Below are 68,744 nucleotides of genomic sequence, written 5' to 3'. Positions count from 1 at the left end.
GTTTGACTGTCCAGGCTCAGCTTACCTGACCCTGGTTACCAGGGAATGCCACTCTGGGCCCTCCTTTTCATCCCCCTCCCTCACTGTGACCTCACCACCTGCCCCATTATGACCCAGTCTGGCTCCCAGTTAAAACTGGAGGGCAGGGGGCCCAGGCAGTCCTGGGACCAACGGCCATGGGTGAGCGAAACTACTACCGAGCCGAGCCGTTCACTGGCCCCATCCCCAGGAAATGCCAGGAGCAAGGATACTCAATTCTTCTGAGCCCGGTCAGCTTCATCTTGCTCAACGTGGGGATCAACGTGGTGACTATGGTCAGGGCAGGATCTGTGCAGCGCGGTTGGGGGAGCCCTGGGGTCTTGAAGGGGCTGAGGTGGGAGGGCTGCTGGGGTGTGACCGGACAAGGGTTGGATTTCAGGGCTCACCCTGCTCCCGGCCTCCCCCCTCCCCTTCTTCCCTCAACTCTGGAGGCATCTGAAGAGATTCTTGCGGGCACTTTTCAATCGTATTTTCCACAAAGGTGAGTGGGCGCCGGCGTGGGTTCAGGGGATGTGGGCCTGTCCCCTTTCTTCTATCCCTGCCTTGATTCTCAGCCCCTCAGGAACCCAGGCCCTGACCCATCTCGCCTTTCCCCACAGACAAGCAAGCCAGCTGTGTAGGCAGCCATCGCATGTGCATGCGCTGCTCCGTGGATCCCAAGAACCTGTGCTCAAGAGTTTCTTCCCGCTTCTGCCATCGCCCAAGCTTCCTGCTCGGGCAGGCAAACCACCTTGACTACTGCCTGCAGCGGGGCCCGGCGGGGGCGGAGCCGGCGGCCCCCGCCGCGGGCGAGTAAAGGAGAAGGCGGGCGGAGCGGGAGGCAAAAAGCCTACAGCACCCGGTATTCCCAGGCGGTCTCCCATCCAAGTACTAACCAGGCCCGACCCTGCTTAGCTTCCGAGATCAGACGAGATCGGGCGCGTTCAGGGTGGTATGGCCGTAGACGGGGGCGGGGGCCGCGGGCTGCCTCTTGAGCCGCAGTTTCGCTGGCGCTGGCGCCTTAACGCCAGCCTGGCGGCCGGCCCGCCCCGGCAGGGCCCCCTCGCCCGCCCAGGCAGGGGGAACGGAGGTCTCGGGTATCGGGCGGCGGCGGAGGGTTTGGCGACCACCTCCCAGCCCAGGGCGGCCGTGACCCGGCAAACCCTTCGGCGCTTGGCGCCCCGCCCAACATCCCGCACGTCGCCCACAGGGACGTGGCCCCGGAGGCTTCAGGGCCCGGGGCCCGCGGTCCCTTGGGCATCGGCCCTGCCCGCCCACGCGGCGCTAGGCGCAGCCCGGCCGCAGTCCGGGCCGGCCCTCCTGCCCGACAGCAGCTGGCCCGAAGCCACTGGGAGCCACCATTGAGTCGCCACGGCCCCTCAGCCCCGGCAAGGCCACCCTTGCCCCCACACCCCCCGCCGAGCTCAGGACCCCGCCCCTGGTGGCCGGCAGGCCCGGGGAAGCGGCCCCTGCCCTCGATCCCGCTCCCGCACCCGGCCGCGGTGACACGCCAGAGGGGCGGGGTGGGGGGGGGGCTTTTGTCGGAGGGAGCTGTGGAGGGACACACCGGCACACAGGTGGCGGCGCCGGGGCTGGGCGCCGGTGGGGGCGGCCAGGTGCAGGTCGAGGGGCTCGTGGGCCGAAAGGACGGCAACTGGGCCCGCGGCGGAGTCTGGGTCTGGAGGGCTCTGAGCCTCCATCCGCTCTGGTGCCTCGGGGCTACCGGCCCGAAGCCTGGTAGCGCGACACCCCACCGGCCCACAGACGTAGCCTCCCCAGCTGTGCTCACAGCGAGTCCAACCGCAGCCTGCACCCCTCCACGGGACACTTGGATTACTCCCGCGATCCCCACGAGGTGCGGCACCCGGCGGCCGAATGGGCTGAGATCCTGCCCTTGCGGCGCCCTGTGGCCACCTCCGCCTCCCTCACGGTACTGGCCGAGGCCTCGGACCAGCGGGCCCCGGCTCCCAGCTCAGCGCTGCTCCTCCGCCCCTCTCACCTCCTGCCCGACGTCCAGGCTACCGAGCACCCTCCACCCCCGCCCACCTTCATGCCACTCAGCCGGAACCCAGGAGGCAATGCCAACTACCAGGTGTATGACAGTCTGGTGCTGAAGCGGCAACCGCAGGAGGACCAAGCGCGGGCCAACTCGCTGCTGCCTTCCACCTCGGCCTCCAGGCCCTCTCTGCACGGGAGCCAGACTGGGAAAATGAACTTACCAGCAGCAAATGGGGGCGGGGGCAGGGGCAGGGGGCGGCAGGGCATGGAGAGAGGAATAAAGAGCGCCAGAGTCCAGGAAACATTGGTGGTCTGTGGCTTGGAAGCGCCACTCCTTCTGCCAGCCTGGGTCCCTGCGCTTGGCTTCCTGCAATAAGAAGCCAGTGTCCCCTTCTTGGCCTGAGGGTCCCTTTGGTTTAGTGGCCACAGTTCTGCCAGCAGGCCCCTCCTGGTCCTATACCATGCACTAAGTACATCTGCAGCTGCAGACTCCAAACCCCTGGTCTCTGGGCACCTCCTCTGTGTCTCAGCTGTCCCTGTCCACAGAGAGCCTCATACAAGAAGCTGCTTCCAAACTGGGAGGTTCCACATCTGGGCAGGTCCAGCTCCAGGCCCAGTGAAGGGCATGAAGAAGGCTGAGGCTCTGGACTCCAGCCAGGCCTTCAGCAGGCCTCTGAGGCCCAGGTCTTCCTAGTCTCAAGAGGGGCCAAGAGACGCAATGTGTCATTTGAACAAGTGAGTCAGTGGGCGGTGAGCGAATGAATGACCGCTCGAGGGGATGTATGCCGGCCACCGGGCCCTGTTTGACTGTCCAGGCTCAGCTTACCTGACCCTGGTTACCAGGGAATGCCACTCTGGGCCCTCCTTTTCATCCCCCTCCCTCACTGTGACCTCACCACCTGCCCCATTATGACCCAGTCTGGCTCCCAGTTAAAACTGGAGGGCAGGGGGCCCAGGCAGTCCTGGGACCAACGGCCATGGGTGAGCGAAACTACTACCGAGCCGAGCCGTTCACTGGCCCCATCCCCAGGAAATGCCAGGAGCAAGGATACTCAATTCTTCTGAGCCCGGTCAGCTTCATCTTGCTCAACGTGGGGATCAACGTGGTGACTATGGTCAGGGCAGGATCTGTGCAGCGCGGTTGGGGGAGCCCTGGGGTCTTGAAGGGGCTGAGGTGGGAGGGCTGCTGGGGTGTGACCGGACAAGGGTTGGATTTCAGGGCTCACCCTGCTCCCGGCCTCCCCTCTCCCCTTCTTCCCTCAACTCTGGAGGCATCTGAAGAGATTCTTGCGGGCACTTTTCAATCGTATTTTCCACAAAGGTGAGTGGGCGCCGGCGTGGGTTCAGGGGATGTGGGCCTGTCCCCTTTCTTCTATCCCTGCCTTGATTCTCAGCCCCTCAGGAACCCAGGCCCTGACCCATCTCGCCTTTCCCCACAGACAAGCAAGCCAGCTGTGTAGGCAGCCATCGCATGTGCATGCGCTGCTCCGTGGATCCCAAGAACCTGTGCTCAAGAGTTTCTTCCCGCTTCTGCCATCGCCCAAGCTTCCTGCTCGGGCAGGCAAACCACCTTGACTACTGCCTGCAGCGGGGCCCGGCGGGGGCGGAGCCGGCGGCCCCCGCCGCGGGCGAGTAAAGGAGAAGGCGGGCGGAGCGGGAGGCAAAAAGCCTACAGCACCCGGTATTCCCAGGCGGTCTCCCATCCAAGTACTAACCAGGCCCGACCCTGCTTAGCTTCCGAGATCAGACGAGATCGGGCGCGTTCAGGGTGGTATGGCCGTAGACGGGGGCGGGGGCCGCGGGCTGCCTCTTGAGCCGCAGTTTCGCTGGCGCTGGCGCCTTAACGCCAGCCTGGCGGCCGGCCCGCCCCGGCAGGGCCCCCTCGCCCGCCCAGGCAGGGGGAACGGAGGTCTCGGGTATCGGGCGGCGGCGGAGGGTTTGGCGACCACCTCCCAGCCCAGGGCGGCCGTGACCCGGCAAACCCTTCGGCGCTTGGCGCCCCGCCCAACATCCCGCACGTCGCCCACAGGGACGTGGCCCCGGAGGCTTCAGGGCCCGGGGCCCGCGGTCCCTTGGGCATCGGCCCTGCCCGCCCACGCGGCGCTAGGCGCAGCCCGGCCGCAGTCCGGGCCGGCCCTCCTGCCCGACAGCAGCTGGCCCGAAGCCACTGGGAGCCACCATTGAGTCGCCACGGCCCCTCAGCCCCGGCAAGGCCACCCTTGCCCCCACACCCCCCGCCGAGCTCAGGACCCCGCCCCTGGTGGCCGGCAGGCCCGGGGAAGCGGCCCCTGCCCTCGATCCCGCTCCCGCACCCGGCCGCGGTGACACGCCAGAGGGGCGGGGTGGGGGGGGGGCTTTTGTCGGAGGGAGCTGTGGAGGGACACACCGGCACACAGGTGGCGGCGCCGGGGCTGGGCGCCGGTGGGGGCGGCCAGGTGCAGGTCGAGGGGCTCGTGGGCCGAAAGGACGGCAACTGGGCCCGCGGCGGAGTCTGGGTCTGGAGGGCTCTGAGCCTCCATCCGCTCTGGTGCCTCGGGGCTACCGGCCCGAAGCCTGGTAGCGCGACACCCCACCGGCCCACAGACGTAGCCTCCCCAGCTGTGCTCACAGCGAGTCCAACCGCAGCCTGCACCCCTCCACGGGACACTTGGATTACTCCCGCGATCCCCACGAGGTGCGGCACCCGGCGGCCGAATGGGCTGAGATCCTGCCCTTGCGGCGCCCTGTGGCCACCTCCGCCTCCCTCACGGTACTGGCCGAGGCCTCGGACCAGCGGGCCCCGGCTCCCAGCTCAGCGCTGCTCCTCCGCCCCTCTCACCTCCTGCCCGACGTCCAGGCTACCGAGCACCCTCCACCCCCGCCCACCTTCATGCCACTCAGCCGGAACCCAGGAGGCAATGCCAACTACCAGGTGTATGACAGTCTGGTGCTGAAGCGGCAACCGCAGGAGGACCAAGCGCGGGCCAACTCGCTGCTGCCTTCCACCTCGGCCTCCAGGCCCTCTCTGCACGGGAGCCAGACTGGGAAAATGAACTTACCAGCAGCAAATGGGGGCGGGGGCAGGGGCAGGGGGCGGCAGGGCATGGAGAGAGGAATAAAGAGCGCCAGAGTCCAGGAAACATTGGTGGTCTGTGGCTTGGAAGCGCCACTCCTTCTGCCAGCCTGGGTCCCTGCGCTTGGCTTCCTGCAATAAGAAGCCAGTGTCCCCTTCTTGGCCTGAGGGTCCCTTTGGTTTAGTGGCCACAGTTCTGCCAGCAGGCCCCTCCTGGTCCTATACCATGCACTAAGTACATCTGCAGCTGCAGACTCCAAACCCCTGGTCTCTGGGCACCTCCTCTGTGTCTCAGCTGTCCCTGTCCACAGAGAGCCTCATACAAGAAGCTGCTTCCAAACTGGGAGGTTCCACATCTGGGCAGGTCCAGCTCCAGGCCCAGTGAAGGGCATGAAGAAGGCTGAGGCTCTGGACTCCAGCCAGGCCTTCAGCAGGCCTCTGAGGCCCAGGTCTTCCTAGTCTCAAGAGGGGCCAAGAGACGCAATGTGTCATTTGAACAAGTGAGTCAGTGGGCGGTGAGCGAATGAATGACCGCTCGAGGGGATGTATGCCGGCCACCGGGCCCTGTTTGACTGTCCAGGCTCAGCTTACCTGACCCTGGTTACCAGGGAATGCCACTCTGGGCCCTCCTTTTCATCCCCCTCCCTCACTGTGACCTCACCACCTGCCCCATTATGACCCAGTCTGGCTCCCAGTTAAAACTGGAGGGCAGGGGGCCCAGGCAGTCCTGGGACCAACGGCCATGGGTGAGCGAAACTACTACCGAGCCGAGCCGTTCACTGGCCCCATCCCCAGGAAATGCCAGGAGCAAGGATACTCAATTCTTCTGAGCCCGGTCAGCTTCATCTTGCTCAACGTGGGGATCAACGTGGTGACTATGGTCAGGGCAGGATCTGTGCAGCGCGGTTGGGGGAGCCCTGGGGTCTTGAAGGGGCTGAGGTGGGAGGGCTGCTGGGGTGTGACCGGACAAGGGTTGGATTTCAGGGCTCACCCTGCTCCCGGCCTCCCCTCTCCCCTTCTTCCCTCAACTCTGGAGGCATCTGAAGAGATTCTTGCGGGCACTTTTCAATCGTATTTTCCACAAAGGTGAGTGGGCGCCGGCGTGGGTTCAGGGGATGTGGGCCTGTCCCCTTTCTTCTATCCCTGCCTTGATTCTCAGCCCCTCAGGAACCCAGGCCCTGACCCATCTCGCCTTTCCCCACAGACAAGCAAGCCAGCTGTGTAGGCAGCCATCGCATGTGCATGCGCTGCTCCGTGGATCCCAAGAACCTGTGCTCAAGAGTTTCTTCCCGCTTCTGCCATCGCCCAAGCTTCCTGCTCGGGCAGGCAAACCACCTTGACTACTGCCTGCAGCGGGGCCCGGCGGGGGCGGAGCCGGCGGCCCCCGCCGCGGGCGAGTAAAGGAGAAGGCGGGCGGAGCGGGAGGCAAAAAGCCTACAGCACCCGGTATTCCCAGGCGGTCTCCCATCCAAGTACTAACCAGGCCCGACCCTGCTTAGCTTCCGAGATCAGACGAGATCGGGCGCGTTCAGGGTGGTATGGCCGTAGACGGGGGCGGGGGCCGCGGGCTGCCTCTTGAGCCGCAGTTTCGCTGGCGCTGGCGCCTTAACGCCAGCCTGGCGGCCGGCCCGCCCCGGCAGGGCCCCCTCGCCCGCCCAGGCAGGGGGAACGGAGGTCTCGGGTATCGGGCGGCGGCGGAGGGTTTGGCGACCACCTCCCAGCCCAGGGCGGCCGTGACCCGGCAAACCCTTCGGCGCTTGGCGCCCCGCCCAACATCCCGCACGTCGCCCACAGGGACGTGGCCCCGGAGGCTTCAGGGCCCGGGGCCCGCGGTCCCTTGGGCATCGGCCCTGCCCGCCCACGCGGCGCTAGGCGCAGCCCGGCCGCAGCCCGGGCCGGCCCTCCTGCCCGACAGCAGCTGGCCCGAAGCCACTGGGAGCCACCATTGAGTCGCCACGGCCCCTCAGCCCCGGCAAGGCCACCCTTGCCCCCACAACCCCCGCCGAGCTCAGGACCCCGCCCCTGGTGGCCGGCAGGCCCGGGGAAGCGGCCCCTGCCCTCGATCCCGCTCCCGCACCCGGCCGCGGTGACACGCCAGAGGGGCGGGGTGGGGGGGGGGGCTTTTGTCGGAGGGAGCTGTGGAGGGACACACCGGCACACAGGTGGCGGCGCCGGGGCTGGGCGCCGGTGTGGGCGGCCAGGTGCAGGTCGAGGGGCTCGCGGGCCGAAAGGACGGCAGCTGGGCCCGCGGCGGAGTCTGGGTCCGGGCCGGCCACCCCGGGAGCGTCTGGGGTGCGGCTGCCTTCCAGGGCCGCCTTCTGGCCGCCTGGCCGGCCGGGCCGGCGGGGAGCGCCCCCGCCGGCGCGCGCCGTGGTGGGAGGGGCCTGAGGAGGTGGGGCCTGCAGCGCGGCCCGGCGGGGGCGGAGCCGGCGGCCCCCGCCGCGGGCGAGTAAAGGAGAAGGCGGGCGGAGCGGGAGGCAAAAAGCCTACAGCACCCGGTATTCCCAGGCGGTCTCCCATCCAAGTACTAACCAGGCCCGACCCTGCTTAGCTTCCGAGATCAGACGAGATCGGGCGCGTTCAGGGTGGTATGGCCGTAGACGGGGGCGGGGGCCGCGGGCTGCCTCTTGAGCCGCAGTTTCGCTGGCGCTGGCGCCTTAACGCCAGCCTGGCGGCCGGCCCGCCCCGGCAGGGCCCCCGCGCCCGCCCAGGAAGGGGGAACGGAGGTCTCGGGTATCGGGCGGTGGCGGAAGGTTTGGCGACCACCTCCCAGCCCAGGGCGGCCGTGACCCGGCAAACCCTTCGGCGCTTGGCGCCCCGCCCAACATCCCGCACGTCGCCCACAGGGACGTGGCCCCGGAGGCTTCAGGGCCCGGGGCCCGCGGTCCCTTGGGCATCGGCCCTGCCCGCCCACGCGGCGCTAGGCGCAGCCCGGCCGCAGCCCGGGCCGGCCCTCCTGCCCGACAGCAGCTGGCCCAAAGCCACTGGGAGCCACCATTGAGTCGCCACGGCCCCTCAGCCCCGGCAAGGCCACCCCTGCCCCACACCCCCCGCCGAGCTCAGGACCCCGCCCCTGGTGGCCGGCAGGCCCGGGGAAGCGGCCCCTGCCCTCGATCCCGCTCCCGCACCCGGCCGCGGTGACACGCCAGAGGGGCGGGGTGGGGGGGGGGCTTTTGTCGGAGGGAGCTGTGGAGGGACACACCGGCACACAGGTGGCGGCGCCGGGGCTGGGCGCCGGTGGGGGCGGCCAGGTGCAGGTCGAGGGGCTCGTGGGCCGAAAGGACGGCAACTGGGCCCGCGGCGGAGTCTGGGTCTGGAGGGCTCTGAGCCTCCATCCGCTCTGGTGCCTCGGGGCTACCGGCCCGAAGCCTGGTAGCGCGACACCCCACCGGCCCACAGACGTAGCCTCCCCAGCTGTGCTCACAGCGAGTCCAACCGCAGCCTGCACCCCTCCACGGGACACTTGGATTACTCCCGCGATCCCCACGAGGTGCGGCACCCGGCGGCCGAATGGGCTGAGATCCTGCCCTTGCGGCGCCCTGTGGCCACCTCCGCCTCCCTCACGGTACTGGCCGAGGCCTCGGACCAGCGGGCCCCGGCTCCCAGCTCAGCGCTGCTCCTCCGCCCCTCTCACCTCCTGCCCGACGTCCAGGCTACCGAGCACCCTCCACCCCCGCCCACCTTCATGCCACTCAGCCGGAACCCAGGAGGCAATGCCAACTACCAGGTGTATGACAGTCTGGTGCTGAAGCGGCAACCGCAGGAGGACCAAGCGCGGGCCAACTCGCTGCTGCCTTCCACCTCGGCCTCCAGGCCCTCTCTGCACGGGAGCCAGACTGGGAAAATGAACTTACCAGCAGCAAATGGGGGTGGGGGCAGGGGCAGGGGGCGGCAGGGCATGGAGAGAGGAATAAAGAGCGCCAGAGTCCAGGAAACATTGGTGGTCTGTGGCTTGGAAGCGCCACTCCTTCTGCCAGCCTGGGTCCCTGCGCTTGGCTTCCTGCAATAAGAAGCCAGTGTCCCCTTCTTGGCCTGAGGGTCCCTTTGGTTTAGTGGCCACAGTTCTGCCAGCAGGCCCCTCCTGGTCCTATACCATGCACTAAGTACATCTGCAGCTGCAGACTCCAAACCCCTGGTCTCTGGGCACCTCCTCTGTGTCTCAGCTGTCCCTGTCCACAGAGAGCCTCATACAAGAAGCTGCTTCCAAACTGGGAGGTTCCACATCTGGGCAGGTCCAGCTCCAGGCCCAGTGAAGGGCATGAAGAAGGCTGAGGCTCTGGACTCCAGCCAGGCCTTCAGCAGGCCTCTGAGGCCCAGGTCTTCCTAGTCTCAAGAGGGGCCAAGAGACGCAATGTGTCATTTGAACAAGTGAGTCAGTGGGCGGTGAGCGAATGAATGACCGCTCGAGGGGATGTATGCCGGCCACCGGGCCCTGTTTGACTGTCCAGGCTCAGCTTACCTGACCCTGGTTACCAGGGAATGCCACTCTGGGCCCTCCTTTTCATCCCCCTCCCTCACTGTGACCTCACCACCTGCCCCATTATGACCCAGTCTGGCTCCCAGTTAAAACTGGAGGGCAGGGGGCCCAGGCAGTCCTGGGACCAACGGCCATGGGTGAGCGAAACTACTACCGAGCCGAGCCGTTCACTGGCCCCATCCCCAGGAAATGCCAGGAGCAAGGATACTCAATTCTTCTGAGCCCGGTCAGCTTCATCTTGCTCAACGTGGGGATCAACGTGGTGACTATGGTCAGGGCAGGATCTGTGCAGCGCGGTTGGGGGAGCCCTGGGGTCTTGAAGGGGCTGAGGTGGGAGGGCTGCTGGGGTGTGACCGGACAAGGGTTGGATTTCAGGGCTCACCCTGCTCCCGGCCTCCCCCCTCCCCTTCTTCCCTCAACTCTGGAGGCATCTGAAGAGATTCTTGCGGGCACTTTTCAATCGTATTTTCCACAAAGGTGAGTGGGCGCCGGCGTGGGTTCAGGGGATGTGGGCCTGTCCCCTTTCTTCTATCCCTGCCTTGATTCTCAGCCCCTCAGGAACCCAGGCCCTGACCCATCTCGCCTTTCCCCACAGACAAGCAAGCCAGCTGTGTAGGCAGCCATCGCATGTGCATGCGCTGCTCCGTGGATCCCAAGAACCTGTGCTCAAGAGTTTCTTCCCGCTTCTGCCATCGCCCAAGCTTCCTGCTCGGGCAGGCAAACCACCTTGACTACTGCCTGCAGCGGGGCCCGGCGGGGGCGGAGCCGGCGGCCCCCGCCGCGGGCGAGTAAAGGAGAAGGCGGGCGGAGCGGGAGGCAAAAAGCCTACAGCACCCGGTATTCCCAGGCGGTCTCCCATCCAAGTACTAACCAGGCCCGACCCTGCTTAGCTTCCGAGATCAGACGAGATCGGGCGCGTTCAGGGTGGTATGGCCGTAGACGGGGGCGGGGGCCGCGGGCTGCCTCTTGAGCCGCAGTTTCGCTGGCGCTGGCGCCTTAACGCCAGCCTGGCGGCCGGCCCGCCCCGGCAGGGCCCCCTCGCCCGCCCAGGCAGGGGGAACGGAGGTCTCGGGTATCGGGCGGCGGCGGAGGGTTTGGCGACCACCTCCCAGCCCAGGGCGGCCGTGACCCGGCAAACCCTTCGGCGCTTGGCGCCCCGCCCAACATCCCGCACGTCGCCCACAGGGACGTGGCCCCGGAGGCTTCAGGGCCCGGGGCCCGCGGTCCCTTGGGCATCGGCCCTGCCCGCCCACGCGGCGCTAGGCGCAGCCCGGCCGCAGCCCGGGCCGGCCCTCCTGCCCGACAGCAGCTGGCCCGAAGCCACTGGGAGCCACCATTGAGTCGCCACGGCCCCTCAGCCCCGGCAAGGCCACCCCTGCCCCACACCCCCCGCCGAGCTCAGGACCCCGCCCCTGGTGGCCGGCAGGCCCGGGGAAGCGGCCCCTGCCCTCGATCCCGCTCCCGCACCCGGCCTTGGTGACACGCCAGAGGGGCGGGGGGGGGGGGCTTTTGTCAGAGGGAGCTGTGGAGGGACACACCGGCACACAGGTGGCGGCGCCGGGGCTGGGCGCCGGTGGGGGCGGCCAGGTGCAGGTCGAGGGGCTCGTGGGCCGAAAGGACGGCAACTGGGCCCGCGGCGGAGTCTGGGTCTGGAGGGCTCTGAGCCTCCATCCGCTCTGGTGCCTCGGGGCTACCGGCCCGAAGCCTGGTAGCGCGACACCCCACCGGCCCACAGACGTAGCCTCCCCAGCTGTGCTCACAGCGAGTCCAACCGCAGCCTGCACCCCTCCACGGGACACTTGGATTACTCCCGCGATCCCCACGAGGTGCGGCACCCGGCGGCCGAATGGGCTGAGATCCTGCCCTTGCGGCGCCCTGTGGCCACCTCCGCCTCCCTCACGGTACTGGCCGAGGCCTCGGACCAGCGGGCCCCGGCTCCCAGCTCAGCGCTGCTCCTCCGCCCCTCTCACCTCCTGCCCGACGTCCAGGCTACCGAGCACCCTCCACCCCCGCCCACCTTCATGCCACTCAGCCGGAACCCAGGAGGCAATGCCAACTACCAGGTGTATGACAGTCTGGTGCTGAAGCGGCAACCGCAGGAGGACCAAGCGCGGGCCAACTCGCTGCTGCCTTCCACCTCGGCCTCCAGGCCCTCTCTGCACGGGAGCCAGACTGGGAAAATGAACTTACCAGCAGCAAATGGGGGCGGGGGCAGGGGCAGGGGGCGGCAGGGCATGGAGAGAGGAATAAAGAGCGCCAGAGTCCAGGAAACATTGGTGGTCTGTGGCTTGGAAGCGCCACTCCTTCTGCCAGCCTGGGTCCCTGCGCTTGGCTTCCTGCAATAAGAAGCCAGTGTCCCCTTCTTGGCCTGAGGGTCCCTTTGGTTTAGTGGCCACAGTTCTGCCAGCAGGCCCCTCCTGGTCCTATACCATGCACTAAGTACATCTGCAGCTGCAGACTCCAAACCCCTGGTCTCTGGGCACCTCCTCTGTGTCTCAGCTGTCCCTGTCCACAGAGAGCCTCATACAAGAAGCTGCTTCCAAACTGGGAGGTTCCACATCTGGGCAGGTCCAGCTCCAGGCCCAGTGAAGGGCATGAAGAAGGCTGAGGCTCTGGACTCCAGCCAGGCCTTCAGCAGGCCTCTGAGGCCCAGGTCTTCCTAGTCTCAAGAGGGGCCAAGAGACGCAATGTGTCATTTGAACAAGTGAGTCAGTGGGCGGTGAGCGAATGAATGACCGCTCGAGGGGATGTATGCCGGCCACCGGGCCCTGTTTGACTGTCCAGGCTCAGCTTACCTGACCCTGGTTACCAGGGAATGCCACTCTGGGCCCTCCTTTTCATCCCCCTCCCTCACTGTGACCTCACCACCTGCCCCATTATGACCCAGTCTGGCTCCCAGTTAAAACTGGAGGGCAGGGGGCCCAGGCAGTCCTGGGACCAACGGCCATGGGTGAGCGAAACTACTACCGAGCCGAGCCGTTCACTGGCCCCATCCCCAGGAAATGCCAGGAGCAAGGATACTCAATTCTTCTGAGCCCGGTCAGCTTCATCTTGCTCAACGTGGGGATCAACGTGGTGACTATGGTCAGGGCAGGATCTGTGCAGCGCGGTTGGGGGAGCCCTGGGGTCTTGAAGGGGCTGAGGTGGGAGGGCTGCTGGGGTGTGACCGGACAAGGGTTGGATTTCAGGGCTCACCCTGCTCCCGGCCTCCCCCCTCCCCTTCTTCCCTCAACTCTGGAGGCATCTGAAGAGATTCTTGCGGGCACTTTTCAATCGTATTTTCCACAAAGGTGAGTGGGCGCCGGCGTGGGTTCAGGGGATGTGGGCCTGTCCCCTTTCTTCTATCCCTGCCTTGATTCTCAGCCCCTCAGGAACCCAGGCCCTGACCCATCTCGCCTTTCCCCACAGACAAGCAAGCCAGCTGTGTAGGCAGCCATCGCATGTGCATGCGCTGCTCCGTGGATCCCAAGAACCTGTGCTCAAGAGTTTCTTCCCGCTTCTGCCATCGCCCAAGCTTCCTGCTCGGGCAGGCAAACCACCTTGACTACTGCCTGCAGCGGGGCCCGGCGGGGGCGGAGCCGGCGGCCCCCGCCGCGGGCGAGTAAAGGAGAAGGCGGGCGGAGCGGGAGGCAAAAAGCCTACAGCACCCGGTATTCCCAGGCGGTCTCCCATCCAAGTACTAACCAGGCCCGACCCTGCTTAGCTTCCGAGATCAGACGAGATCGGGCGCGTTCAGGGTGGTATGGCCGTAGACGGGGGCGGGGGCCGCGGGCTGCCTCTTGAGCCGCAGTTTCGCTGGCACTGGCGCCTTAACGCCAGCCTGGCGGCCGGCCCGCCCCGGCAGGGCCCCCTCGCCCGCCCAGGCAGGGGGAACGGAGGTCTCGGGTATCGGGCGGCGGCGGAGGGTTTGGCGACCACCTCCCAGCCCAGGGCGGCCGTGACCCGGCAAACCCTTCGGCGCTTGGCGCCCCGCCCAACATCCCGCACGTCGCCCACAGGGACGTGGCCCCGGAGGCTTCAGGGCCCGGGGCCCGCGGTCCCTTGGGCATTGGCCCTGCCCGCCCACGCGGCGCTAGGCGCAGCCCGGCCGCAGCCCGGGCCGGCCCTCCTGCCCGACAGCAGCTGGCCCGAAGCCACTGGGAGCCACCATTGAGTCGCCACGGCCCCTCAGCCCCGGCAAGGCCACCCTTGCCCCCACACGCCCCGCCGAGCTCAGGACCCCGCCCCTGGTGGCCGGCAGGCCCGGGGAAGCGGCCCCTGCCCTCGATCCCGCTCCCGCACCCGGCCGCGGTGACACGCCAGAGGGGCGGGGTGGGGGGGGGCTTTTGTCGGAGGGAGCTGTGGAGGGACACACTGGCACACAGGTGGCGGCGCCGGGGCTGGGCGCCGGTGGGGGCGGCCAGGTGCAGGTCGAGGGGCTCGTGGGCCGAAAGGACGGCAACTGGGCCCGCGGCGGAGTCTGGGTCTGGAGGGCTCTGAGCCTCCATCCGCTCTGGTGCCTCGGGGCTACCGGCCCGAAGCCTGGTAGCGCGACACCCCACCGGCCCACAGACGTAGCCTCCCCAGCTGTGCTCACAGCGAGTCCAACCGCAGCCTGCACCCCTCCACGGGACACTTGGATTACTCCCGCGATCCCCACGAGGTGCGGCACCCGGCGGCCGAATGGGCTGAGATCCTGCCCTTGCGGCGCCCTGTGGCCACCTCCGCCTCCCTCACGGTACTGGCCGAGGCCTCGGACCAGCGGGCCCCGGCTCCCAGCTCAGCGCTGCTCCTCCGCCCCTCTCACCTCCTGCCCGACGTCCAGGCTACCGAGCACCCTCCACCCCCGCCCACCTTCATGCCACTCAGCCGGAACCCAGGAGGCAATGCCAACTACCAGGTGTATGACAGTCTGGTGCTGAAGCGGCAACCGCAGGAGGACCAAGCGCGGGCCAACTCGCTGCTGCCTTCCACCTCGGCCTCCAGGCCCTCTCTGCACGGGAGCCAGACTGGGAAAATGAACTTACCAGCAGCAAATGGGGGCGGGGGCAGGGGCAGGGGGCGGCAGGGCATGGAGAGAGGAATAAAGAGCGCCAGAGTCCAGGAAACATTGGTGGTCTGTGGCTTGGAAGCGCCACTCCTTCTGCCAGCCTGGGTCCCTGCGCTTGGCTTCCTGCAATAAGAAGCCAGTGTCCCCTTCTTGGCCTGAGGGTCCCTTTGGTTTAGTGGCCACAGTTCTGCCAGCAGGCCCCTCCTGGTCCTATACCATGCACTAAGTACATCTGCAGCTGCAGACTCCAAACCCCTGGTCTCTGGGCACCTCCTCTGTGTCTCAGCTGTCCCTGTCCACAGAGAGCCTCATACAAGAAGCTGCTTCCAAACTGGGAGGTTCCACATCTGGGCAGGTCCAGCTCCAGGCCCAGTGAAGGGCATGAAGAAGGCTGAGGCTCTGGACTCCAGCCAGGCCTTCAGCAGGCCTCTGAGGCCCAGGTCTTCCTAGTCTCAAGAGGGGCCAAGAGACGCAATGTGTCATTTGAACAAGTGAGTCAGTGGGCGGTGAGCGAATGAATGACCGCTCGAGGGGATGTATGCCGGCCACCGGGCCCTGTTTGACTGTCCAGGCTCAGCTTACCTGACCCTGGTTACCAGGGAATGCCACTCTGGGCCCTCCTTTTCATCCCCCTCCCTCACTGTGACCTCACCACCTGCCCCATTATGACCCAGTCTGGCTCCCAGTTAAAACTGGAGGGCAGGGGGCCCAGGCAGTCCTGGGACCAACGGCCATGGGTGAGCGAAACTACTACCGAGCCGAGCCGTTCACTGGCCCCATCCCCAGGAAATGCCAGGAGCAAGGATACTCAATTCTTCTGAGCCCGGTCAGCTTCATCTTGCTCAACGTGGGGATCAACGTGGTGACTATGGTCAGGGCAGGATCTGTGCAGCGCGGTTGGGGGAGCCCTGGGGTCTTGAAGGGGCTGAGGTGGGAGGGCTGCTGGGGTGTGACCGGACAAGGGTTGGATTTCAGGGCTCACCCTGCTCCCGGCCTCCCCTCTCCCCTTCTTCCCTCAACTCTGGAGGCATCTGAAGAGATTCTTGCGGGCACTTTTCAATCGTATTTTCCACAAAGGTGAGTGGGCGCCGGCGTGGGTTCAGGGGATGTGGGCCTGTCCCCTTTCTTCTATCCCTGCCTTGATTCTCAGCCCCTCAGGAACCCAGGCCCTGACCCATCTCGCCTTTCCCCACAGACAAGCAAGCCAGCTGTGTAGGCAGCCATCGCATGTGCATGCGCTGCTCCGTGGATCCCAAGAACCTGTGCTCAAGAGTTTCTTCCCGCTTCTGCCATCGCCCAAGCTTCCTGCTCGGGCAGGCAAACCACCTTGACTACTGCCTGCAGCGGGGCCCGGCGGGGGCGGAGCCGGCGGCCCCCGCCGCGGGCGAGTAAAGGAGAAGGCGGGCGGAGCGGGAGGCAAAAAGCCTACAGCACCCGGTATTCCCAGGCGGTCTCCCATCCAAGTACTAACCAGGCCCGACCCTGCTTAGCTTCCGAGATCAGACGAGATCGGGCGCGTTCAGGGTGGTATGGCCGTAGACGGGGGCGGGGGCCGCGGGCTGCCTCTTGAGCCGCAGTTTCGCTGGCGCTGGCGCCTTAACGCCAGCCTGGCGGCCGGCCCGCCCCGGCAGGGCCCCCTCGCCCGCCCAGGCAGGGGGAACGGAGGTCTCGGGTATCGGGCGGCGGCGGAGGGTTTGGCGACCACCTCCCAGCCCAGGGCGGCCGTGACCCGGCAAACCCTTCGGCGCTTGGCGCCCCGCCCAACATCCCGCACGTCGCCCACAGGGACGTGGCCCCGGAGGCTTCAGGGCCCGGGGCCCGCGGTCCCTTGGGCATCGGCCCTGCCCGCCCACGCGGCGCTAGGCGCAGCCCGGCCGCAGCCCGGGCCGGCCCTCCTGCCCGACAGCAGCTGGCCCGAAGCCACTGGGAGCCACCATTGAGTCGCCACGGCCCCTCAGCCCCGGCAAGGCCACCCTTGCCCCCACAACCCCCGCCGAGCTCAGGACCCCGCCCCTGGTGGCCGGCAGGCCCGGGGAAGCGGCCCCTGCCCTCGATCCCGCTCCCGCACCCGGCCGCGGTGACACGCCAGAGGGGCGGGGTGGGGGGGGGGGCTTTTGTCGGAGGGAGCTGTGGAGGGACACACCGGCACACAGGTGGCGGCGCCGGGGCTGGGCGCCGGTGTGGGCGGCCAGGTGCAGGTCGAGGGGCTCGCGGGCCGAAAGGACGGCAGCTGGGCCCGCGGCGGAGTCTGGGTCCGGGCCGGCCACCCCGGGAGCGTCTGGGGTGCGGCTGCCTTCCAGGGCCGCCTTCTGGCCGCCTGGCCGGCCGGGCCGGCGGGGAGCGCCCCCGCCGGCGCGCGCCGTGGTGGGAAGGGCCTGAGGAGGTGGGGCCTGCAGCGCGGCCCGGCGGGGGCGGAGCCGGCGGCCCCCGCCGCGGGCGAGTAAAGGAGAAGGCGGGCGGAGCGGGAGGCAAAAAGCCTACAGCACCCGGTATTCCCAGGCGGTCTCCTATCCAAGTACTAACCAGGCCCGACCCTGCTTAGCTTCCGAGATCAGACGAGATCGGGCGCGTTCAGGGTGGTATGGCCGTAGACGGGGGCGGGGGCCGCGGGCTGCCTCTTGAGCCGCAGTTTCGCTGGCGCTGGCGCCTTAACGCCAGCCTGGCGGCCGGCCCGCCCCGGCAGGGCCCCCTCGCCCGCCCAGGAAGGGGGAACGGAGGTCTCGGGTATCGGGCGGTGGCGGAAGGTTTGGCGACCACCTCCCAGCCCAGGGCGGCCGTGACCCGGCAAACCCTTCGGCGCTTGGCGCCCCGCCCAACATCCCGCACGTCGCCCACAGGGACGTGGCCCCGGAGGCTTCAGGGCCCGGGGCCCGCGGTCCCTTGGGCATCGGCCCTGCCCGCCCACGCGGCGCTAGGCGCAGCCCGGCCGCAGCCCGGGCCGGCCCTCCTGCCCGACAGCAGCTGGCCCAAAGCCACTGGGAGCCACCATTGAGTCGCCACGGCCCCTCAGCCCCGGCAAGGCCACCCCTGCCCCACACCCCCCGCCGAGCTCAGGACCCCGCCCCTGGTGGCCGGCAGGCCCGGGGAAGCGGCCCCTGCCCTCGATCCCGCTCCCGCACCCGGCCGCGGTGACACGCCAGAGGGGCGGGGTGGGGGGGGGGCTTTTGTCGGAGGGAGCTGTGGAGGGACACACCGGCACACAGGTGGCGGCGCCGGGGCTGGGCGCCGGTGGGGGCGGCCAGGTGCAGGTCGAGGGGCTCGTGGGCCGAAAGGACGGCAACTGGGCCCGCGGCGGAGTCTGGGTCTGGAGGGCTCTGAGCCTCCATCCGCTCTGGTGCCTCGGGGCTACCGGCCCGAAGCCTGGTAGCGCGACACCCCACCGGCCCACAGACGTAGCCTCCCCAGCTGTGCTCACAGCGAGTCCAACCGCAGCCTGCACCCCTCCACGGGACACTTGGATTACTCCCGCGATCCCCACGAGGTGCGGCACCCGGCGGCCGAATGGGCTGAGATCCTGCCCTTGCGGCGCCCTGTGGCCACCTCCGCCTCCCTCACGGTACTGGCCGAGGCCTCGGACCAGCGGGCCCCGGCTCCCAGCTCAGCGCTGCTCCTCCGCCCCTCTCACCTCCTGCCCGACGTCCAGGCTACCGAGCACCCTCCACCCCCGCCCACCTTCATGCCACTCAGCCGGAACCCAGGAGGCAATGCCAACTACCAGGTGTATGACAGTCTGGTGCTGAAGCGGCAACCGCAGGAGGACCAAGCGCGGGCCAACTCGCTGCTGCCTTCCACCTCGGCCTCCAGGCCCTCTCTGCACGGGAGCCAGACTGGGAAAATGAACTTACCAGCAGCAAATGGGGGTGGGGGCAGGGGCAGGGGGCGGCAGGGCATGGAGAGAGGAATAAAGAGCGCCAGAGTCCAGGAAACATTGGTGGTCTGTGGCTTGGAAGCGCCACTCCTTCTGCCAGCCTGGGTCCCTGCGCTTGGCTTCCTGCAATAAGAAGCCAGTGTCCCCTTCTTGGCCTGAGGGTCCCTTTGGTTTAGTGGCCACAGTTCTGCCAGCAGGCCCCTCCTGGTCCTATACCATGCACTAAGTACATCTGCAGCTGCAGACTCCAAACCCCTGGTCTCTGGGCACCTCCTCTGTGTCTCAGCTGTCCCTGTCCACAGAGAGCCTCATACAAGAAGCTGCTTCCAAACTGGGAGGTTCCACATCTGGGCAGGTCCAGCTCCAGGCCCAGTGAAGGGCATGAAGAAGGCTGAGGCTCTGGACTCCAGCCAGGCCTTCAGCAGGCCTCTGAGGCCCAGGTCTTCCTAGTCTCAAGAGGGGCCAAGAGACGCAATGTGTCATTTGAACAAGTGAGTCAGTGGGCGGTGAGCGAATGAATGACCGCTCGAGGGGATGTATGCCGGCCACCGGGCCCTGTTTGACTGTCCAGGCTCAGCTTACCTGACCCTGGTTACCAGGGAATGCCACTCTGGGCCCTCCTTTTCATCCCCCTCCCTCACTGTGACCTCACCACCTGCCCCATTATGACCCAGTCTGGCTCCCAGTTAAAACTGGAGGGCAGGGGGCCCAGGCAGTCCTGGGACCAACGGCCATGGGTGAGCGAAACTACTACCGAGCCGAGCCGTTCACTGGCCCCATCCCCAGGAAATGCCAGGAGCAAGGATACTCAATTCTTCTGAGCCCAGTCAGCTTCATCTTGCTCAACGTGGGGATCAACGTGGTGACTATGGTCAGGGCAGGATCTGTGCAGCGCGGTTGGGGGAGCCCTGGGGTCTTGAAGGGGCTGAGGTGGGAGGGCTGCTGGGGTGTGACCGGACAAGGGTTGGATTTCAGGGCTCACCCTGCTCCCGGCCTCCCCCCTCCCCTTCTTCCCTCAACTCTGGAGGCATCTGAAGAGATTCTTGCGGGCACTTTTCAATCGTATTTTCCACAAAGGTGAGTGGGCGCCGGCGTGGGTTCAGGGGATGTGGGCCTGTCCCCTTTCTTCTATCCCTGCCTTGATTCTCAGCCCCTCAGGAACCCAGGCCCTGACCCATCTCGCCTTTCCCCACAGACAAGCAAGCCAGCTGTGTAGGCAGCCATCGCATGTGCATGCGCTGCTCCGTGGATCCCAAGAACCTGTGCTCAAGAGTTTCTTCCCGCTTCTGCCATCGCCCAAGCTTCCTGCTCGGGCAGGCAAACCACCTTGACTACTGCCTGCAGCGGGGCCCGGCGGGGGCGGAGCCGGCGGCCCCCGCCGCGGGCGAGTAAAGGAGAAGGCGGGCGGAGCGGGAGGCAAAAAGCCTACAGCACCCGGTATTCCCAGGCGGTCTCCCATCCAAGTACTAACCAGGCCCGACCCTGCTTAGCTTCCGAGATCAGACGAGATCGGGCGCGTTCAGGGTGGTATGGCCGTAGACGGGGGCGGGGGCCGCGGGCTGCCTCTTGAGCCGCAGTTTCGCTGGCGCTGGCGCCTTAACGCCAGCCTGGCGGCCGGCCCGCCCCGGCAGGGCCCCCTCGCCCGCCCAGGCAGGGGGAACGGAGGTCTCGGGTATCGGGCGGCGGCGGAGGGTTTGGCGACCACCTCCCAGCCCAGGGCGGCCGTGACCCGGCAAACCCTTCGGCGCTTGGCGCCCCGCCCAACATCCCGCACGTCGCCCACAGGGACGTGGCCCCGGAGGCTTCAGGGCCCGGGGCCCGCGGTCCCTTGGGCATCGGCCCTGCCCGCCCACGCGGCGCTAGGCGCAGCCCGGCCGCAGCCCGGGCCGGCCCTCCTGCCCGACAGCAGCTGGCCCGAAGCCACTGGGAGCCACCATTGAGTCGCCACGGCCCCTCAGCCCCGGCAAGGCCACCCTTGCCCCCACAACCCCCGCCGAGCTCAGGACCCCGCCCCTGGTGGCCGGCAGGCCCGGGGAAGCGGCCCCTGCCCTCGATCCCGCTCCCGCACCCGGCCGCGGTGACACGCCAGAGGGGCGGGGTGGGGGGGGGGCTTTTGTCGGAGGGAGCTGTGGAGGGACACACCGGCACACAGGTGGCGGCGCCGGGGCTGGGCGCCGGTGTGGGCGGCCAGGTGCAGGTCGAGGGGCTCGCGGGCCGAAAGGACGGCAGCTGGGCCCGCGGCGGAGTCTGGGTCCGGGCCGGCCACCCCGGGAGCGTCTGGGGTGCGGCTGCCTTCCAGGGCCGCCTTCTGGCCGCCTGGCCGGCCGGGCCGGCGGGGAGCGCCCCCGCCGGCGCGCGCCGTGGTGGGAGGGGCCTGAGGAGGTGGGGCCTGCAGCGCGGCCCGGCGGGGGCGGAGCCGGCGGCCCCCGCCGCGGGCGAGTAAAGGAGAAGGCGGGCGGAGCGGGAGGCAAAAAGCCTACAGCACCCGGTATTCCCAGGCGGTCTCCCATCCAAGTACTAACCAGGCCCGACCCTGCTTAGCTTCCGAGATCAGACGAGATCGGGCGCGTTCAGGGTGGTATGGCCGTAGACGGGGGCGGGGGCCGCGGGCTGCCTCTTGAGCCGCAGTTTCGCTGGCGCTGGCGCCTTAACGCCAGCCTGGCGGCCGGCCCGCCCCGGCAGGGCCCCCTCGCCCGCCCAGGAAGGGGGAACGGAGGTCTCGGGTATCGGGCGGTGGCGGAAGGTTTGGCGACCACCTCCCAGCCCAGGGCGGCCGTGACCCGGCAAACCCTTCGGCGCTTGGCGCCCCGCCCAACATCCCGCACGTCGCCCACAGGGACGTGGCCCCGGAGGCTTCAGGGCCCGGGGCCCGCGGTCCCTTGGGCATCGGCCCTGCCCGCCCACGCGGCGCTAGGCGCAGCCCGGCCGCAGCCCGGGCCGGCCCTCCTGCCCGACAGCAGCTGGCCCAAAGCCACTGGGAGCCACCATTGAGTCGCCACGGCCCCTCAGCCCCGGCAAGGCCACCCCTGCCCCACACCCCCCGCCGAGCTCAGGACCCCGCCCCTGGTGGCCGGCAGGCCCGGGGAAGCGGCCCCTGCCCTCGATCCCGCTCCCGCACCCGGCCGCGGTGACACGCCAGAGGGGCGGGGTGGGGGGGGGGCTTTTGTCGGAGGGAGCTGTGGAGGGACACACCGGCACACAGGTGGCGGCGCCGGGGCTGGGCGCCGGTGGGGGCGGCCAGGTGCAGGTCGAGGGGCTCGTGGGCCGAAAGGACGGCAACTGGGCCCGCGGCGGAGTCTGGGTCTGGAGGGCTCTGAGCCTCCATCCGCTCTGGTGCCTCGGGGCTACCGGCCCGAAGCCTGGTAGCGCGACACCCCACCGGCCCACAGACGTAGCCTCCCCAGCTGTGCTCACAGCGAGTCCAACCGCAGCCTGCACCCCTCCACGGGACACTTGGATTACTCCCGCGATCCCCACGAGGTGCGGCACCCGGCGGCCGAATGGGCTGAGATCCTGCCCTTGCGGCGCCCTGTGGCCACCTCCGCCTCCCTCACGGTACTGGCCGAGGCCTCGGACCAGCGGGCCCCGGCTCCCAGCTCAGCGCTGCTCCTCCGCCCCTCTCACCTCCTGCCCGACGTCCAGGCTACCGAGCACCCTCCACCCCCGCCCACCTTCATGCCACTCAGCCGGAACCCAGGAGGCAATGCCAACTACCAGGTGTATGACAGTCTGGTGCTGAAGCGGCAACCGCAGGAGGACCAAGCGCGGGCCAACTCGCTGCTGCCTTCCACCTCGGCCTCCAGGCCCTCTCTGCACGGGAGCCAGACTGGGAAAATGAACTTACCAGCAGCAAATGGGGGTGGGGGCAGGGGCAGGGGGCGGCAGGGCATGGAGAGAGGAATAAAGAGCGCCAGAGTCCAGGAAACATTGGTGGTCTGTGGCTTGGAAGCGCCACTCCTTCTGCCAGCCTGGGTCCCTGCGCTTGGCTTCCTGCAATAAGAAGCCAGTGTCCCCTTCTTGGCCTGAGGGTCCCTTTGGTTTAGTGGCCACAGTTCTGCCAGCAGGCCCCTCCTGGTCCTATACCATGCACTAAGTACATCTGCAGCTGCAGACTCCAAACCCCTGGTCTCTGGGCACCTCCTCTGTGTCTCAGCTGTCCCTGTCCACAGAGAGCCTCATACAAGAAGCTGCTTCCAAACTGGGAGGTTCCACATCTGGGCAGGTCCAGCTCCAGGCCCAGTGAAGGGCATGAAGAAGGCTGAGGCTCTGGACTCCAGCCAGGCCTTCAGCAGGCCTCTGAGGCCCAGGTCTTCCTAGTCTCAAGAGGGGCCAAGAGACGCAATGTGTCATTTGAACAAGTGAGTCAGTGGGCGGTGAGCGAATGAATGACCGCTCGAGGGGATGTATGCCGGCCACCGGGCCCTGTTTGACTGTCCAGGCTCAGCTTACCTGACCCTGGTTACCAGGGAATGCCACTCTGGGCCCTCCTTTTCATCCCCCTCCCTCACTGTGACCTCACCACCTGCCCCATTATGACCCAATCTGGCTCCCAGTTAAAACTGGAGGGCAGGGGGCCCAGGCAGTCCTGGGACCAACGGCCATGGGTGAGCGAAACTACTACCGAGCCGAGCCGTTCACTGGCCCCATCCCCAGGAAATGCCAGGAGCAAGGATACTCAATTCTTCTGAGCCCGGTCAGCTTCATCTTGCTCAACGTGGGGATCAACGTGGTGACTATGGTCAGGGCAGGATCTGTGCAGCGCGGTTGGGGGAGCCCTGGGGTCTTGAAGGGGCTGAGGTGGGAGGGCTGCTGGGGTGTGACCGGACAAGGGTTGGATTTCAGGGCTCACCCTACTCCCGGCCTCCCCTCTCCCCTTCTTCCCTCAACTCTGGAGGCATCTGAAGAGATTCTTGCGGGCACTTTTCAATCGTATTTTCCACAAAGGTGAGTGGGCGCCGGCGTGGGTTCAGGGGATGTGGGCCTGTCCCCTTTCTTCTATCCCTGCCTTGATTCTCAGCCCCTCAGGAACCCAGGCCCTGACCCATCTCGCCTTTCCCCACAGACAAGCAAGCCAGCTGTGTAGGCAGCCATCGCATGTGCATGCGCTGCTCCGTGGATCCCAAGAACCTGTGCTCAAGAGTTTCTTCCCGCTTCTGCCATCGCCCAAGCTTCCTGCTCGGGCAGGCAAACCACCTTGACTACTGCCTGCAGCGGGGCCCGGCGGGGGCGGAGCCGGCGGCCCCCGCCGCGGGCGAGTAAAGGAGAAGGCGGGCGGAGCGGGAGGCAAAAAGCCTACAGCACCCGGTATTCCCAGGCGGTCTCCCATCCAAGTACTAACCAGGCCCGACCCTGCTTAGCTTCCGAGATCAGACGAGATCGGGCGCGTTCAGGGTGGTATGGCCGTAGACGGGGGCGGGGGCCGCGGGCTGCCTCTTGAGCCGCAGTTTCGCTGGCGCTGGCGCCTTAACGCCAGCCTGGCGGCCGGCCCGCCCCGGCAGGGCCCCCTCGCCCGCCCAGGCAGGGGGAACGGAGGTCTCGGGTATCGGGCGGCGGCGGAGGGTTTGGCGACCACCTCCCAGCCCAGGGCGGCCGTGACCCGGCAAACCCTTCGGCGCTTGGCGCCCCGCCCAACATCCCGCACGTCGCCCACAGGGACGTGGCCCCGGAGGCTTCAGGGCCCGGGGCCCGCGGTCCCTTGGGCATCGGCCCTGCCCGCCCACGCGGCGCTAGGCGCAGCCCGGCCGCAGCCCGGGCCGGCCCTCCTGCCCGACAGCAGCTGGCCCGAAGCCACTGGGAGCCACCATTGAGTCGCCACGGCCCCTCAGCCCCGGCAAGGCCACCCTTGCCCCCACAACCCCCGCCGAGCTCAGGACCCCGCCCCTGGTGGCCGGCAGGCCCGGGGAAGCGGCCCCTGCCCTCGATCCCGCTCCCGCACCCGGCCGCGGTGACACGCCAGAGGGGCGGGGTGGGGGGGGGGGCTTTTGTCGGAGGGAGCTGTGGAGGGACACACCGGCACACAGGTGGCGGCGCCGGGGCTGGGCGCCGGTGTGGGCGGCCAGGTGCAGGTCGAGGGGCTCGCGGGCCGAAAGGACGGCAGCTGGGCCCGCGGCGGAGTCTGGGTCCGGGCCGGCCACCCCGGGAGCGTCTGGGGTGCGGCTGCCTTCCAGGGCCGCCTTCTGGCCGCCTGGCCGGCCGGGCCGGCGGGGAGCGCCCCCGCCGGCGCGCGCCGTGGTGGGAGGGGCCTGAGGAGGTGGGGCCTGCAGCGCGGCCCGGCGGGGGCGGAGCCGGCGGCCCCCGCCGCGGGCGAGTAAAGGAGAAGGCGGGCGGAGCGGGAGGCAAAAAGCCTACAGCACCCGGTATTCCCAGGCGGTCTCCCATCCAAGTACTAACCAGGCCCGACCCTGCTTAGCTTCCGAGATCAGACGAGATCGGGCGCGTTCAGGGTGGTATGGCCGTAGACGGGGGCGGGGGCCGCGGGCTGCCTCTTGAGCCGCAGTTTCGCTGGCGCTGGCGCCTTAACGCCAGCCTGGCGGCCGGCCCGCCCCGGCAGGGCCCCCTCGCCCGCCCAGGAAGGGGGAACGGAGGTCTCGGGTATCGGGCGGTGGCGGAAGGTTTGGCGACCACCTCCCAGCCCAGGGCGGCCGTGACCCGGCAAACCCTTCGGCGCTTGGCGCCCCGCCCAACATCCCGCACGTCGCCCACAGGGACGTGGCCCCGGAGGCTTCAGGGCCCGGGGCCCGCGGTCCCTTGGGCATCGGCCCTGCCCGCCCACGCGGCGCTAGGCGCAGCCCGGCCGCAGCCCGGGCCGGCCCTCCTGCCCGACAGCAGCTGGCCCAAAGCCACTGGGAGCCACCATTGAGTCGCCACGGCCCCTCAGCCCCGGCAAGGCCACCCCTGCCCCACACCCCCCGCCGAGCTCAGGACCCCGCCCCTGGTGGCCGGCAGGCCCGGGGAAGCGGCCCCTGCCCTCGATCCCGCTCCCGCACCCGGCCGCGGTGACACGCCAGAGGGGCGGGGTGGGGGGGGGGCTTTTGTCGGAGGGAGCTGTGGAGGGACACACCGGCACACAGGTGGCGGCGCCGGGGCTGGGCGCCGGTGGGGGCGGCCAGGTGCAGGTCGAGGGGCTCGTGGGCCGAAAGGACGGCAACTGGGCCCGCGGCGGAGTCTGGGTCTGGAGGGCTCTGAGCCTCCATCCGCTCTGGTGCCTCGGGGCTACCGGCCCGAAGCCTGGTAGCGCGACACCCCACCGGCCCACAGACGTAGCCTCCCCAGCTGTGCTCACAGCGAGTCCAACCGCAGCCTGCACCCCTCCACGGGACACTTGGATTACTCCCGCGATCCCCACGAGGTGCGGCACCCGGCGGCCGAATGGGCTGAGATCCTGCCCTTGCGGCGCCCTGTGGCCACCTCCGCCTCCCTCACGGTACTGGCCGAGGCCTCGGACCAGCGGGCCCCGGCTCCCAGCTCAGCGCTGCTCCTCCGCCCCTCTCACCTCCTGCCCGACGTCCAGGCTACCGAGCACCCTCCACCCCCGCCCACCTTCATGCCACTCAGCCGGAACCCAGGAGGCAATGCCAACTACCAGGTGTATGACAGTCTGGTGCTGAAGCGGCAACCGCAGGAGGACCAAGCGCGGGCCAACTCACTGCTGCCTTCCACCTCGGCCTCCAGGCCCTCTCTGCACGGGAGCCAGACTGGGAAAATGAACTTACCAGCAGCAAATGGGGGTGGGGGCAGGGGCAGGGGGCGGCAGGGCATGGAGAGAGGAATAAAGAGCGCCAGAGTCCAGGAAACATTGGTGGTCTGTGGCTTGGAAGCGCCACTCCTTCTGCCAGCCTGGGTCCCTGCGCTTGGCTTCCTGCAATAAGAAGCCAGTGTCCCCTTCTTGGCCTGAGGGTCCCTTTGGTTTAGTGGCCACAGTTCTGCCAGCAGGCCCCTCCTGGTCCTATACCATGCACTAAGTACATCTGCAGCTGCAGACTCCAAACCCCTGGTCTCTGGGCACCTCCTCTGTGTCTCAGCTGTCCCTGTCCACAGAGAGCCTCATACAAGAAGCTGCTTCCAAACTGGGAGGTTCCACATCTGGGCAGGTCCAGCTCCAGGCCCAGTGAAGGGCATGAAGAAGGCTGAGGCTCTGGACTCCAGCCAGGCCTTCAGCAGGCCTCTGAGGCCCAGGTCTTCCTAGTCTCAAGAGGGGCCAAGAGACGCAATGTGTCATTTGAACAAGTGAGTCAGTGGGCGGTGAGCGAATGAATGACCGCTCGAGGGGATGTATGCCGGCCACCGGGCCCTGTTTGACTGTCCAGGCTCAGCTTACCTGACCCTGGTTACCAGGGAATGCCACTCTGGGCCCTCCTTTTCATCCCCCTCCCTCACTGTGACCTCACCACCTGCCCCATTATGACCCAGTCTGGCTCCCAGTTAAAACTGGAGGGCAGGGGGCCCAGGCAGTCCTGGGACCAACGGCCATGGGTGAGCGAAACTACTACCGAGCCGAGCCGTTCACTGGCCCCATCCCCAGGAAATGCCAGGAGCAAGGATACTCAATTCTTCTGAGCCCGGTCAGCTTCATCTTGCTCAACGTGGGGATCAACGTGGTGACTATGGTCAGGGCAGGATCTGTGCAGCGCGGTTGGGGGAGCCCTGGGGTCTTGAAGGGGCTGAGGTGGGAGGGCTGCTGGGGTGTGACCGGACAAGGGTTGGATTTCAGGGCTCACCCTGCTCCCGGCCTCCCCTCTCCCCTTCTTCCCTCAACTCTGGAGGCATCTGAAGAGATTCTTGCGGGCACTTTTCAATCGTATTTTCCACAAAGGTGAGTGGGCGCCGGCGTGGGTTCAGGGGATGTGGGCCTGTCCCCTTTCTTCTATCCCTGCCTTGATTCTCAGCCCCTCAGGAACCCAGGCCCTGACCCATCTCGCCTTTCCCCACAGACAAGCAAGCCAGCTGTGTAGGCAGCCATCGCATGTGCATGCGCTGCTCCGTGGATCCCAAGAACCTGTGCTCAAGAGTTTCTTCCCGCTTCTGCCATCGCCCAAGCTTCCTGCTCGGGCAGGCAAACCACCTTGACTACTGCCTGCAGCGGGGCCCGGCGGGGGCGGAGCCGGCGGCCCCCGCCGCGGGCGAGTAAAGGAGAAGGCGGGCGGAGCGGGAGGCAAAAAGCCTACAGCACCCGGTATTCCCAGGCGGTCTCCCATCCAAGTACTAACCAGGCCCGACCCTGCTTAGCTTCCGAGATCAGACGAGATCGGGCGCGTTCAGGGTGGTATGGCCGTAGACGGGGGCGGGGGCCGCGGGCTGCCTCTTGAGCCGCAGTTTCGCTGGCGCTGGCGCCTTAACGCCAGCCTGGCGGCCGGCCCGCCCCGGCAGGGCCCCCTCGCCCGCCCAGGCAGGGGGAACGGAGGTCTCGGGTATCGGGCGGCGGCGGAGGGTTTGGCGACCACCTCCCAGCCCAGGGCGGCCGTGACCCGGCAAACCCTTCGGCGCTTGGCGCCCCGCCCAACATCCCGCACGTCGCCCACAGGGACGTGGCCCCGGAGGCTTCAGGGCCCGGGGCCCGCGGTCCCTTGGGCATCGGCCCTGCCCGCCCACGCGGCGCTAGGCGCAGCCCGGCCGCAGCCCGGGCCGGCCCTCCTGCCCGACAGCAGCTGGCCCGAAGCCACTGGGAGCCACCATTGAGTCGCCACGGCCCCTCAGCCCCGGCAAGGCCACCCTTGCCCCCACAACCCCCGCCGAGCTCAGGACCCCGCCCCTGGTGGCCGGCAGGCCCGGGGAAGCGGCCCCTGCCCTCGATCCCGCTCCCGCACCCGGCCGCGGTGACACGCCAGAGGGGCGGGGTGGGGGGGGGGGCTTTTGTCGGAGGGAGCTGTGGAGGGACACACCGGCACACAGGTGGCGGCGCCGGGGCTGGGCGCCGGTGTGGGCGGCCAGGTGCAGGTCGAGGGGCTCGCGGGCCGAAAGGACGGCAGCTGGGCCCGCGGCGGAGTCTGGGTCCGGGCCGGCCACCCCGGGAGCGTCTGGGGTGCGGCTGCCTTCCAGGGCCGCCTTCTGGCCGCCTGGCCGGCCGGGCCGGCGGGGAGCGCCCCCGCCGGCGCGCGCCGTGGTGGGAGGGGCCTGAGGAGGTGGGGCCTGCAGCGCGGCCCGGCGGGGGCGGAGCCGGCGGCCCCCGCCGCGGGCGAGTAAAGGAGAAGGCGGGCGGAGCGGGAGGCAAAAAGCCTACAGCACCCGGTATTCCCAGGCGGTCTCCCATCCAAGTACTAACCAGGCCCGACCCTGCTTAGCTTCCGAGATCAGACGAGATCGGGCGCGTTCAGGGTGGTATGGCCGTAGACGGGGGCGGGGGCCGCGGGCTGCCTCTTGAGCCGCAGTTTCGCTGGCGCTGGCGCCTTAACGCCAGCCTGGCGGCCGGCCCGCCCCGGCAGGGCCCCCTCGCCCGCCCAGGAAGGGGGAACGGAGGTCTCGGGTATCGGGCGGTGGCGGAAGGTTTGGCGACCACCTCCCAGCCCAGGGCGGCCGTGACCCGGCAAACCCTTCGGCGCTTGGCGCCCCGCCCAACATCCCGCACGTCGCCCACAGGGACGTGGCCCCGGAGGCTTCAGGGCCCGGGGCCCGCGGTCCCTTGGGCATCGGCCCTGCCCGCCCACGCGGCGCTAGGCGCAGCCCGGCCGCAGCCCGGGCCGGCCCTCCTGCCCGACAGCAGCTGGCCCAAAGCCACTGGGAGCCACCATTGAGTCGCCACGGCCCCTCAGCCCCGGCAAGGCCACCCCTGCCCCACACCCCCCGCCGAGCTCAGGACCCCGCCCCTGGTGGCCGGCAGGCCCGGGGAAGCGGCCCCTGCCCTCGATCCCGCTCCCGCACCCGGCCGCGGTGACACGCCAGAGGGGCGGGGTGGGGGGGGGGCTTTTGTCGGAGGGAGCTGTGGAGGGACACACCGGCACACAGGTGGCGGCGCCGGGGCTGGGCGCCGGTGGGGGCGGCCAGGTGCAGGTCGAGGGGCTCGTGGGCCGAAAGGACGGCAACTGGGCCCGCGGCGGAGTCTGGGTCTGGAGGGCTCTGAGCCTCCATCCGCTCTGGTGCCTCGGGGCTACCGGCCCGAAGCCTGGTAGCGCGACACCCCACCGGCCCACAGACGTAGCCTCCCCAGCTGTGCTCACAGCGAGTCCAACCGCAGCCTGCACCCCTCCACGGGACACTTGGATTACTCCCGCGATCCCCACGAGGTGCGGCACCCGGCGGCCGAATGGGCTGAGATCCTGCCCTTGCGGCGCCCTGTGGCCACCTCCGCCTCCCTCACGGTACTGGCCGAGGCCTCGGACCAGCGGGCCCCGGCTCCCAGCTCAGCGCTGCTCCTCCGCCCCTCTCACCTCCTGCCCGACGTCCAGGCTACCGAGCACCCTCCACCCCCGCCCACCTTCATGCCACTCAGCCGGAACCCAGGAGGCAATGCCAACTACCAGGTGTATGACAGTCTGGTGCTGAAGCGGCAACCGCAGGAGGACCAAGCGCGGGCCAACTCACTGCTGCCTTCCACCTCGGCCTCCAGGCCCTCTCTGCACGGGAGCCAGACTGGGAAAATGAACTTACCAGCAGCAAATGGGGGTGGGGGCAGGGGCAGGGGGCGGCAGGGCATGGAGAGAGGAATAAAGAGCGCCAGAGTCCAGGAAACATTGGTGGTCTGTGGCTTGGAAGCGCCACTCCTTCTGCCAGCCTGGGTCCCTGCGCTTGGCTTCCTGCAATAAGAAGCCAGTGTCCCCTTCTTGGCCTGAGGGTCCCTTTGGTTTAGTGGCCACAGTTCTGCCAGCAGGCCCCTCCTGGTCCTATACCATGCACTAAGTACATCTGCAGCTGCAGACTCCAAACCCCTGGTCTCTGGGCACCTCCTCTGTGTCTCAGCTGTCCCTGTCCACAGAGAGCCTCATACAAGAAGCTGCTTCCAAACTGGGAGGTTCCACATCTGGGCAGGTCCAGCTCCAGGCCCAGTGAAGGGCATGAAGAAGGCTGAGGCTCTGGACTCCAGCCAGGCCTTCAGCAGGCCTCTGAGGCCCAGGTCTTCCTAGTCTCAAGAGGGGCCAAGAGACGCAATGTGTCATTTGAACAAGTGAGTCAGTGGGCGGTGAGCGAATGAATGACCGCTCGAGGGGATGTATGCCGGCCACCGGGCCCTGTTTGACTGTCCAGGCTCAGCTTACCTGACCCTGGTTACCAGGGAATGCCACTCTGGGCCCTCCTTTTCATCCCCCTCCCTCACTGTGACCTCACCACCTGCCCCATTATGACCCAGTCTGGCTCCCAGTTAAAACTGGAGGGCAGGGGGCCCAGGCAGTCCTGGGACCAACGGCCATGGGTGAGCGAAACTACTACCGAGCCGAGCCGTTCACTGGCCCCATCCCCAGGAAATGCCAGGAGCAAGGATACTCAATTCTTCTGAGCCCGGTCAGCTTCATCTTGCTCAACGTGGGGATCAACGTGGTGACTATGGTCAGGGCAGGATCTGTGCAGCGCGGTTGGGGGAGCCCTGGGGTCTTGAAGGGGCTGAGGTGGGAGGGCTGCTGGGGTGTGACCGGACAAGGGTTGGATTTCAGGGCTCACCCTGCTCCCGGCCTCCCCTCTCCCCTTCTTCCCTCAACTCTGGAGGCATCTGAAGAGATTCTTGCGGGCACTTTTCAATCGTATTTTCCACAAAGGTGAGTGGGCGCCGGCGTGGGTTCAGGGGATGTGGGCCTGTCCCCTTTCTTCTATCCCTGCCTTGATTCTCAGCCCCTCAGGAACCCAGGCCCTGACCCATCTCGCCTTTCCCCACAGACAAGCAAGCCAGCTGTGTAGGCAGCCATCGCATGTGCATGCGCTGCTCCGTGGATCCCAAGAACCTGTGCTCAAGAGTTTCTTCCCGCTTCTGCCATCGCCCAAGCTTCCTGCTCGGGCAGGCAAACCACCTTGACTACTGCCTGCAGCGGGGCCCGGCGGGGGCGGAGCCGGCGGCCCCCGCCGCGGGCGAGTAAAGGAGAAGGCGGGCGGAGCGGGAGGCAAAAAGCCTACAGCACCCGGTATTCCCAGGCGGTCTCCCATCCAAGTACTAACCAGGCCCGACCCTGCTTAGCTTCCGAGATCAGACGAGATCGGGCGCGTTCAGGGTGGTATGGCCGTAGACGGGGGCGGGGGCCGCGGGCTGCCTCTTGAGCCGCAGTTTCGCTGGCGCTGGCGCCTTAACGCCAGCCTGGCGGCCGGCCCGCCCCGGCAGGGCCCCCTCGCCCGCCCAGGCAGGGGGAACGGAGGTCTCGGGTATCGGGCGGCGGCGGAGGGTTTGGCGACCACCTCCCAGCCCAGGGCGGCCGTGACCCGGCAAACCCTTCGGCGCTTGGCGCCCCGCCCAACATCCCGCACGTCGCCCACAGGGACGTGGCCCCGGAGGCTTCAGGGCCCGGGGCCCGCGGTCCCTTGGGCATCGGCCCTGCCCGCCCACGCGGCGCTAGGCGCAGCCCGGCCGCAGCCCGGGCCGGCCCTCCTGCCCGACAGCAGCTGGCCCGAAGCCACTGGGAGCCACCATTGAGTCGCCACGGCCCCTCAGCCCCGGCAAGGCCACCCTTGCCCCCACAACCCCCGCCGAGCTCAGGACCCCGCCCCTGGTGGCCGGCAGGCCCGGGGAAGCGGCCCCTGCCCTCGATCCCGCTCCCGCACCCGGCCGCGGTGACACGCCAGAGGGGCGGGGTGGGGGGGGGGGCTTTTGTCGGAGGGAGCTGTGGAGGGACACACCGGCACACAGGTGGCGGCGCCGGGGCTGGGCGCCGGTGTGGGCGGCCAGGTGCAGGTCGAGGGGCTCGCGGGCCGAAAGGACGGCAGCTGGGCCCGCGGCGGAGTCTGGGTCCGGGCCGGCCACCCCGGGAGCGTCTGGGGTGCGGCTGCCTTCCAGGGCCGCCTTCTGGCCGCCTGGCCGGCCGGGCCGGCGGGGAGCGCCCCCGCCGGCGCGCGCCGTGGTGGGAGGGGCCTGAGGAGGTGGGGCCTGCAGCGCGGCCCGGCGGGGGCGGAGCCGGCGGCCCCCGCCGCGGGCGAGTAAAGGAGAAGGCGGGCGGAGCGGGAGGCAAAAAGCCTACAGCACCCGGTATTCCCAGGCGGTCTCCCATCCAAGTACTAACCAGGCCCGACCCTGCTTAGCTTCCGAGATCAGACGAGATCGGGCGCGTTCAGGGTGGTATGGCCGTAGACGGGGGCGGGGGCCGCGGGCTGCCTCTTGAGCCGCAGTTTCGCTGGCGCTGGCGCCTTAACGCCAGCCTGGCGGCCGGCCCGCCCCGGCAGGGCCCCCTCGCCCGCCCAGGAAGGGGGAACGGAGGTCTCGGGTATCGGGCGGTGGCGGAAGGTTTGGCGACCACCTCCCAGCCCAGGGCGGCCGTGACCCGGCAAACCCTTCGGCGCTTGGCGCCCCGCCCAACATCCCGCACGTCGCCCACAGGGACGTGGCCCCGGAGGCTTCAGGGCCCGGGGCCCGCGGTCCCTTGGGCATCGGCCCTGCCCGCCCACGCGGCGCTAGGCGCAGCCCGGCCGCAGCCCGGGCCGGCCCTCCTGCCCGACAGCAGCTGGCCCAAAGCCACTGGGAGCCACCATTGAGTCGCCACGGCCCCTCAGCCCCGGCAAGGCCACCCCTGCCCCACACCCCCCGCCGAGCTCAGGACCCCGCCCCTGGTGGCCGGCAGGCCCGGGGAAGCGGCCCCTGCCCTCGATCCCGCTCCCGCACCCGGCCGCGGTGACACGCCAGAGGGGCGGGGTGGGGGGGGGGCTTTTGTCGGAGGGAGCTGTGGAGGGACACACCGGCACACAGGTGGCGGCGCCGGGGCTGGGCGCCGGTGGGGGCGGCCAGGTGCAGGTCGAGGGGCTCGTGGGCCGAAAGGACGGCAACTGGGCCCGCGGCGGAGTCTGGGTCTGGAGGGCTCTGAGCCTCCATCCGCTCTGGTGCCTCGGGGCTACCGGCCCGAAGCCTGGTAGCGCGACACCCCACCGGCCCACAGACGTAGCCTCCCCAGCTGTGCTCACAGCGAGTCCAACCGCAGCCTGCACCCCTCCACGGGACACTTGGATTACTCCCGCGATCCCCACGAGGTGCGGCACCCGGCGGCCGAATGGGCTGAGATCCTGCCCTTGCGGCGCCCTGTGGCCACCTCCGCCTCCCTCACGGTACTGGCCGAGGCCTCGGACCAGCGGGCCCCGGCTCCCAGCTCAGCGCTGCTCCTCCGCCCCTCTCACCTCCTGCCCGACGTCCAGGCTACCGAGCACCCTCCACCCCCGCCCACCTTCATGCCACTCAGCCGGAACCCAGGAGGCAATGCCAACTACCAGGTGTATGACAGTCTGGTGCTGAAGCGGCAACCGCAGGAGGACCAAGCGCGGGCCAACTCGCTGCTGCCTTCCACCTCGGCCTCCAGGCCCTCTCTGCACGGGAGCCAGACTGGGAAAATGAACTTACCAGCAGCAAATGGGGGTGGGGGCAGGGGCAGGGGGCGGCAGGGCATGGAGAGAGGAATAAAGAGCGCCAGAGTCCAGGAAACATTGGTGGTCTGTGGCTTGGAAGCGCCACTCCTTCTGCCAGCCTGGGTCCCTGCGCTTGGCTTCCTGCAATAAGAAGCCAGTGTCCCCTTCTTGGCCTGAGGGTCCCTTTGGTTTAGTGGCCACAGTTCTGCCAGCAGGCCCCTCCTGGTCCTATACCATGCACTAAGTACATCTGCAGCTGCAGACTCCAAACCCCTGGTCTCTGGGCACCTCCTCTGTGTCTCAGCTGTCCCTGTCCACAGAGAGCCTCATACAAGAAGCTGCTTCCAAACTGGGAGGTTCCACATCTGGGCAGGTCCAGCTCCAGGCCCAGTGAAGGGCATGAAGAAGGCTGAGGCTCTGGACTCCAGCCAGGCCTTCAGCAGGCCTCTGAGGCCCAGGTCTTCCTAGTCTCAAGAGGGGCCAAGAGACGCAATGTGTCATTTGAACAAGTGAGTCAGTGGGCGGTGAGCGAATGAATGACCGCTCGAGGGGATGTATGCCGGCCACCGGGCCCTGTTTGACTGTCCAGGCTCAGCTTACCTGACCCTGGTTACCAGGGAATGCCACTCTGGGCCCTCCTTTTCATCCCCCTCCCTCACTGTGACCTCACCACCTGCCCCATTATGACCCAGTCTGGCTCCCAGTTAAAACTGGAGGGCAGGGGGCCCAGGCAGTCCTGGGACCAACGGCCATGGGTGAGCGAAACTACTACCGAGCCGAGCCGTTCACTGGCCCCATCCCCAGGAAATGCCAGGAGCAAGGATACTCAATTCTTCTGAGCCCGGTCAGCTTCATCTTGCTCAACGTGGGGATCAACGTGGTGACTATGGTCAGGGCAGGATCTGTGCAGCGCGGTTGGGGGAGCCCTGGGGTCTTGAAGGGGCTGAGGTGGGAGGGCTGCTGGGGTGTGACCGGACAAGGGTTGGATTTCAGGGCTCACCCTGCTCCCGGCCTCCCCTCTCCCCTTCTTCCCTCAACTCTGGAGGCATCTGAAGAGATTCTTGCGGGCACTTTTCAATCGTATTTTCCACAAAGGTGAGTGGGCGCCGGCGTGGGTTCAGGGGATGTGGGCCTGTCCCCTTTCTTCTATCCCTGCCTTGATTCTCAGCCCCTCAGGAACCCAGGCCCTGACCCATCTCGCCTTTCCCCACAGACAAGCAAGCCAGCTGTGTAGGCAGCCATCGCATGTGCATGCGCTGCTCCGTGGATCCCAAGAACCTGTGCTCAAGAGTTTCTTCCCGCTTCTGCCATCGCCCAAGCTTCCTGCTCGGGCAGGCAAACCACCTTGACTACTGCCTGCAGCGGGGCCCGGCGGGGGCGGAGCCGGCGGCCCCCGCCGCGGGCGAGTAAAGGAGAAGGCGGGCGGAGCGGGAGGCAAAAAGCCTACAGCACCCGGTATTCCCAGGCGGTCTCCCATCCAAGTACTAACCAGGCCCGACCCTGCTTAGCTTCCGAGATCAGACGAGATCGGGCGCGTTCAGGGTGGTATGGCCGTAGACGGGGGCGGGGGCCGCGGGCTGCCTCTTGAGCCGCAGTTTCGCTGGCGCTGGCGCCTTAACGCCAGCCTGGCGGCCGGCCCGCCCCGGCAGGGCCCCCTCGCCCGCCCAGGCAGGGGGAACGGAGGTCTCGGGTATCGGGCGGCGGCGGAGGGTTTGGCGACCACCTCCCAGCCCAGGGCGGCCGTGACCCGGCAAACCCTTCGGCGCTTGGCGCCCCGCCCAACATCCCGCACGTCGCCCACAGGGACGTGGCCCCGGAGGCTTCAGGGCCCGGGGCCCGCGGTCCCTTGGGCATCGGCCCTGCCCGCCCACGCGGCGCTAGGCGCAGCCCGGCCGCAGCCCGGGCCGGCCCTCCTGCCCGACAGCAGCTGGCCCGAAGCCACTGGGAGCCACCATTGAGTCGCCACGGCCCCTCAGCCCCGGCAAGGCCACCCTTGCCCCCACAACCCCCGCCGAGCTCAGGACCCCGCCCCTGGTGGCCGGCAGGCCCGGGGAAGCGGCCCCTGCCCTCGATCCCGCTCCCGCACCCGGCCGCGGTGACACGCCAGAGGGGCGGGGTGGGGGGGGGGGCTTTTGTCGGAGGGAGCTGTGGAGGGACACACCGGCACACAGGTGGCGGCGCCGGGGCTGGGCGCCGGTGTGGGCGGCCAGGTGCAGGTCGAGGGGCTCGCGGGCCGAAAGGACGGCAGCTGGGCCCGCGGCGGAGTCTGGGTCCGGGCCGGCCACCCCGGGAGCGTCTGGGGTGCGGCTGCCTTCCAGGGCCGCCTTCTGGCCGCCTGGCCGGCCGGGCCGGCGGGGAGCGCCCCCGCCGGCGCGCGCCGTGGTGGGAGGGGCCTGAGGAGGTGGGGCCTGCAGCGCGGCCCGGCGGGGGCGGAGCCGGCGGCCCCCGCCGCGGGCGAGTAAAGGAGAAGGCGGGCGGAGCGGGAGGCAAAAAGCCTACAGCACCCGGTATTCCCAGGCGGTCTCCCATCCAAGTACTAACCAGGCCCGACCCTGCTTAGCTTCCGAGATCAGACGAGATCGGGCGCGTTCAGGGTGGTATGGCCGTAGACGGGGGCGGGGGCCGCGGGCTGCCTCTTGAGCCGCAGTTTCGCTGGCGCTGGCGCCTTAACGCCAGCCTGGCGGCCGGCCCGCCCCGGCAGGGCCCCCTCGCCCGCCCAGGAAGGGGGAACGGAGGTCTCGGGTATCGGGCGGTGGCGGAAGGTTTGGCGACCACCTCCCAGCCCAGGGCGGCCGTGACCCGGCAAACCCTTCGGCGCTTGGCGCCCCGCCCAACATCCCGCACGTCGCCCACAGGGACGTGGCCCCGGAGGCTTCAGGGCCCGGGGCCCGCGGTCCCTTGGGCATCGGCCCTGCCCGCCCACGCGGCGCTAGGCGCAGCCCGGCCGCAGCCCGGGCCGGCCCTCCTGCCCGACAGCAGCTGGCCCAAAGCCACTGGGAGCCACCATTGAGTCGCCACGGCCCCTCAGCCCCGGCAAGGCCACCCCTGCCCCACACCCCCCGCCGAGCTCAGGACCCCGCCCCTGGTGGCCGGCAGGCCCGGGGAAGCGGCCCCTGCCCTCGATCCCGCTCCCGCACCCGGCCGCGGTGACACGCCAGAGGGGCGGGGTGGGGGGGGGGCTTTTGTCGGAGGGAGCTGTGGAGGGACACACCGGCACACAGGTGGCGGCGCCGGGGCTGGGCGCCGGTGGGGGCGGCCAGGTGCAGGTCGAGGGGCTCGTGGGCCGAAAGGACGGCAACTGGGCCCGCGGCGGAGTCTGGGTCTGGAGGGCTCTGAGCCTCCATCCGCTCTGGTGCCTCGGGGCTACCGGCCCGAAGCCTGGTAGCGCGACACCCCACCGGCCCACAGACGTAGCCTCCCCAGCTGTGCTCACAGCGAGTCCAACCGCAGCCTGCACCCCTCCACGGGACACTTGGATTACTCCCGCGATCCCCACGAGGTGCGGCACCCGGCGGCCGAATGGGCTGAGATCCTGCCCTTGCGGCGCCCTGTGGCCACCTCCGCCTCCCTCACGGTACTGGCCGAGGCCTCGGACCAGCGGGCCCCGGCTCCCAGCTCAGCGCTGCTCCTCCGCCCCTCTCACCTCCTGCCCGACGTCCAGGCTACCGAGCACCCTCCACCCCCGCCCACCTTCATGCCACTCAGCCGGAACCCAGGAGGCAATGCCAACTACCAGGTGTATGACAGTCTGGTGCTGAAGCGGCAACCGCAGGAGGACCAAGCGCGGGCCAACTCGCTGCTGCCTTCCACCTCGGCCTCCAGGCCCTCTCTGCACGGGAGCCAGACTGGGAAAATGAACTTACCAGCAGCAAATGGGGGTGGGGGCAGGGGCAGGGGGCGGCAGGGCATGGAGAGAGGAATAAAGAGCGCCAGAGTCCAGGAAACATTGGTGGTCTGTGGCTTGGAAGCGCCACTCCTTCTGCCAGCCTGGGTCCCTGCGCTTGGCTTCCTGCAATAAGAAGCCAGTGTCCCCTTCTTGGCCTGAGGGTCCCTTTGGTTTAGTGGCCACAGTTCTGCCAGCAGGCCCCTCCTGGTCCTATACCATGCACTAAGTACATCTGCAGCTGCAGACTCCAAACCCCTGGTCTCTGGGCACCTCCTCTGTGTCTCAGCTGTCCCTGTCCACAGAGAGCCTCATACAAGAAGCTGCTTCCAAACTGGGAGGTTCCACATCTGGGCAGGTCCAGCTCCAGGCCCAGTGAAGGGCATGAAGAAGGCTGAGGCTCTGGACTCCAGCCAGGCCTTCAGCAGGCCTCTGAGGCCCAGGTCTTCCTAGTCTCAAGAGGGGCCAAGAGACGCAATGTGTCATTTGAACAAGTGAGTCAGTGGGCGGTGAGCGAATGAATGACCGCTCGAGGGGATGTATGCCGGCCACCGGGCCCTGTTTGACTGTCCAGGCTCAGCTTACCTGACCCTGGTTACCAGGGAATGCCACTCTGGGCCCTCCTTTTCATCCCCCTCCCTCACTGTGACCTCACCACCTGCCCCATTATGACCCAGTCTGGCTCCCAGTTAAAACTGGAGGGCAGGGGGCCCAGGCAGTCCTGGGACCAACGGCCATGGGTGAGCGAAACTACTACCGAGCCGAGCCGTTCACTGGCCCCATCCCCAGGAAATGCCAGGAGCAAGGATACTCAATTCTTCTGAGCCCGGTCAGCTTCATCTTGCTCAACGTGGGGATCAACGTGGTGACTATGGTCAGGGCAGGATCTGTGCAGCGCGGTTGGGGGAGCCCTGGGGTCTTGAAGGGGCTGAGGTGGGAGGGCTGCTGGGGTGTGACCGGACAAGGGTTGGATTTCAGGGCTCACCCTGCTCCCGGCCTCCCCCCTCCCCTTCTTCCCTCAACTCTGGAGGCATCTGAAGAGATTCTTGCGGGCACTTTTCAATCGTATTTTCCACAAAGGTGAGTGGGCGCCGGCGTGGGTTCAGGGGATGTGGGCCTGTCCCCTTTCTTCTATCCCTGCCTTGATTCTCAGCCCCTCAGGAACCCAGGCCCTGACCCATCTCGCCTTTCCCCACAGACAAGCAAGCCAGCTGTGTAGGCAGCCATCGCATGTGCATGCGCTGCTCCGTGGATCCCAAGAACCTGTGCTCAAGAGTTTCTTCCCGCTTCTGCCATCGCCCAAGCTTCCTGCTCGGGCAGGCAAACCACCTTGACTACTGCCTGCAGCGGGGCCCGGCGGGGGCGGAGCCGGCGGCCCCCGCCGCGGGCGAGTAAAGGAGAAGGCGGGCGGAGCGGGAGGCAAAAAGCCTACAGCACCCGGTATTCCCAGGCGGTCTCCCATCCAAGTACTAACCAGGCCCGACCCTGCTTAGCTTCCGAGATCAGACGAGATCGGGCGCGTTCAGGGTGGTATGGCCGTAGACGGGGGCGGGGGCCGCGGGCTGCCTCTTGAGCCGCAGTTTCGCTGGCGCTGGCGCCTTAACGCCAGCCTGGCGGCCGGCCCGCCCCGGCAGGGCCCCCTCGCCCGCCCAGGCAGGGGGAACGGAGGTCTCGGGTATCGGGCGGCGGCGGAGGGTTTGGCGACCACCTCCCAGCCCAGGGCGGCCGTGACCCGGCAAACCCTTCGGCGCTTGGCGCCCCGCCCAACATCCCGCACGTCGCCCACAGGGACGTGGCCCCGGAGGCTTCAGGGCCCGGGGCCCGCGGTCCCTTGGGCATCGGCCCTGCCCGCCCACGCGGCGCTAGGCGCAGCCCGGCCGCAGCCCGGGCCGGCCCTCCTGCCCGACAGCAGCTGGCCCGAAGCCACTGGGAGCCACCATTGAGTCGCCACGGCCCCTCAGCCCAGGCAAGGCCACCCTTGCCCCCACAACCCCCGCCGAGCTCAGGACCCCGCCCCTGGTGGCCGGCAGGCCCGGGGAAGCGGCCCCTGCCCTCGATCCCGCTCCCGCACCCGGCCGCGGTGACACGCCAGAGGGGCGGGGTGGGGGGGGGCTTTTGTCGGAGGGAGCTGTGGAGGGACACACCGGCACACAGGTGGCGGCGCCGGGGCTGGGCGCCGGTGTGGGCGGCCAGGTGCAGGTCGAGGGGCTCGCGGGCCGAAAGGACGGCAGCTGGGCCCGCGGCGGAGTCTGGGTCCGGGCCGGCCACCCCGGGAGCGTCTGGGGTGCGGCTGCCTTCCAGGGCCGCCTTCTGGCCGCCTGGCCGGCCGGGCCGGCGGGGAGCGCCCCCGCCGGCGCGCGCCGTGGTGGGAGGGGCCTGAGGAGGTGGGGCCTGCAGCGCGGCCCGGCGGGGGCGGAGCCGGCGGCCCCCGCCGCGGGCGAGTAAAGGAGAAGGCGGGCGGAGCGGGAGGCAAAAAGCCTACAGCACCCGGTATTCCCAGGCGGTCTCCCATCCAAGTACTAACCAGGCCCGACCCTGCTTAGCTTCCGAGATCAGACGAGATCGGGCGCGTTCAGGGTGGTATGGCCGTAGACGGGGGCGGGGGCCGCGGGCTGCCTCTTGAGCCGCAGTTTCGCTGGCGCTGGCGCCTTAACGCCAGCCTGGCGGCCGGCCCGCCCCGGCAGGGCCCCCTCGCCCGCCCAGGAAGGGGGAACGGAGGTCTCGGGTATCGGGCGATGGCGGAAGGTTTGGCGACCACCTCCCAGCCCAGGGCGGCCGTGACCCGGCAAACCCTTCGGCGCTTGGCGCCCCGCCCAAGATCCCGCACGTCGCCCACAGGGACGTGGCCCCGGAGGCTTCAGGGCCCGGGGCCCGCGGTCCCTTGGGCATCGGCCCTGCCCGCCCACGCGGCGCTAGGCGCAGCCCGGCCGCAGCCCGGGCCGCCCCTCCTGCCCGACAGCAGCTGGCCCAAAGCCACTGGGAGCCACCATTGAGTCGCCACGGCCCCTCAGCCCCGGCAAGGCCACCCCTGCCCCACACCCCCCGCCGAGCTCAGGACCCCGCCCCTGGTGGCCGGCAGGCCCGGGGAAGCGGCCCCTGCCCTCGATCCCGCTCCCGCACCCGGCCGCGGTGACACGCCAGAGGGGCGGGGTGGGGGGGGGCTTTTGTCGGAGGGAGCTGTGGAGGGACACACCGGCACACAGGTGGCGGCGCCGGGGCTGGGCGCCGGTGGGGGCGGCCAGGTGCAGGTCGAGGGGCTCGTGGGCCGAAAGGACGGCAACTGGGCCCGCGGCGGAGTCTGGGTCTGGAGGGCTCTGAGCCTCCATCCGCTCTGGTGCCTCGGGGCTACCGGCCCGAAGCCTGGTAGCGCGACACCCCACCGGCCCACAGACGTAGCCTCCCCAGCTGTGCTCACAGCGAGTCCAACCGCAGCCTGCACCCCTCCACGGGACACTTGGATTACTCCCGCGATCCCCACGAGGTGCGGCACCCGGCGGCCGAATGGGCTGAGATCCTGCCCTTGCGGCGCCCTGTGGCCACCTCCGCCTCCCTCACGGTACTGGCCGAGGCCTCGGACCAGCGGGCCCCGGCTCCCAGCTCAGCGCTGCTCCTCCGCCCCTCTCACCTCCTGCCCGACGTCCAGGCTACCGAGCACCCTCCACCCCCGCCCACCTTCATGCCACTCAGCCGGAACCCAGGAGGCAATGCCAACTACCAGGTGTATGACAGTCTGGTGCTGAAGCGGCAACCGCAGGAGGACCAAGCGCGGGCCAACTTGCTGCTGCCTTCCACCTCGGCCTCCAGGCCCTCTCTGCACGGGAGCCAGACTGGGAAAATGAACTTACCAGCAGCAAATGGGGGCGGGGGCAGGGGCAGGGGGCAGCAGGGCATGGAGAGAGGAATAAAGAGCGCCAGAGTCCAGGAAACATTGGTGGTCTGTGGCTTGGAAGCGCCACTCCTTCTGCCAGCCTGGGTCCCTGCGCTTGGCTTCCTGCAATAAGAAGCCAGTGTCCCCTTCTTGGCCTGAGGGTCCCTTTGGTTTAGTGGCCACAGTTCTGCCAGCAGGCCCCTCCTGGTCCTATACCATGCACTAAGTACATCTGCAGCTGCAGACTCCAAACCCCTGGTCTCTGGGCACCTCCTCTGTGTCTCAGCTGTCCCTGTCCACAGAGAGCCTCATACAAGAAGCTGCTTCCAAACTGGGAGGTTCCACATCTGGGCAGGTCCAGCTCCAGGCCCAGTGAAGGGCATGAAGAAGGCTGAGGCTCTGGACTCCAGCCAGGCCTTCAGCAGGCCTCTGAGGCCCAGGTCTTCCTAGTCTCAAGAGGGGCCAAGAGACGCAATGTGTCATTTGAACAAGTGAGTCAGTGGGCGGTGAGCGAATGAATGACCGCTCGAGGGGATGTATGCCGGCCACCGGGCCCTGTTTGACTGTCCAGGCTCAGCTTACCTGACCCTGGTTACCAGGGAATGCCGCTCTGGGCCCTCCTTTTCATCCCCCTCCCTCACTGTGACCTCACCACCTGCCCCATTATGACCCAGTCTGGCTCCCAGTTAAAACTGGAGGGCAGGGGGCCCAGGCAGTCCTGGGACCAACGGCCATGGGTGAGCGAAACTACTACCGAGCCGAGCCGTTCACTGGCCCCATCCCCAGGAAATGCCAGGAGCAAGGATACTCAATTCTTCTGAGCCCGGTCAGCTTCATCTTGCTCAACGTGGGGATCAACGTGGTGACTATGGTCAGGGCAGGATCTGTGCAGCGCGGTTGGGGGAGCCCTGGGGTCTTGAAGGGGCTGAGGTGGGAGGGCTGCTGGGGTGTGACCGGACAAGGGTTGGATTTCAGGGCTCACCCTGCTCCCGGCCTCCCCCCTCCCCTTCTTCCCTCAACTCTGGAGGCATCTGAAGAGATTCTTGCGGGCACTTTTCAATCGTATTTTCCACAAAGGTGAGTGGGCGCCGGCGTGGGTTCAGGGGATGTGGGCCTGTCCCCTTTCTTCTATCCCTGCCTTGATTCTCAGCCCCTCAGGAACCCAGGCCCTGACCCATCTCGCCTTTCCCCACAGACAAGCAAGCCAGCTGTGTAGGCAGCCATCGCATGTGCATGCGCTGCTCCGTGGATCCCAAGAACCTGTGCTCAAGAGTTTCTTCCCGCTTCTGCCATCGCCCAAGCTTCCTGCTCGGGCAGGCAAACCACCTTGACTACTGCCTGCAGCGGGGCCCGGCGGGGGCGGAGCCGGCGGCCCCCGCCGCGGGCGAGTAAAGGAGAAGGCGGGCGGAGCGGGAGGCAAAAAGCCTACAGCACCCGGTATTCCCAGGCGGTCTCCCATCCAAGTACTAACCAGGCCCGACCCTGCTTAGCTTCCGAGATCAGACGAGATCGGGCGCGTTCAGGGTGGTATGGCCGTAGACGGGGGCGGGGGCCGCGGGCTGCCTCTTGAGCCGCAGTTTCGCTGGCGCTGGCGCCTTAACGCCAGCCTGGCGGCCGGCCCGCCCCGGCAGGGCCCCCTCGCCCGCCCAGGCAGGGGGAACGGAGGTCTCGGGTATCGGGCGGCGGCGGAGGGTTTGGCGACCACCTCCCAGCCCAGGGCGGCCGTGACCCGGCAAACCCTTCGGCGCTTGGCGCCCCGCCCAACATCCCGCACGTCGCCCACAGGGACGTGGCCCCGGAGGCTTCAGGGCCCGGGGCCCGCGGTCCCTTGGGCATCGGCCCTGCCCGCCCACGCGGCGCTAGGCGCAGCCCGGCCGCAGCCCGGGCCGGCCCTCCTGCCCGACAGCAGCTGGCCCGAAGCCACTGGGAGCCACCATTGAGTCGCCACGGCCCCTCAGCCCCGGCAAGGCCACCCTTGCCCCCACAACCCCCGCCGAGCTCAGGACCCCGCCCCTGGTGGCCGGCAGGCCCGGGGAAGCGGCCCCTGCCCTCGATCCCGCTCCCGCACCCGGCCGCGGTGACACGCCAGAGGGGCGGGGTGGGGGGGGGCTTTTGTCGGAGGGAGCTGTGGAGGGACACACCGGCACACAGGTGGCGGCGCCGGGGCTGGGCGCCGGTGTGGGCGGCCAGGTGCAGGTCGAGGGGCTCGCGGGCCGAAAGGACGGCAGCTGGGCCCGCGGCGGAGTCTGGGTCCGGGCCGGCCACCCCGGGAGCGTCTGGGGTGCGGCTGCCTTCCAGGGCCGCCTTCTGGCCGCCTGGCCGGCCGGGCCGGCGGGGAGCGCCCCCGCCGGCGCGCGCCGTGGTGGGAGGGGCCTGAGGAGGTGGGGCCTGCAGCGCGGCCCGGCGGGGGCGGAGCCGGCGGCCCCCGCCGCGGGCGAGTAAAGGAGAAGGCGGGCGGAGCGGGAGGCAAAAAGCCTACAGCACCCGGTATTCCCAGGCGGTCTCCCATCCAAGTACTAACCAGGCCCGACCCTGCTTAGCTTCCGAGATCAGACGAGATCGGGCGCGTTCAGGGTGGTATGGCCGTAGACGGGGGCGGGGGCCGCGGGCTGCCTCTTGAGCCGCAGTTTCGCTGGCGCTGGCGCCTTAACGCCAGCCTGGCGGCCGGCCCGCCCCGGCAGGGCCCCCTCGCCCGCCCAGGAAGGGGGAACGGAGGTCTCGGGTATCGGGCGGTGGCGGAAGGTTTGGCGACCACCTCCCAGCCCAGGGCGGCCGTGACCCGGCAAACCCTTCGGCGCTTGGCGCCCCGCCCAACATCCCGCACGTCGCCCACAGGGACGTGGCCCCGGAGGCTTCAGGGCCCGGGGCCCGCGGTCCCTTGGGCATCGGCCCTGCCCGCCCACGCGGCGCTAGGCGCAGCCCGGCCGCAGCCCGGGCCGGCCCTCCTGCCCGACAGCAGCTGGCCCAAAGCCACTGGGAGCCACCATTGAGTCGCCACGGCCCCTCAGCCCCGGCAAGGCCACCCCTGCCCCACACCCCCCGCCGAGCTCAGGACCCCGCCCCTGGTGGCCGGCAGGCCCGGGGAAGCGGCCCCTGCCCTCGATCCCGCTCCCGCACCCGGCCGCGGTGACACGCCAGAGGGGCGGGGTGGGGGGGGGCTTTTGTCGGAGGGAGCTGTGGAGGGACACACCGGCACACAGGTGGCGGCGCCGGGGCTGGGCGCCGGTGGGGGCGGCCAGGTGCAGGTCGAGGGGCTCGTGGGCCGAAAGGACGGCAACTGGGCCCGCGGCGGAGTCTGGGTCTGGAGGGCTCTGAGCCTCCATCCGCTCTGGTGCCTCGGGGCTACCGGCCCGAAGCCTGGTAGCGCGACACCCCACCGGCCCACAGACGTAGCCTCCCCAGCTGTGCTCACAGCGAGTCCAACCGCAGCCTGCACCCCTCCACGGGACACTTGGATTACTCCCGCGATCCCCACGAGGTGCGGCACCCGGCGGCCGAATGGGCTGAGATCCTGCCCTTGCGGCGCCCTGTGGCCACCTCCGCCTCCCTCACGGTACTGGCCGAGGCCTCGGACCAGCGGGCCCCGGCTCCCAGCTCAGCGCTGCTCCTCCGCCCCTCTCACCTCCTGCCCGACGTCCAGGCTACCGAGCACCCTCCACCCCCGCCCACCTTCATGCCACTCAGCCGGAACCCAGGAGGCAATGCCAACTACCAGGTGTATGACAGTCTGGTGCTGAAGCGGCAACCGCAGGAGGACCAAGCGCGGGCCAACTTGCTGCTGCCTTCCACCTCGGCCTCCAGGCCCTCTCTGCACGGGAGCCAGACTGGGAAAATGAACTTACCAGCAGCAAATGGGGGCGGGGGCAGGGGCAGGGGGCAGCAGGGCATGGAGAGAGGAATAAAGAGCGCCAGAGTCCAGGAAACATTGGTGGTCTGTGGCTTGGAAGCGCCACTCCTTCTGCCAGCCTGGGTCCCTGCGCTTGGCTTCCTGCAATAAGAAGCCAGTGTCCCCTTCTTGGCCTGAGGGTCCCTTTGGTTTAGTGGCCACAGTTCTGCCAGCAGGCCCCTCCTGGTCCTATACCATGCACTAAGTACATCTGCAGCTGCAGACTCCAAACCCCTGGTCTCTGGGCACCTCCTCTGTGTCTCAGCTGTCCCTGTCCACAGAGAGCCTCATACAAGAAGCTGCTTCCAAACTGGGAGGTTCCACATCTGGGCAGGTCCAGCTCCAGGCCCAGTGAAGGGCATGAAGAAGGCTGAGGCTCTGGACTCCAGCCAGGCCTTCAGCAGGCCTCTGAGGCCCAGGTCTTCCTAGTCTCAAGAGGGGCCAAGAGACGCAATGTGTCATTTGAACAAGTGAGTCAGTGGGCGGTGAGCGAATGAATGACCGCTCGAGGGGATGTATGCCGGCCACCGGGCCCTGTTTGACTGTCCAGGCTCAGCTTACCTGACCCTGGTTACCAGGGAATGCCGCTCTGGGCCCTCCTTTTCATCCCCCTCCCTCACTGTGACCTCACCACCTGCCCCATTATGACCCAGTCTGGCTCCCAGTTAAAACTGGAGGGCAGGGGGCCCAGGCAGTCCTGGGACCAACGGCCATGGGTGAGCGAAACTACTACCGAGCCGAGCCGTTCACTGGCCCCATCCCCAGGAAATGCCAGGAGCAAGGATACTCAATTCTTCTGAGCCCGGTCAGCTTCATCTTGCTCAACGTGGGGATCAACGTGGTGACTATGGTCAGGGCAGGATCTGTGCAGCGCGGTTGGGGGAGCCCTGGGGTCTTGAAGGGGCTGAGGTGGGAGGGCTGCTGGGGTGTGACCGGACAAGGGTTGGATTTCAGGGCTCACCCTGCTCCCGGCCTCCCCCCTCCCCTTCTTCCCTCAACTCTGGAGGCATCTGAAGAGATTCTTGCGGGCACTTTTCAATCGTATTTTCCACAAAGGTGAGTGGGCGCCGGCGTGGGTTCAGGGGATGTGGGCCTGTCCCCTTTCTTCTATCCCTGCCTTGATTCTCAGCCCCTCAGGAACCCAGGCCCTGACCCATCTCGCCTTTCCCCACAGACAAGCAAGCCAGCTGTGTAGGCAGCCATCGCATGTGCATGCGCTGCTCCGTGGATCCCAAGAACCTGTGCTCAAGAGTTTCTTCCCGCTTCTGCCATCGCCCAAGCTTCCTGCTCGGGCAGGCAAACCACCTTGACTACTGCCTGCAGCGGGGCCCGGCGGGGGCGGAGCCGGCGGCCCCCGCCGCGGGCGAGTAAAGGAGAAGGCGGGCGGAGCGGGAGGCAAAAAGCCTACAGCACCCGGTATTCCCAGGCGGTCTCCCATCCAAGTACTAACCAGGCCCGACCCTGCTTAGCTTCCGAGATCAGACGAGATCGGGCGCGTTCAGGGTGGTATGGCCGTAGACGGGGGCGGGGGCCGCGGGCTGCCTCTTGAGCCGCAGTTTCGCTGGCGCTGGCGCCTTAACGCCAGCCTGGCGGCCGGCCCGCCCCGGCAGGGCCCCCTCGCCCGCCCAGGCAGGGGGAACGGAGGTCTCGGGTATCGGGCGGCGGCGGAGGGTTTGGCGACCACCTCCCAGCCCAGGGCGGCCGTGACCCGGCAAACCCTTCGGCGCTTGGCGCCCCGCCCAACATCCCGCACGTCGCCCACAGGGACGTGGCCCCGGAGGCTTCAGGGCCCGGGGCCCGCGGTCCCTTGGGCATCGGCCCTGCCCGCCCACGCGGCGCTAGGCGCAGCCCGGCCGCAGTCCGGGCCGGCCCTCCTGCCCGACAGCAGCTGGCCCGAAGCCACTGGGAGCCACCATTGAGTCGCCACGGCCCCTCAGCCCCGGCAAGGCCACCCTTGCCCCCACAACCCCCGCCGAGCTCAGGACCCCGCCCCTGGTGGCCGGCAGGCCCGGGGAAGCGGCCCCTGCCCTCGATCCCGCTCCCGCACCCGGCCGCGGTGACACGCCAGAGGGGCGGGGTGGGGGGGGGGCTTTTGTCGGAGGGAGCTGTGGAGGGACACACTGGCACACAGGTGGCGGCGCCGGGGCTGGGCGCCGGTGGGGGCGGCCAGGTGCAGGTCGAGGGGCTCGTGGGCCGAAAGGACGGCAACTGGGCCCGCGGCGGAGTCTGGGTCTGGAGGGCTCTGAGCCTCCATCCGCTCTGGTGCCTCGGGGCTACCGGCCCGAAGCCTGGTAGCGCGACACCCCACCGGCCCACAGACGTAGCCTCCCCAGCTGTGCTCACAGCGAGTCCAACCGCAGCCTGCACCCCTCCACGGGACACTTGGATTACTCCCGCGATCCCCACGAGGTGCGGCACCCGGCGGCCGAATGGGCTGAGATCCTGCCCTTGCGGCGCCCTGTGGCCACCTCCGCCTCCCTCACGGTACTGGCCGAGGCCTCGGACCAGCGGGCCCCGGCTCCCAGCTCAGCGCTGCTCCTCCGCCCCTCTCACCTCCTGCCCGACGTCCAGGCTACCGAGCACCCTCCACCCCCGCCCACCTTCATGCCACTCAGCCGGAACCCAGGAGGCAATGCCAACTACCAGGTGTATGACAGTCTGGTGCTGAAGCGGCAACCGCAGGAGGACCAAGCGCGGGCCAACTCGCTGCTGCCTTCCACCTCGGCCTCCAGGCCCTCTCTGCACGGGAGCCAGACTGGGAAAATGAACTTACCAGCAGCAAATGGGGGCGGGGGCAGGGGCAGGGGGCGGCAGGGCATGGAGAGAGGAATAAAGAGCGCCAGAGTCCAGGAAACATTGGTGGTCTGTGGCTTGGAAGCACCACTCCTTCTGCCAGCCTGGGTCCCTGCGCTTGGCTTCCTGCAATAAGAAGCCAGTGTCCCCTTCTTGGCCTGAGGGTCCCTTTGGTTTAGTGGCCACAGTTCTGCCAGCAGGCCCCTCCTGGTCCTATACCATGCACTAAGTACATCTGCAGCTGCAGACTCCAAACCCCTGGTCTCTGGGCACCTCCTCTGTGTCTCAGCTGTCCCTGTCCACAGAGAGCCTCATACAAGAAGTTGCTTCCAAACTGGGAGGTTCCACATCTGGGCAGGTCCAGCTCCAGGCCCAGTGAAGGGCATGAAGAAGGCTGAGGCTCTGGACTCCAGCCAGGCCTTCAGCAGGCCTCTGAGGCCCAGGTCTTCCTAGTCTCAAGAGGGGCCAAGAGACGCAATGTGTCATTTGAACAAGTGAGTCAGTGGGCGGTGAGCGAATGAATGACCGCTCGAGGGGATGTATGCCGGCCACCGGGCCCTGTTTGACTGTCCAGGCTCAGCTTACCTGACCCTGGTTACCAGGGAATGCCACTCTGGGCCCTCCTTTTCATCCCCCTCCCTCACTGTGACCTCACCACCTGCCCCATTATGACCCAGTCTGGCTCCCAGTTAAAACTGGAGGGCAGGGGGCCCAGGCAGTCCTGGGACCAACGGCCATGGGTGAGCGAAACTACTACCGAGCCGAGCCGTTCACTGGCCCCATCCCCAGGAAATGCCAGGAGCAAGGATACTCAATTCTTCTGAGCCCGGTCAGCTTCATCTTGCTCAACGTGGGGATCAACGTGGTGACTATGGTCAGGGCAGGATCTGTGCAGCGCGGTTGGGGGAGCCCTGGGGTCTTGAAGGGGCTGAGGTGGGAGGGCTGCTGGGGTGTGACCGGACAAGGGTTGGATTTCAGGGCTCACCCTGCTCCCGGCCTCCCCCCTCCCCTTCTTCCCTCAACTCTGGAGGCATCTGAAGAGATTCTTGCGGGCACTTTTCAATCGTATTTTCCACAAAGGTGAGTGGGCGCCGGCGTGGGTTCAGGGGATGTGGGCCTGTCCCCTTTCTTCTATCCCTGCCTTGATTCTCAGCCCCTCAGGAACCCAGGCCCTGACCCATCTCGCCTTTCCCCACAGACAAGCAAGCCAGCTGTGTAGGCAGCCATCGCATGTGCATGCGCTGCTCCGTGGATCCCAAGAACCTGTGCTCAAGAGTTTCTTCCCGCTTCTGCCATCGCCCAAGCTTCCTGCTCGGGCAGGCAAACCACCTTGACTACTGCCTGCAGCGGGGCCCGGCGGGGGCGGAGCCGGCGGCCCCCGCCGCGGGCGAGTAAAGGAGAAGGCGGGCGGAGCGGGAGGCAAAAAGCCTACAGCACCCGGTATTCCCAGGCGGTCTCCCATCCAAGTACTAACCAGGCCCGACCCTGCTTAGCTTCCGAGATCAGACGAGATCGGGCGCGTTCAGGGTGGTATGGCCGTAGACGGGGGCGGGGGCCGCGGGCTGCCTCTTGAGCCGCAGTTTCGCTGGCGCTGGCGCCTTAACGCCAGCCTGGCGGCCGGCCCGCCCCGGCAGGGCCCCCTCGCCCGCCCAGGCAGGGGGAACGGAGGTCTCGGGTATCGGGCGGCGGCGGAGGGTTTGGCGACCACCTCCCAGCCCAGGGCGGCCGTGACCCGGCAAACCCTTCGGCGCTTGGCGCCCCGCCCAACATCCCGCACGTCGCCCACAGGGACGTGGCCCCGGAGGCTTCAGGGCCCGGGGCCCGCGGTCCCTTGGGCATCGGCCCTGCCCGCCCACGCGGCGCTAGGCGCAGCCCGGCCGCAGCCCGGGCCGGCCCTCCTGCCCGACAGCAGCTGGCCCAAAGCCACTGGGAGCCACCATTGAGTCGCCACGGCCCCTCAGCCCCGGCAAGGCCACCCCTGCCCCACACCCCCCGCCGAGCTCAGGACCCCGCCCCTGGTGGCCGGCAGGCCCGGGGAAGCGGCCCCTGCCCTCGATCCCGCTCCCGCACCCGGCCGCGGTGACACGCCAGAGGGGCGGGGTGGGGGGGGGGGCTTTTGTCGGAGGGAGCTGTGGAGGGACACACCGGCACACAGGTGGCGGCGCCGGGGCTGGGCGCCGGTGTGGGCGGCCAGGTGCAGGTCGAGGGGCTCGCGGGCCGAAAGGACGGCAGCTGGGCCCGCGGCGGAGTCTGGGTCCGGGCCGGCCACCCCGGGAGCGTCTGGGGTGCGGCTGCCTTCCAGGGCCGCCTTCTGGCCGCCTGGCCGGCCGGGCCGGCGGGGAGCGCCCCCGCCGGCGCGCGCCGTGGTGGGAGGGGCCTGAGGAGGTGGGGCCTGCAGCGCGGCCCGGCGGGGGCGGAGCCGGCGGCCCCCGCCGCGGGCGAGTAAAGGAGAAGGCGGGCGGAGCGGGAGGCAAAAAGCCTACAGCACCCGGTATTCCCAGGCGGTCTCCCATCCAAGTACTAACCAGGCCCGACCCTGCTTAGCTTCCGAGATCAGACGAGATCGGGCGCGTTCAGGGTGGTATGGCCGTAGACGGGGGCGGGGGCCGCGGGCTGCCTCTTGAGCCGCAGTTTCGCTGGCGCTGGCGCCTTAACGCCAGCCTGGCGGCCGGCCCGCCCCGGCAGGGCCCCCTCGCCCGCCCAGGCAGGGGGAACGGAGGTCTCGGGTATCGGGCGGCGGCGGAGGGTTTGGCGACCACCTCCCAGCCCAGGGCGGCCGTGACCCGGCAAACCCTTCGGCGCTTGGCGCCCCGCCCAACATCCCGCACGTCGCCCACAGGGACGTGGCCCCGGAGGCTTCAGGGCCCGGGGCCCGCGGTCCCTTGGGCATCGGCCCTGCCCGCCCACGCGGCGCTAGGCGCAGCCCGGCCGCAGCCCGGGCCGGCCCTCCTGCCCGACAGCAGCTGGCCCGAAGCCACTGGGAGCCACCATTGAGTCGCCACGGCCCCTCAGCCCCGGCAAGGCCACCCCTGCCCCACACCCCCCGCCGAGCTCAGGACCCCGCCCCTGGTGGCCGGCAGGCCCGGGGAAGCGGCCCCTGCCCTCGATCCCGCTCCCGCACCCGGCCGCGGTGACACGCCAGAGGGGCGGGGTGGGGGGGGGGGGCTTTTGTCGGAGGGAGCTGTGGAGGGACACACCGGCACACAGGTGGCGGCGCTGGGGCTGGGCGCCGGTGGGGGCGGCCAGGTGCAGGTCGAGGGGCTCGTGGGCCGAAAGGACGGCAACTGGGCCCGCGGCGGAGTCTGGGTCTGGAGGGCTCTGAGCCTCCATCCGCTCTGGTGCCTCGGGGCTACCGGCCCGAAGCCTGGTAGCGCGACACCCCACCGGCCCACAGACGTAGCCTCCCCAGCTGTGCTCACAGCGAGTCCAACCGCAGCCTGCACCCCTCCACGGGACACTTGGATTACTCCCGCGATCCCCACGAGGTGCGGCACCCGGCGGCCGAATGGGCTGAGATCCTGCCCTTGCGGCGCCCTGTGGCCACCTCCGCCTCCCTCACGGTACTGGCCGAGGCCTCGGACCAGCGGGCCCCGGCTCCCAGCTCAGCGCTGCTCCTCCGCCCCTCTCACCTCCTGCCCGACGTCCAGGCTACCGAGCACCCTCCACCCCCGCCCACCTTCATGCCACTCAGCCGGAACCCAGGAGGCAATGCCAACTACCAGGTGTATGACAGTCTGGTGCTGAAGCGGCAACCGCAGGAGGACCAAGCGCGGGCCAACTCGCTGCTGCCTTCCACCTCGGCCTCCAGGCCCTCTCTGCACGGGAGCCAGACTGGGAAAATGAACTTACCAGCAGCAAATGGGGGCGGGGGCAGGGGCAGGGGGCGGCAGGGCATGGAGAGAGGAATAAAGAGCGCCAGAGTCCAGGAAACATTGGTGGTCTGTGGCTTGGAAGCGCCACTCCTTCTGCCAGCCTGGGTCCCTGCGCTTGGCTTCCTGCAATAAGAAGCCAGTGTCCCCTTCTTGGCCTGAGGGTCCCTTTGGTTTAGTGGCCACAGTTCTGCCAGCAGGCCCCTCCTGGTCCTATACCATGCACTAAGTACATCTGCAGCTGCAGACTCCAAACCCCTGGTCTCTGGGCACCTCCTCTGTGTCTCAGCTGTCCCTGTCCACAGAGAGCCTCATACAAGAAGCTGCTTCCAAACTGGGAGGTTCCACATCTGGGCAGGTCCAGCTCCAGGCCCAGTGAAGGGCATGAAGAAGGCTGAGGCTCTGGACTCCAGCCAGGCCTTCAGCAGGCCTCTGAGGCCCAGGTCTTCCTAGTCTCAAGAGGGGCCAAGAGACGCAATGTGTCATTTGAACAAGTGAGTCAGTGGGCGGTGAGCGAATGAATGACCGCTCGAGGGGATGTATGCCGGCCACCGGGCCCTGTTTGACTGTCCAGGCTCAGCTTACCTGACCCTGGTTACCAGGGAATGCCACTCTGGGCCCTCCTTTTCATCCCCCTCCCTCACTGTGACCTCACCACCTGCCCCATTATGACCCAGTCTGGCTCCCAGTTAAAACTGGAGGGCAGGGGGCCCAGGCAGTCCTGGGACCAACGGCCATGGGTGAGCGAAACTACTACCGAGCCGAGCCGTTCACTGGCCCCATCCCCAGGAAATGCCAGGAGCAAGGATACTCAATTCTTCTGAGCCCGGTCAGCTTCATCTTGCTCAACGTGGGGATCAACGTGGTGACTATGGTCAGGGCAGGATCTGTGCAGCGCGGTTGGGGGAGCCCTGGGGTCTTGAAGGGGCTGAGGTGGGAGGGCTGCTGGGGTGTGACCGGACAAGGGTTGGATTTCAGGGCTCACCCTGCTCCCGGCCTCCCCCCTCCCCTTCTTCCCTCAACTCTGGAGGCATCTGAAGAGATTCTTGCGGGCACTTTTCAATCGTATTTTCCACAAAGGTGAGTGGGCGCCGGCGTGGGTTCAGGGGATGTGGGCCTGTCCCCTTTCTTCTATCCCTGCCTTGATTCTCAGCCCCTCAGGAACCCAGGCCCTGACCCATCTCGCCTTTCCCCACAGACAAGCAAGCCAGCTGTGTAGGCAGCCATCGCATGTGCATGCGCTGCTCCGTGGATCCCAAGAACCTGTGCTCAAGAGTTTCTTCCCGCTTCTGCCATCGCCCAAGCTTCCTGCTCGGGCAGGCAAACCACCTTGACTACTGCCTGCAGCGGGGCCCGGCGGGGGCGGAGCCGGCGGCCCCCGCCGCGGGCGAGTAAAGGAGAAGGCGGGCGGAGCGGGAGGCAAAAAGCCTACAGCACCCGGTATTCCCAGGCGGTCTCCCATCCAAGTACTAACCAGGCCCGACCCTGCTTAGCTTCCGAGATCAGACGAGATCGGGCGCGTTCAGGGTGGTATGGCCGTAGACGGGGGCGGGGGCCGCGGGCTGCCTCTTGAGCCGCAGTTTCGCTGGCGCTGGCGCCTTAACGCCAGCCTGGCGGCCGGCCCGCCCCGGCAGGGCCCCCTCGCCCGCCCAGGCAGGGGGAACGGAGGTCTCGGGTATCGGGCGGCGGCGGAGGGTTTGGCGACCACCTCCCAGCCCAGGGCGGCCGTGACCCGGCAAACCCTTCGGCGCTTGGCGCCCCGCCCAACATCCCGCACGTCGCCCACAGGGACGTGGCCCCGGAGGCTTCAGGGCCCGGGGCCCGCGGTCCCTTGGGCATCGGCCCTGCCCGCCCACGCGGCGCTAGGCGCAGCCCGGCCGCAGCCCGGGCCGGCCCTCCTGCCCGACAGCAGCTGGCCCAAAGCCACTGGGAGCCACCATTGAGTCGCCACGGCCCCTCAGCCCCGGCAAGGCCACCCCTGCCCCACACCCCCCGCCGAGCTCAGGACCCCGCCCCTGGTGGCCGGCAGGCCCGGGGAAGCGGCCCCTGCCCTCGATCCCGCTCCCGCACCCGGCCGCGGTGACACGCCAGAGGGGCGGGGTGGGGGGGGGGGCTTTTGTCGGAGGGAGCTGTGGAGGGACACACCGGCACACAGGTGGCGGCGCCGGGGCTGGGCGCCGGTGTGGGCGGCCAGGTGCAGGTCGAGGGGCTCGCGGGCCGAAAGGACGGCAGCTGGGCCCGCGGCGGAGTCTGGGTCCGGGCCGGCCACCCCGGGAGCGTCTGGGGTGCGGCTGCCTTCCAGGGCCGCCTTCTGGCCGCCTGGCCGGCCGGGCCGGCGGGGAGCGCCCCCGCCGGCGCGCGCCGTGGTGGGAGGGGCCTGAGGAGGTGGGGCCTGCAGCGCGGCCCGGCGGGGGCGGAGCCGGCGGCCCCCGCCGCGGGCGAGTAAAGGAGAAGGCGGGCGGAGCGGGAGGCAAAAAGCCTACAGCACCCGGTATTCCCAGGCGGTCTCCCATCCAAGTACTAACCAGGCCCGACCCTGCTTAGCTTCCGAGATCAGACGAGATCGGGCGCGTTCAGGGTGGTATGGCCGTAGACGGGGGCGGGGGCCGCGGGCTGCCTCTTGAGCCGCAGTTTCGCTGGCGCTGGCGCCTTAACGCCAGCCTGGCGGCCGGCCCGCCCCGGCAGGGCCCCCTCGCCCGCCCAGGCAGGGGGAACGGAGGTCTCGGGTATCGGGCGGCGGCGGAGGGTTTGGCGACCACCTCCCAGCCCAGGGCGGCCGTGACCCGGCAAACCCTTCGGCGCTTGGCGCCCCGCCCAACATCCCGCACGTCGCCCACAGGGACGTGGCCCCGGAGGCTTCAGGGCCCGGGGCCCGCGGTCCCTTGGGCATCGGCCCTGCCCGCCCACGCGGCGCTAGGCGCAGCCCGGCCGCAGCCCGGGCCGGCCCTCCTGCCCGACAGCAGCTGGCCCGAAGCCACTGGGAGCCACCATTGAGTCGCCACGGCCCCTCAGCCCCGGCAAGGCCACCCCTGCCCCACACCCCCCGCCGAGCTCAGGACCCCGCCCCTGGTGGCCGGCAGGCCCGGGGAAGCGGCCCCTGCCCTCGATCCCGCTCCCGCACCCGGCCGCGGTGACACGCCAGAGGGGCGGGGTGGGGGGGGGGGGCTTTTGTCGGAGGGAGCTGTGGAGGGACACACCGGCACACAGGTGGCGGCGCTGGGGCTGGGCGCCGGTGGGGGCGGCCAGGTGCAGGTCGAGGGGCTCGTGGGCCGAAAGGACGGCAACTGGGCCCGCGGCGGAGTCTGGGTCTGGAGGGCTCTGAGCCTCCATCCGCTCTGGTGCCTCGGGGCTACCGGCCCGAAGCCTGGTAGCGCGACACCCCACCGGCCCACAGACGTAGCCTCCCCAGCTGTGCTCACAGCGAGTCCAACCGCAGCCTGCACCCCTCCACGGGACACTTGGATTACTCCCGCGATCCCCACGAGGTGCGGCACCCGGCGGCCGAATGGGCTGAGATCCTGCCCTTGCGGCGCCCTGTGGCCACCTCCGCCTCCCTCACGGTACTGGCCGAGGCCTCGGACCAGCGGGCCCCGGCTCCCAGCTCAGCGCTGCTCCTCCGCCCCTCTCACCTCCTGCCCGACGTCCAGGCTACCGAGCACCCTCCACCCCCGCCCACCTTCATGCCACTCAGCCGGAACCCAGGAGGCAATGCCAACTACCAGGTGTATGACAGTCTGGTGCTGAAGCGGCAACCGCAGGAGGACCAAGCGCGGGCCAACTCGCTGCTGCCTTCCACCTCGGCCTCCAGGCCCTCTCTGCACGGGAGCCAGACTGGGAAAATGAACTTACCAGCAGCAAATGGGGGCGGGGGCAGGGGCAGGGGGCGGCAGGGCATGGAGAGAGGAATAAAGAGCGCCAGAGTCCAGGAAACATTGGTGGTCTGTGGCTTGGAAGCGCCACTCCTTCTGCCAGCCTGGGTCCCTGCGCTTGGCTTCCTGCAATAAGAAGCCAGTGTCCCCTTCTTGGCCTGAGGGTCCCTTTGGTTTAGTGGCCACAGTTCTGCCAGCAGGCCCCTCCTGGTCCTATACCATGCACTAAGTACATCTGCAGCTGCAGACTCCAAACCCCTGGTCTCTGGGCACCTCCTCTGTGTCTCAGCTGTCCCTGTCCACAGAGAGCCTCATACAAGAAGCTGCTTCCAAACTGGGAGGTTCCACATCTGGGCAGGTCCAGCTCCAGGCCCAGTGAAGGGCATGAAGAAGGCTGAGGCTCTGGACTCCAGCCAGGCCTTCAGCAGGCCTCTGAGGCCCAGGTCTTCCTAGTCTCAAGAGGGGCCAAGAGACGCAATGTGTCATTTGAACAAGTGAGTCAGTGGGCGGTGAGCGAATGAATGACCGCTCGAGGGGATGTATGCCGGCCACCGGGCCCTGTTTGACTGTCCAGGCTCAGCTTACCTGACCCTGGTTACCAGGGAATGCCACTCTGGGCCCTCCTTTTCATCCCCCTCCCTCACTGTGACCTCACCACCTGCCCCATTATGACCCAGTCTGGCTCCCAGTTAAAACTGGAGGGCAGGGGGCCCAGGCAGTCCTGGGACCAACGGCCATGGGTGAGCGAAACTACTACCGAGCCGAGCCGTTCACTGGCCCCATCCCCAGGAAATGCCAGGAGCAAGGATACTCAATTCTTCTGAGCCCGGTCAGCTTCATCTTGCTCAACGTGGGGATCAACGTGGTGACTATGGTCAGGGCAGGATCTGTGCAGCGCGGTTGGGGGAGCCCTGGGGTCTTGAAGGGGCTGAGGTGGGAGGGCTGCTGGGGTGTGACCGGACAAGGGTTGGATTTCAGGGCTCACCCTGCTCCCGGCCTCCCCCCTCCCCTTCTTCCCTCAACTCTGGAGGCATCTGAAGAGATTCTTGCGGGCACTTTTCAATCGTATTTTCCACAAAGGTGAGTGGGCGCCGGCGTGGGTTCAGGGGATGTGGGCCTGTCCCCTTTCTTCTATCCCTGCCTTGATTCTCAGCCCCTCAGGAACCCAGGCCCTGACCCATCTCGCCTTTCCCCACAGACAAGCAAGCCAGCTGTGTAAGGCAGCCATCGCATGTGCATGCGCTGCTCCGTGGATCCCAAGAACCTGTGCTCAAGAGTTTCTTCCCGCTTCTGCCATCGCCCAAGCTTCCTGCTCGGGCAGGCAAACCACCTTGACTACTGCCTGCAGCGGGGCCCGGCGGGGGCGGAGCCGGCGGCCCCCGCCGCGGGCGAGTAAAGGAGAAGGCGGGCGGAGCGGGAGGCAAAAAGCCTACAGCACCCGGTATTCCCAGGCGGTCTCCCATCCAAGTACTAACCAGGCCCGACCCTGCTTAGCTTCCGAGATCAGACGAGATCGGGCGCGTTCAGGGTGGTATGGCCGTAGACGGGGGCGGGGGCCGCGGGCTGCCTCTTGAGCCGCAGTTTCGCTGGCGCTGGCGCCTTAACGCCAGCCTGGCGGCCGGCCCGCCCCGGCAGGGCCCCCTCGCCCGCCCAGGCAGGGGGAACGGAGGTCTCGGGTATCGGGCGGCGGCGGAGGGTTTGGCGACCACCTCCCAGCCCAGGGCGGCCGTGACCCGGCAAACCCTTCGGCGCTTGGCGCCCCGCCCAACATCCCGCACGTCGCCCACAGGGACGTGGCCCCGGAGGCTTCAGGGCCCGGGGCCCGCGGTCCCTTGGGCATCGGCCCTGCCCGCCCACGCGGCGCTAGGCGCAGCCCGGCCGCAGCCCGGGCCGGCCCTCCTGCCCGACAGCAGCTGGCCCGAAGCCACTGGGAGCCACCATTGAGTCGCCACGGCCCCTCAGCCCCGGCAAGGCCACCCCTGCCCCACACCCCCCGCCGAGCTCAGGACCCCGCCCCTGGTGGCCGGCAGGCCCGGGGAAGCGGCCCCTGCCCTCGATCCCGCTCCCGCACCCGGCCGCGGTGACACGCCAGAGGGGCGGGGTGGGGGGGGGGCTTTTGTCGGAGGGAGCTGTGGAGGGACACACCGGCACACAGGTGGCGGCGCTGGGGCTGGGCGCCGGTGGGGGCGGCCAGGTGCAGGTCGAGGGGCTCGTGGGCCGAAAGGACGGCAACTGGGCCCGCGGCGGAGTCTGGGTCTGGAGGGTTCTGAGCCTCCATCCGCTCTGGTGCCTCGGGGCTACCGGCCCGAAGCCTGGTAGCGCGACACCCCACCGGCCCACAGACGTAGCCTCCCCAGCTGTGCTCACAGCGAGTCCAACCGCAGCCTGCACCCCTCCACGGGACACTTGGATTACTCCCGCGATCCCCACGAGGTGCGGCACCCGGCGGCCGAATGGGCTGAGATCCTGCCCTTGCGGCGCCCTGTGGCCACCTCCGCCTCCCTCACGGTACTGGCCGAGGCCTCGGACCAGCGGGCCCCGGCTCCCAGCTCAGCGCTGCTCCTCCGCCCCTCTCACCTCCTGCCCGACGTCCAGGCTACCGAGCACCCTCCACCCCCGCCCACCTTCATGCCACTCAGCCGGAACCCAGGAGGCAATGCCAACTACCAGGTGTATGACAGTCTGGTGCTGAAGCGGCAACCGCAGGAGGACCAAGCGCGGGCCAACTCGCTGCTGCCTTCCACCTCGGCCTCCAGGCCCTCTCTGCACGGGAGCCAGACTGGGAAAATGAACTTACCAGCAGCAAATGGGGGCGGGGGCAGGGGCAGGGGGCGGCAGGGCATGGAGAGAGGAATAAAGAGCGCCAGAGTCCAGGAAACATTGGTGGTCTGTGGCTTGGAAGCGCCACTCCTTCTGCCAGCCTGGGTCCCTGCGCTTGGCTTCCTGCAATAAGAAGCCAGTGTCCCCTTCTTGGCCTGAGGGTCCCTTTGGTTTAGTGGCCACAGTTCTGCCAGCAGGCCCCTCCTGGTCCTATACCATGCACTAAGTACATCTGCAGCTGCAGACTCCAAACCCCTGGTCTCTGGGCACCTCCTCTGTGTCTCAGCTGTCCCTGTCCACAGAGAGCCTCATACAAGAAGCTGCTTCCAAACTGGGAGGTTCCACATCTGGGCAGGTCCAGCTCCAGGCCCAGTGAAGGGCATGAAGAAGGCTGAGGCTCTGGACTCCAGCCAGGCCTTCAGCAGGCCTCTGAGGCCCAGGTCTTCCTAGTCTCAAGAGGGGCCAAGAGACGCAATGTGTCATTTGAACAAGTGAGTCAGTGGGCGGTGAGCGAATGAATGACCGCTCGAGGGGATGTATGCCGGCCACCGGGCCCTGTTTGACTGTCCAGGCTCAGCTTACCTGACCCTGGTTACCAGGGAATGCCACTCTGGGCCCTCCTTTTCATCCCCCTCCCTCACTGTGACCTCACCACCTGCCCCATTATGACCCAGTCTGGCTCCCAGTTAAAACTGGAGGGCAGGGGGCCCAGGCAGTCCTGGGACCAACGGCCATGGGTGAGCGAAACTACTACCGAGCCGAGCCGTTCACTGGCCCCATCCCCAGGAAATGCCAGGAGCAAGGATACTCAATTCTTCTGAGCCCGGTCAGCTTCATCTTGCTCAACGTGGGGATCAACGTGGTGACTATGGTCAGGGCAGGATCTGTGCAGCGCGGTTGGGGGAGCCCTGGGGTCTTGAAGGGGCTGAGGTGGGAGGGCTGCTGGGGTGTGACCGGACAAGGGTTGGATTTCAGGGCTCACCCTGCTCCCGGCCTCCCCCCTCCCCTTCTTCCCTCAACTCTGGAGGCATCTGAAGAGATTCTTGCGGGCACTTTTCAATCGTATTTTCCACAAAGGTGAGTGGGCGCCGGCGTGGGTTCAGGGGATGTGGGCCTGTCCCCTTTCTTCTATCCCTGCCTTGATTCTCAGCCCCTCAGGAACCCAGGCCCTGACCCATCTCGCCTTTCCCCACAGACAAGCAAGCCAGCTGTGTAGGCAGCCATCGCATGTGCATGCGCTGCTCCGTGGATCCCAAGAACCTGTGCTCAAGAGTTTCTTCCCGCTTCTGCCATCGCCCAAGCTTCCTGCTCGGGCAGGCAAACCACCTTGACTACTGCCTGCAGCGGGGCCCGGCGGGGGCGGAGCCGGTGGCCCCCGCCGCGGGCGAGTAAAGGAGAAGGCGGGCGGAGCGGGAGGCAAAAAGCCTACAGCACCCGGTATTCCCAGGCGGTCTCCCATCCAAGTACTAACCAGGCCCGACCCTGCTTAGCTTCCGAGATCAGACGAGATCGGGCGCGTTCAGGGTGGTATGGCCGTAGACGGGGGCGGGGGCCGCGGGCTGCCTCTTGAGCCGCAGTTTCGCTGGCGCTGGCGCCTTAACGCCAGCCTGGCGGCCGGCCCGCCCCGGCAGGGCCCCCTCGCCCGCCCAGGCAGGGGGAACGGAGGTCTCGGGTATCGGGCGGCGGCGGAGGGTTTGGCGACCACCTCCCAGCCCAGGGCGGCCGTGACCCGGCAAACCCTTCGGCGCTTGGCGCCCCGCCCAACATCCCGCACGTCGCCCACAGGGACGTGGCCCCGGAGGCTTCAGGGCCCGGGGCCCGCGGTCCCTTGGGCATCGGCCCTGCCCGCCCACGCGGCGCTAGGCGCAGCCCGGCCGCAGCCCGGGCCGGCCCTCCTGCCCGACAGCAGCTGGCCCGAAGCCACTGGGAGCCACCATTGAGTCGCCACGGCCCCTCAGCCCCGGCAAGGCCACCCTTGCCCCCACAACCCCCGCCGAGCTCAGGACCCCGCCCCTGGTGGCCGGCAGGCCCGGGGAAGCGGCCCCTGCCCTCGATCCCGCTCCCGCACCCGGCCGCGGTGACACGCCAGAGGGGCGGGGTGGGGGGGGGGGCTTTTGTCGGAGGGAGCTGTGGAGGGACACACCGGCACACAGGTGGCGGCGCCGGGGCTGGGCGCCGGTGTGGGCGGCCAGGTGCAGGTCGAGGGGCTCGCGGGCCGAAAGGACGGCAGCTGGGCCCGCGGCGGAGTCTGGGTCCGGGCCGGCCACCCCGGGAGCGTCTGGGGTGCGGCTGCCTTCCAGGGCCGCCTTCTGGCCGCCTGGCCGGCCGGGCCGGCGGGGAGCGCCCCCGCCGGCGCGCGCCGTGGTGGGAGGGGCCTGAGGAGGTGGGGCCTGCAGCGCGGCCCGGCGGGGGCGGAGCCGGCGGCCCCCGCCGCGGGCGAGTAAAGGAGAAGGCGGGCGGAGCGGGAGGCAAAAAGCCTACAGCACCCGGTATTCCCAGGCGGTCTCCCATCCAAGTACTAACCAGGCCCGACCCTGCTTAGCTTCCGAGATCAGACGAGATCGGGCGCGTTCAGGGTGGTATGGCCGTAGACGGGGGCGGGGGCCGCGGGCTGCCTCTTGAGCCGCAGTTTCGCTGGCGCTGGCGCCTTAACGCCAGCCTGGCGGCCGGCCCGCCCCGGCAGGGCCCCCTCGCCCGCCCAGGAAGGGGGAACGGAGGTCTCGGGTATCGGGCGATGGCGGAAGGTTTGGCGACCACCTCCCAGCCCAGGGCGGCCGTGACCCGGCAAACCCTTCGGCGCTTGGCGCCCCGCCCAAGATCCCGCACGTCGCCCACAGGGACGTGGCCCCGGAGGCTTCAGGGCCCGGGGCCCGCGGTCCCTTGGGCATCGGCCCTGCCCGCCCACGCGGCGCTAGGCGCAGCCCGGCCGCAGCCCGGGCCGCCCCTCCTGCCCGACAGCAGCTGGCCCAAAGCCACTGGGAGCCACCATTGAGTCGCCACGGCCCCTCAGCCCCGGCAAGGCCACCCCTGCCCCACACCCCCCGCCGAGCTCAGGACCCCGCCCCTGGTGGCCGGCAGGCCCGGGGAAGCGGCCCCTGCCCTCGATCCCGCTCCCGCACCCGGCCGCGGTGACACGCCAGAGGGGCGGGGTGGGGGGGGGCTTTTGTCGGAGGGAGCTGTGGAGGGACACACCGGCACACAGGTGGCGGCGCCGGGGCTGGGCGCCGGTGGGGGCGGCCAGGTGCAGGTCGAGGGGCTCGTGGGCCGAAAGGACGGCAACTGGGCCCGCGGCGGAGTCTGGGTCTGGAGGGCTCTGAGCCTCCATCCGCTCTGGTGCCTCGGGGCTACCGGCCCGAAGCCTGGTAGCGCGACACCCCACCGGCCCACAGACGTAGCCTCCCCAGCTGTGCTCACAGCGAGTCCAACCGCAGCCTGCACCCCTCCACGGGACACTTGGATTACTCCCGCGATCCCCACGAGGTGCGGCACCCGGCGGCCGAATGGGCTGAGATCCTGCCCTTGCGGCGCCCTGTGGCCACCTCCGCCTCCCTCACGGTACTGGCCGAGGCCTCGGACCAGCGGGCCCCGGCTCCCAGCTCAGCGCTGCTCCTCCGCCCCTCTCACCTCCTGCCCGACGTCCAGGCTACCGAGCACCCTCCACCCCCGCCCACCTTCATGCCACTCAGCCGGAACCCAGGAGGCAATGCCAACTACCAGGTGTATGACAGTCTGGTGCTGAAGCGGCAACCGCAGGAGGACCAAGCGCGGGCCAACTTGCTGCTGCCTTCCACCTCGGCCTCCAGGCCCTCTCTGCACGGGAGCCAGACTGGGAAAATGAACTTACCAGCAGCAAATGGGGGCGGGGGCAGGGGCAGGGGGCAGCAGGGCATGGAGAGAGGAATAAAGAGCGCCAGAGTCCAGGAAACATTGGTGGTCTGTGGCTTGGAAGCGCCACTCCTTCTGCCAGCCTGGGTCCCTGCGCTTGGCTTCCTGCAATAAGAAGCCAGTGTCCCCTTCTTGGCCTGAGGGTCCCTTTGGTTTAGTGGCCACAGTTCTGCCAGCAGGCCCCTCCTGGTCCTATACCATGCACTAAGTACATCTGCAGCTGCAGACTCCAAACCCCTGGTCTCTGGGCACCTCCTCTGTGTCTCAGCTGTCCCTGTCCACAGAGAGCCTCATACAAGAAGCTGCTTCCAAACTGGGAGGTTCCACATCTGGGCAGGTCCAGCTCCAGGCCCAGTGAAGGGCATGAAGAAGGCTGAGGCTCTGGACTCCAGCCAGGCCTTCAGCAGGCCTCTGAGGCCCAGGTCTTCCTAGTCTCAAGAGGGGCCAAGAGACGCAATGTGTCATTTGAACAAGTGAGTCAGTGGGCGGTGAGCGAATGAATGACCGCTCGAGGGGATGTATGCCGGCCACCGGGCCCTGTTTGACTGTCCAGGCTCAGCTTACCTGACCCTGGTTACCAGGGAATGCCGCTCTGGGCCCTCCTTTTCATCCCCCTCCCTCACTGTGACCTCACCACCTGCCCCATTATGACCCAGTCTGGCTCCCAGTTAAAACTGGAGGGCAGGGGGCCCAGGCAGTCCTGGGACCAACGGCCATGGGTGAGCGAAACTACTACCGAGCCGAGCCGTTCACTGGCCCCATCCCCAGGAAATGCCAGGAGCAAGGATACTCAATTCTTCTGAGCCCGGTCAGCTTCATCTTGCTCAACGTGGGGATCAACGTGGTGACTATGGTCAGGGCAGGATCTGTGCAGCGCGGTTGGGGGAGCCCTGGGGTCTTGAAGGGGCTGAGGTGGGAGGGCTGCTGGGGTGTGACCGGACAAGGGTTGGATTTCAGGGCTCACCCTGCTCCCGGCCTCCCCCCTCCCCTTCTTCCCTCAACTCTGGAGGCATCTGAAGAGATTCTTGCGGGCACTTTTCAATCGTATTTTCCACAAAGGTGAGTGGGCGCCGGCGTGGGTTCAGGGGATGTGGGCCTGTCCCCTTTCTTCTATCCCTGCCTTGATTCTCAGCCCCTCAGGAACCCAGGCCCTGACCCATCTCGCCTTTCCCCACAGACAAGCAAGCCAGCTGTGTAGGCAGCCATCGCATGTGCATGCGCTGCTCCGTGGATCCCAAGAACCTGTGCTCAAGAGTTTCTTCCCGCTTCTGCCATCGCCCAAGCTTCCTGCTCGGGCAGGCAAACCACCTTGACTACTGCCTGCAGCGGGGCCCGGCGGGGGCGGAGCCGGCGGCCCCCGCCGCGGGCGAGTAAAGGAGAAGGCGGGCGGAGCGGGAGGCAAAAAGCCTACAGCACCCGGTATTCCCAGGCGGTCTCCCATCCAAGTACTAACCAGGCCCGACCCTGCTTAGCTTCCGAGATCAGACGAGATCGGGCGCGTTCAGGGTGGTATGGCCGTAGACGGGGGCGGGGGCCGCGGGCTGCCTCTTGAGCCGCAGTTTCGCTGGCGCTGGCGCCTTAACGCCAGCCTGGCGGCCGGCCCGCCCCGGCAGGGCCCCCTCGCCCGCCCAGGCAGGGGGAACGGAGGTCTCGGGTATCGGGCGGCGGCGGAGGGTTTGGCGACCACCTCCCAGCCCAGGGCGGCCGTGACCCGGCAAACCCTTCGGCGCTTGGCGCCCCGCCCAACATCCCGCACGTCGCCCACAGGGACGTGGCCCCGGAGGCTTCAGGGCCCGGGGCCCGCGGTCCCTTGGGCATCGGCCCTGCCCGCCCACGCGGCGCTAGGCGCAGCCCGGCCGCAGCCCGGGCCGGCCCTCCTGCCCGACAGCAGCTGGCCCAAAGCCACTGGGAGCCACCATTGAGTCGCCACGGCCCCTCAGCCCCGGCAAGGCCACCCCTGCCCCACACACCCCGCCGAGCTCAGGACCCCGCCCCTGGTGGCCGGCAGGCCCGGGGAAGCGGCCCCTGCCCTCGATCCCGCTCCCGCACCCGGCCGCGGTGACACGCCAGAGGGGCGGGGTGGGGGGGGGGGCTTTTGTCGGAGGGAGCTGTGGAGGGACACACCGGCACACAGGTGGCGGCGCCGGGGCTGGGCGCCGGTGTGGGCGGCCAGGTGCAGGTCGAGGGGCTCGCGGGCCGAAAGGACGGCAGCTGGGCCCGCGGCGGAGTCTGGGTCCGGGCCGGCCACCCCGGGAGCGTCTGGGGTGCGGCTGCCTTCCAGGGCCGCCTTCTGGCCGCCTGGCCGGCCGGGCCGGCGGGGAGCGCCCCCGCCGGCGCGCGCCGTGGTGGGAGGGGCCTGAGGAGGTGGGGCCTGCAGCGCGGCCCGGCGGGGGCGGAGCCGGCGGCCCCCGCCGCGGGCGAGTAAAGGAGAAGGCGGGCGGAGCGGGAGGCAAAAAGCCTACAGCACCCGGTATTCCCAGGCGGTCTCCCATCCAAGTACTAACCAGGCCCGACCCTGCTTAGCTTCCGAGATCAGACGAGATCGGGCGCGTTCAGGGTGGTATGGCCGTAGACGGGGGCGGGGGCCGCGGGCTGCCTCTTGAGCCGCAGTTTCGCTGGCGCTGGCGCCTTAACGCCAGCCTGGCGGCCGGCCCGCCCCGGCAGGGCCCCCTCGCCCGCCCAGGCAGGGGGAACGGAGGTCTCGGGTATCGGGCGGCGGCGGAGGGTTTGGCGACCACCTCCCAGCCCAGGGCGGCCGTGACCCGGCAAACCCTTCGGCGCTTGGCGCCCCGCCCAACATCCCGCACGTCGCCCACAGGGACGTGGCCCCGGAGGCTTCAGGGCCCGGGGCCCGCGGTCCCTTGGGCATCGGCCCTGCCCGCCCACGCGGCGCTAGGCGCAGCCCGGCCGCAGCCCGGGCCGGCCCTCCTGCCCGACAGCAGCTGGCCCGAAGCCACTGGGAGCCACCATTGAGTCGCCACGGCCCCTCAGCCCCGGCAAGGCCACCCTTGCCCCCACACGCCCCGCCGAGCTCAGGACCCCGCCCCTGGTGGCCGGCAGGCCCGGGGAAGCGGCCCCTGCCCTCGATCCCGCTCCCGCACCCGGCCGCGGTGACACGCCAGAGGGGCGGGGTGGGGGGGGGGCTTTTGTCGGAGGGAGCTGTGGAGGGACACACTGGCACACAGGTGGCGGCGCCGGGGCTGGGCGCCGGTGGGGGCGGCCAGGTGCAGGTCGAGGGGCTCGTGGGCCGAAAGGACGGCAACTGGGCCCGCGGCGGAGTCTGGGTCTGGAGGGCTCTGAGCCTCCATCCGCTCTGGTGCCTCGGGGCTACCGGCCCGAAGCCTGGTAGCGCGACACCCCACCGGCCCACAGACGTAGCCTCCCCAGCTGTGCTCACAGCGAGTCCAACCGCAGCCTGCACCCCTCCACGGGACACTTGGATTACTCCCGCGATCCCCACGAGGTGCGGCACCCGGCGGCCGAATGGGCTGAGATCCTGCCCTTGCGGCGCCCTGTGGCCACCTCCGCCTCCCTCACGGTACTGGCCGAGGCCTCGGACCAGCGGGCCCCGGCTCCCAGCTCAGCGCTGCTCCTCCGCCCCTCTCACCTCCTGCCCGACGTCCAGGCTACCGAGCACCCTCCACCCCCGCCCACCTTCATGCCACTCAGCCGGAACCCAGGAGGCAATGCCAACTACCAGGTGTATGACAGTCTGGTGCTGAAGCGGCAACCGCAGGAGGACCAAGCGCGGGCCAACTCGCTGCTGCCTTCCACCTCGGCCTCCAGGCCCTCTCTGCACGGGAGCCAGACTGGGAAAATGAACTTACCAGCAGCAAATGGGGGCGGGGGCAGGGGCAGGGGGCGGCAGGGCATGGAGAGAGGAATAAAGAGCGCCAGAGTCCAGGAAACATTGGTGGTCTGTGGCTTGGAAGCGCCACTCCTTCTGCCAGCCTGGGTCCCTGCGCTTGGCTTCCTGCAATAAGAAGCCAGTGTCCCCTTCTTGGCCTGAGGGTCCCTTTGGTTTAGTGGCCACAGTTCTGCCAGCAGGCCCCTCCTGGTCCTATACCATGCACTAAGTACATCTGCAGCTGCAGACTCCAAACCCCTGGTCTCTGGGCACCTCCTCTGTGTCTCAGCTGTCCCTGTCCACAGAGAGCCTCATACAAGAAGCTGCTTCCAAACTGGGAGGTTCCACATCTGGGCAGGTCCAGCTCCAGGCCCAGTGAAGGGCATGAAGAAGGCTGAGGCTCTGGACTCCAGCCAGGCCTTCAGCAGGCCTCTGAGGCCCAGGTCTTCCTAGTCTCAAGAGGGGCCAAGAGACGCAATGTGTCATTTGAACAAGTGAGTCAGTGGGCGGTGAGCGAATGAATGACCGCTCGAGGGGATGTATGCCGGCCACCGGGCCCTGTTTGACTGTCCAGGCTCAGCTTACCTGACCCTGGTTACCAGGGAATGCCACTCTGGGCCCTCCTTTTCATCCCCCTCCCTCACTGTGACCTCACCACCTGCCCCATTATGACCCAGTCTGGCTCCCAGTTAAAACTGGAGGGCAGGGGGCCCAGGCAGTCCTGGGACCAACGGCCATGGGTGAGCGAAACTACTACCGAGCCGAGCCGTTCACTGGCCCCATCCCCAGGAAATGCCAGGAGCAAGGATACTCAATTCTTCTGAGCCCGGTCAGCTTCATCTTGCTCAACGTGGGGATCAACGTGGTGACTATGGTCAGGGCAGGATCTGTGCAGCGCGGTTGGGGGAGCCCTGGGGTCTTGAAGGGGCTGAGGTGGGAGGGCTGCTGGGGTGTGACCGGACAAGGGTTGGATTTCAGGGCTCACCCTGCTCCCGGCCTCCCCCCTCCCCTTCTTCCCTCAACTCTGGAGGCATCTGAAGAGATTCTTGCGGGCACTTTTCAATCGTATTTTCCACAAAGGTGAGTGGGCGCCGGCGTGGGTTCAGGGGATGTGGGCCTGTCCCCTTTCTTCTATCCCTGCCTTGATTCTCAGCCCCTCAGGAACCCAGGCCCTGACCCATCTCGCCTTTCCCCACAGACAAGCAAGCCAGCTGTGTAGGCAGCCATCGCATGTGCATGCGCTGCTCCGTGGATCCCAAGAACCTGTGCTCAAGAGTTTCTTCCCGCTTCTGCCATCGCCCAAGCTTCCTGCTCGGGCAGGCAAACCACCTTGACTACTGCCTGCAGCGGGGCCCGGCGGGGGCGGAGCCGGCGGCCCCCGCCGCGGGCGAGTAAAGGAGAAGGCGGGCGGAGCGGGAGGCAAAAAGCCTACAGCACCCGGTATTCCCAGGCGGTCTCCCATCCAAGTACTAACCAGGCCCGACCCTGCTTAGCTTCCGAGATCAGACGAGATCGGGCGCGTTCAGGGTGGTATGGCCGTAGACGGGGGCGGGGGCCGCGGGCTGCCTCTTGAGCCGCAGTTTCGCTGGCGCTGGCGCCTTAACGCCAGCCTGGCGGCCGGCCCGCCCCGGCAGGGCCCCCTCGCCCGCCCAGGCAGGGGGAACGGAGGTCTCGGGTATCGGGCGGCGGCGGAGGGTTTGGCGACCACCTCCCAGCCCAGGGCGGCCGTGACCCGGCAAACCCTTCGGCGCTTGGCGCCCCGCCCAACATCCCGCACGTCGCCCACAGGGACGTGGCCCCGGAGGCTTCAGGGCCCGGGGCCCGCGGTCCCTTGGGCATCGGCCCTGCCCGCCCACGCGGCGCTAGGCGCAGCCCGGCCGCAGCCCGGGCCGGCCCTCCTGCCCGACAGCAGCTGGCCCGAAGCCACTGGGAGCCACCATTGAGTCGCCACGGCCCCTCAGCCCCGGCAAGGCCACCCTTGCCCCCACACGCCCCGCCGAGCTCAGGACCCCGCCCCTGGTGGCCGGCAGGCCCGGGGAAGCGGCCCCTGCCCTCGATCCCGCTCCCGCACCCGGCCGCGGTGACACGCCAGAGGGGCGGGGTGGGGGGGGGGCTTTTGTCGGAGGGAG

Source organism: Stenella coeruleoalba, assembly GCF_951394435.1.
Source record: "Stenella coeruleoalba genome assembly, chromosome: 19".
In the NCBI taxonomy this organism is placed as follows: Eukaryota; Metazoa; Chordata; class Mammalia; order Artiodactyla; family Delphinidae; genus Stenella; species Stenella coeruleoalba.
Note: the sequence above shows the minus strand (reverse complement) of the source record.